Raw genomic sequence first — 72089 nt, 5'->3', positions numbered from 1 at the left:
GGATAATTTCCATGGAGTGTGGCCCCACCCATTCAGCGTGGGCCTTGTTTAGTTTACTGGAGCACTATATAAGCTCAGACAGAAGGCGCTCAGAGCTAGCTGGAGCTGAGGCAGACATTTTGAAGACGGCCGTTGGAAGCTAATGCAGACATTTTGGAGAACGCCATTTTGAAACCAGAACTTGGAGCAGATGCCAGCCATGTGCCTTCCCAGCTAACAGAGGTTTTCCAGATGCAATTGGCCATCCTCCAGTGAAGGTACCCAGTTGTTGATGCATTTCCTTGGACACTTTATGGCCTTAAGACTGTAACTGTGTAACCAAATAAACCCCCTTTTATAAAAGCCAATCCATCTCTGGTGTTTTGCATTCCCACAAAATTAGCAAACTAGAACAGCCCAGTATGTATTCCATAAATTTTTGTTTTTACTTTAACATTTATCATTATCATCATCATCATCATCATATCCTCAGAATGGGCTTAGTCATCATCATCACACCTTTACTATAATTAGGCCCCTGCCTGCCTCCAAAGCCTCACCCCCCTGTTGTCTGAAAAATTTTCATAGCTTTATAAATGTCACATCATTTCCACTGTGAACAGAAGTTGGTGGGAATGTCATGGACTTTGCAGACCTTGGTAAAACTACATAGATTCTAATGAGGAAATTATTATTTCATAATAAAATATTAAAGTATAAAATTTGCACAGCACTTTTATTGGCGGAACTGCAGTAGTGCTCAATAATAAATGGTTGCTTAAGGTAACATAGCACTACAAGATGATAGTCTGTATCAAGTGAGGTCCCAGCTGAAAACATGTAGCACTCAGAAAATAGGATAATTTGAGGAGAGTTTAATAAAGGGGCTATTTTTAAAGGTGGAGAGACAGTAGAGAATCCATGGGAAATATTACAGTACCCTGGAGCCAGGGGGCCTATTTCCTCTCCAAGTGGGAGTACGGTTGCTCAAAGCAGACAGGGCTGAGTGTAGCGGGGCATCCTATGGTGGCCAAGAACTCCAGGTGAACAAGAAAGGCTGCCGTGAGTCAGTGAGGATACAGGGAATCAAATACCACAACCTCACTCTCCACACTCCTTCCCATGGATACAGCCTGATACAGGTCAGCCTCCCATAGCACAAAGCAGAGTGGAAATGGGTGGAAAGAGGACCTGGGAGGGGAAACAGAAGCTATTCCACCCAGCGTCTATCTATTTTGACAGGTGAGCCTCTGCATAGGTGCCCAAAGACATATGTATGTTCACTAGTGAATTAGGTTTAAAGTTGTCTTCTGTCATACTGAGTGCTGTGTTGACAGGTTTCCTTTAGTTTAACAGTCAAATATGACTTCCTCAATGGCAAGGACTTATTCCTTTTGTATCTCAGCCTTCACTGCCTCTCAATGTACTTACTCCATGAATGCTTACTGAATTTAATTGAGTTGAATGTTTATCATTGGAGGCTACCCTTTCATTAAATAATGAGATTCACTTCCATAGGACTTGGACGCTGAATCTGGAAAACAGCCTTACAGAAAAGGTTAAAGGGTTGGGTCAAGGCCATAGAGCTGAAGAGCCACAGATCCTGGATAAGAACCAGGGTCCCAATTTCTGGTGCACTCCTTTTTCTGATAGTGCCACTCTTCACATGCAAATTTTCCTTGCACATGCTCTTCCCTGGCCCACCCACTTAGCACCCTGGACAGGGGCCAGCTCATAGACACAAAGCAGGCTATTTGTTTTGCTTTCATTACCATCTTCTCTGATTCTGTCTCAGAACTGGGAAAATTGTAGGCACGCCACAGAGGTTTTTGAAGAAACAAAAAAGTAGAATTATTGAGAAAAGAGGAAGGAAGAAAAAGGTTGCCCCAAACAAACAGTATTTCTTCCTATTTATGAGTTCTTTCTCAGTAGAAATGACTTTGGGTATCCTGTATATACATGCTGAAAAAGTACATTGCATCAACAACTAAGTGCTTGGCTAATGTGAATTGTTAGGGATATTCTCAATCAGCTGATTTCAGGGTGAAGGATAACCAAACAAAAATGCAAGTAGAATTTTATGTAAAGAAACCATTTTCTGTGTTCTCTTGCACAATATTAAATGCCAAAAAAGTATTTCATGTACAAAACTCATTCTGGACTAATCTCCCAATCTACTGGTGGAATAACTGAATCTGGCTTTCTTTCAACAAAAAACTATTAATGGAAGAGCTTTAGAAATAATTTCCTTGTGAAATATAAAACTGTCTCTTTGAATAAAGCATTCTGACAGCCTGGAAAGTACTAATACAAGGTAACAATCTATCTATACTATTGAACTTTATTTGACTGTGAGAAAAATAGTATAAAGTTCTATTATGGCACATAAGAGAGACCTGTCTCTATCCAGCCTTTTGTATTTTTTTTTAAAGTTATCCTCATCAATCATTTAAAAATCATTGACCACATCTTACACTTTCCTTTCAGCCATAGTTCAGATGGAAGCCGTGTTATACTCTAAATGGCTTTGCTTCTCAGATGTAAAACAGAATTTACGTTTACTATTCTTCAGACACCTACACTTTCCTTCTGCAAGATAAACCCTATAACTGCTTTAAATCATCCATTTTCTTCATATGATTACTGAAAGAATGGCAGATTTACAGGCCTAAGACCATCTGTGCCAAGAAAAGATAACTTTTTTTCTTAATAGAAGAGATGGCATTGTTTTATTGTCACTTTCATAATCTTACTTTCTGCACACAGAAATCCCACATGTTTGACCTGCAAGTATCCACTTTGCACACCGTGATAGGCTTTCCCACTCTTCACTGTGAAGCTAATGAAATGCACCCACTTTTATGCTAACACCAGGCTGTCTCAGCTTCAACCATATTGACATTTGGGACCAAATAATTCTTTGCTGTGGTGGTCTGTCCTGTGGATTATAAAATGATGAGCAGCATCCCTGGCCTTTCCTCAGGAGTTGCCGGTAGCATCACCTTCCCCACAAACAACACCCAGTCAGGACAGACATGTCTCCAGATGTTGCCAAATTTCCCCTGGGAGGCAAAATCACCCTCCAATAGAGAACCACTGAGAAAGCATTTTGCAAGTGCTTAGTAAATTTTGAAAAGGAAATTAAAGTTAAGGTACAGCTTCTGAAACCCCAACAGAATTCGCTTCAATTCACCCATGTGTTCATTCATCTACTCTTTCTTTCATTGAGTCATTCTTTCCCAAGCGTTTGCAGATTCAGCAATAGCTCTTGCCCCATTGTAAATGACATCCTCATGGCAAGTTGATTCTACAGTTACGTGAGATTATGCACTAAGTCTTAGAAGGAACTCTGTTGATGAGTCCAGGAGAAAGCACAAATCAAAAAAATCTGGAATCCTGACATATGACAGGAGCTCATAAACTCTAGAAATAGTAGTCACAGCACTTATATTCACCAAGATTTTATTTATGTATTGGAGTAAGAAGAAGACATAATGCAACAATGAGTTTTAGGGTAGTAATGCCTCAGAAGATACCTAATGCTTCAAATGCCCAAATTCCTAAAAAGAATTTCTTTTAGTAAACATATAAAAGAAAGACTTGAAAGTATTTCTTGACAAAACTGGAGTAAATTATGTAATGAATATAAGATAAAACCTGGATTACAGATAACTTTTTATTTGCTTGATACCTGGCTATAATTTCAAGTTTTTCTACAGTGAGTAGGCATTTCTTTTATAATTATAATTAGAAAAAATCAATAAGCTTCATAAAGTAAAGTTCATTTAAAATGCCGCTTCTGTATATTTGAAGTTAAGCCCAGTACAGAGAACACTTTATGGTAACTTTCAGCTTTAGAGGGGATTATTTATGGGCAACCACTGGGTACCCTTAGAGAGCAAGGAAATAAAGTCGACATGGCGGTGTTTTCCAAATTGCTTCTGAACACACAAAATAGCAGCAACCCTTTGAAGACAAGGCCTGCAGTCTCTGTGCAGGGAATAACGGTCCATGCAAATAAAGATTTCTCTGCAGTCCTCCCTACTTCTCCCCGCAAGGGATTTCTACTGCTGCAGCTAAAGCATCTAACACCCCCATGCCCAGGCCGCTGGAAGGTCACATTTACATTAGCTGGAAGGACAGTCCAGGTGGTGCTGCCGGTGGACACCACTATTGCCCGTTTGCTTAATTACAGATTCTTCCCCTGCCAGCCTTGCCTTCCTAGTCACCTCCTGCTGTGTGCTGCTTGGGCATTTAGCCAGAGATAGGAAGAAAGGAAATGTAAAGCTGAGGGATCAAGCTAAAAAAACTGTGAGAAAGACAATTTATAGGTCCATGAAAGTTGCTCGTGGGGTTCAAAAAAAAACAAGGCTACAATGAGGTGAAGTTACTCCCTTGCGTAAAAGAACGAAATCATTATGGTGGTTTTAGAAGTCCTGGCTTGAGTTCCATGTTGACCTGAGTTCCAATACTAGCTCAGCCAGTTATTAGCTCTGTGACCCCAGGGACCCCCTTAATCTCTGAGTCTAGATTTCCTCCTCAGAAAAATGGATTTAATAATACCTATCACAATATTCAAATTAAACAATACCTTCTAAAAATTGTATTGGTGGTGTTTTGCAAGTCATTTATTTATGTATTCAAACAAATAATTGAGTGCATAGTGTGTGCCAGAAACTCCTTACATCTTGAATATAACATAGTGAACAGAAATAGTGTCTACCCGATGGAGCTTCCAGTCTAATTAGGAATCCATACAGAAGGCAAGTATATGCATAAATAAATATATGATAATAATGGTGTTATATGCCAGAAAGCTTCTGCTTTCTGGGGGTTTTCTGGGGGCTGTTTGAGGGTAGGGAAGGCTGTGTGGAGGATCATGAACTTGAATCTGAAGGATGAAAGTATTACCAGGTGAAAGAGGAAAGATAATCATTCCATATGGACTGAACAACATGGAAAAAGGTCTTGCGGTCACATGCGACATAGAAATCTCAAATGTCAACCCCCTTTGTCTACCCAGTGTGTAGCACAGTGCCTGGCACATAGATAGCCTAAAATATTTGTTGAATGAAAAAATGATACTTTATTTCTAAGAAGTATTTTCCAAGTTACTTCCTAGCAGTGAAATCTTTGGTGAATCATTTAACTTGTCTAAGGCTTAGTTTCCTTATCTGGAAACTACTATTGTTAGTAATACTGAAATCTCTTGATTATTTTTTAGGATCACATGAAATAATGGACATGAAAGAACTTATCTTGTATAGTGCCACACAAACATTAGTTAAGTCTCAAACAAATATGAGTTCGCCCCTTAAATATCCTCGATGCCAGGCCGCTTGAGCACAGGAACCAAATCCATTTTGTTCACCCCTGCATTTGCAGCAGCCAGCAGAGTATCTGGACCCTAGCAGATGCTAAATAAATACCTGTCAATTAAATACCCATTGCTACTGATTGTGCTGTACGTTTCCCAATATATATATGACCACATGTACCTACGCATCACTTTAATTTAGGATTCTGTGTTGTTTCTGTCCAAGGCAGCACAATGCAAGATGTCAGCTGCAATATCACCAAATATGACTCCATATGCTCCCCCTCATTGTACCTCTGAACTCTCCACCAAATCTATGCCTGTAACTGGCCTGACAAGGTCCTGAACTGTTTCTAGGCAGAGGAGCCCCTACTAGAGCCTGGCCCTTTTCTCTATTTCCTTCTGGCAACTAGAAGTAGTACACAGGAAGGAGGAGTGAGAGATTTATTTTATAAGTTATTGGAATACTAAAACAACCATGTCAGTGTTTGAAAAGTAATAGAGTACTGTAAAGTATTGGGAGAGAAAATTTGCCATGGGCTCTGAACATCCCTGCATGTTGTACATTCTTGTTGCATACGCCAAGAATGCAAGACCCTAGCCATTCTTTACCTGGGCCATTTCTCAGGGTTGTGTTTGCAGAAAGCAACCTTAAAGAATGAGTTAATATCTTCCTCCAGACAAAGAGCAGCTTTCTTCCACCTACTATGAGTATGGTAAATCCTACAATTCAGGGTTTCTCTCCTATAATGCAACCCACTGCATGTGCAAGCAACCATCATGGGTTTATTGCATCACCCGCATGGAATTTGTTTGGGGAATGGGGTAGAAGGGGTTGACTATAAGAACCAACACAAATAAACATAAAGTACTAGTTTCTCCTTTTGCTGTGAGTAATGACATCCTTGGTCTTTGAACCAGAAGTCTCAGGCCTTTGGCAGCATCCATGATACTGTGCAGACTAACTCGTAAGCAGGGTAAAAATCCCAAGCCCTTCATTCTGGACACTGGTGATAATTTTGGCATTAGGATCTGCTATATCTGGGTCAATCTTCCTATTTAACTTTTTGAGCTTCAGTTTTGCGATTTAAACTCTTGGATTACAAACCCAACCACAATTCTGAGTTAGAATTGCTGTATTTTTCTGCTTGCAACCAAATAAGTCTAACTGAAGCACTGTGCTAACAAAAAACAATATAAAACAAAACAGCCACAAACCTATTGGGGAAATGTACAGACTATGAGAAAGTGTTAAATAATCAGACTACAGGAAGATCAGAATTAGAGAAGTTCTGGGGACCCATAGGCCGTCTCTAGGATCATTTGAATGACTCAACTTCAATTACCTTCTGCCTTTATGCTCAATATTCAAATTCCTAGGAGAGGAATACTGATTAGTTGAGCTTAGGTCATGTGTCTTCCCTTTGTTCAAGGTGATGTGATAGGAAGAGAAGAGGTCAGGCATTGTACTGAACACTTGGTCTGGCTAGAGTAGCAAATGCCCAAAGAAAACACAAAAACTACAGACATTCTTTATGTATCACTCCTGGCATATGTAAATGCTTGATATATGTTAATTGGTACTATCTTGTTCTTTAATGTTGTTAGTATTATTATTTTTAATAAAACCCTTGTTACAAAGATATCTGTTACTGATAACATAAACTCATTTGAAAAATGTTGGAAAATTCAAATCTACCAAGGACAATGGCATAGATGCAAATTTAAGAGATTCCGGATTTTTTCAATGTCACCTTCACATTCATCTAGGAACCAATTTGTCTTCAATGGTTGATAAGAAAATGAGGACTGTATCCCTTGATTAGGAGTGCAGACTCCAGCCACTTTGAAACTTAGCCTATCCACTTCCTAATTAGTTGACTCTGGGAAATTAAATCAATTTCCCTACATTTCAGTTTTCTCATATTTAACTCATAGTCATTTGAAGTAGACAATACATTTAAAGCATTAACACTTAGTAAATGCTCAGTAAATATTGACTATGGTTCTTATTCAGGGAGCTATGGAAGCACATCTTCACTCTTTCACCTCCCTGCCCTACCATGTAAGCAATCAGTAGATCAGACAGGACCTCAACTGGATGCTTTCATAAACAAAAATGACCAAACTGCGAGAACTCTGAGTACTAAAGCTAAAGACATAATATGGCAAAAAAATTTCCTGAGGAAAAAAAAAAGATCTGGTAAGATTTTGAACATTCTTATATAGATAACATACACTTAAAGCAAGATTTAATCGTTTGACAATAAAATTCTCCTATTTTATTGTGATTTCAGTGTGAATGCATTTTAATCATTCAATTGTCTTAATTTAATAACTATCTCCTTTGTCTCAGAAATTCCTTCATTTTGCACTGACACATGATTTTAAAAATTACAAGAAATATTGGCTTTACCTAACCAATGTGAAGGGGGCAAAAAGCCCATTCATTTCTATTTAATAATAAAAGATACAGGGGAAAAAAATGGTGCTTTCTTACTCCTTGTATTATCAGGCCATGGTTACATAAGTGTGATCCATGAAGGAGTACTTACCGAGCTTGCACTCACTGAACACTGCAGCAGGGTAAGACCAAGGAATTATAAGACGTGTTGATTTATTGATCTGCAGCATCTCCCCTATTTAATCTATGCCTTTGTAAAGATGCACAGGAACCTAACTAGGGATCTACTGAACCTCTGGTTATATAATAGCTGCTGATCTCAACTGCTATTAATAACCTCTGAAGAAAAAGGAAAAATCATCCTTTTCACATCTCCTACAACTGGGCTTTTACTTTGGAAGTACAAGCTCCTGGGGATCTGGATCCACACAAACCCAGGTCCAAATTCTATCCTTGCCACTTACCCCCTCTGTGACTTCACACTACAGTTAACCTCCTGAGCCCTGATTCCTAAGGATCCTGGTCTTTTATCTTATGTGGCTCTGTGGGAAATAATCACAGAGATATTTTTCCCCATTTGTATCTGACGCGCCAACTGTATCAGCCCAGGCCTCCCTCTCAGAGGTGACTTCATTCCTAACAACCCAGTTGGCCTACCTCGGCCTCAACTTTGATAGCCCGGACCAAAGAGCTAGGCTTCAAGAACAAACCCCTTTTCTGCTTTTCTTCCTGCCTCTTTAATCATTCTTTTGTCTCATCTTCAGTCCCTCTTCATCCTATTATCCCATCATTGAAAAGGCCTGTAACACAACTGAGTCCTGAGCTCATGTGTTCCCTTACATCCTGATTCTCAGAAACAATTTTTTTGAATGCTGATCCTACTAATAATTGGCACCAGCTAGAGCAAGAGGCCCTCTAACTCTTGCAGCAATTTTGCAAGTTAGTTCTAATTTTTGTATCTTTGACATATTGGTCTTATTCCTAGCTTTCAAAAGAAAACTGAAAACCAGATTTTTCTAACTCTAATGATCATACTCTTTCAGCTACTCACACTGATTCTTTATTTACACCCCTTAGCTCTAGACTTGGTCACCCGAGTTCTTGACGGAGGTGTACAGCTAATTAGGTCTGTGTATTTTTAACTGGAGGGCTATCAATTCCCTGCAGACAGACCCTCCATGCCCATCCCAGTTTCTGTCCATTAGATCACCATTATCCTTCCAATTCCCTGTATCACAACAGTGATAATACCTACTCCAAAGCGTAAGTGTAAGGACATAATAAGTGAATATGTACATATGGGGTATTGCCTGGAACGTGATGCATTCTTTTTTTTTTTTCCTAATTATTGTTTCTCATTCTTTTTTTTTTTTTTATTAAATTCAGTTTTACTGAAATACATTCACACACCATACAATCATCCATAGTATACAATCCACTGTCCACAATATGATAACATAGTTATGTGTTCCTCACCACAATCTATCTCTGAACATTTTCCTTACATCAGAAAGAACCAGAACAAGAATAAAAAATAAAAGTGAAAAAAGAACACCCAAATCATCCCCCCATCCCACCCCATTTGTCCTTTAGTTTTTATCCCCATTCCTCCACTCATCCATACACTAGATAAAGGGGGTGTGATCCACAAGGTCTTCACAATCACACTGTCACCCCTTGTAATCTACATTATTATGTAACTGTCTTCAGGAGTCCAGACTACTGGGTTGGAGTTTGGTAGTTTCAGGTATTTACTTCTAGCTATTCCAATACATTAAAACCTAAGAGGTGTTATCTATATAGCGCATAAGAATGTCCACCAGAGTGACCTCTCGACTCCATTTGAAATCTCTCAGCCACTGAAACTATTTTGTCTCATTTTGACGTGATGCATTCTTAATAAAAGTTAGGACTCCTTCTCATTATTAGTTCCATTATTATTACTATTATTATTATTATTATATACTATATTAGTATTACTACTACACTATTACTACTACTTAAATGCTCTGTAAGTTTAGAATCTAGAAAACCAGTAGGTATGTGCAAAGAATAACAATACAATTAAAGTGCTCTGATAGATATTTGTATAAGGTGTTCTATGATCACAGATAGGGTGCCTAAATGTACAATGCCTGCACTTTTAATATTTAATCACACACACACACGTATGCACGCGCACACACACACACACACACACACACACACACACTGACCGTATGTGTGCCCCATATTTTGAAGAGGGCAAGTATTGGTAGGGATCCTCTGGACCATCCCCATGGAGGCTGAAATTCTTAGTGAATGCCATGTTGAGGTGAAAGCTTCTATCTTCTGCCACCAGATTCTCCCCTGAAGTAATTGAAATCTGTCAGCCTTAGATATAAAGCCACTCGGTGCCACTGATCATAATAGAGCAATTTGAGTTTAGGTGACAATGCTATTTTTGAAATGGATGGGTTCACTTTGCCTATCTAAAATATATAAATGCATATTTATTTCAATATAAATATATTTTTTAAAGGATTTTGCCTGAGTGGTCCTCCTCCTGAATCTCTAGTAACAGTTAAATGGCTGGGCAGCCTAGTGGGGGCTGCCTGGCACCTTCTGACAAGAGTCAGGACGACACCAGGGAGCTCCAGGAAGGGAAAGCCTAATGACCTCTCTCTGGAGAATCTGGAAACTGTTAACAGAGTCTGAACTGAGTCCAGGCTGCTGCTGATAGAAGGACAGCTCCTTCCTGGCCACTGCCTGAGGGAAGGCGGGAGCAACCCTTAACTCCCTTTGCCTCTATCTCATCGGAGTCCGGGGGGGACGAGGATGGAAGGTGACTACTTGCGTACCATGTCACAATTTCTGGACTCCCATGGTTTAGAAATATTTTCTGCATAATAAATTCATTTAAAATGAGAAGATTTGAATCACAAAGTCATAAATATTCAAGACCAAGAACTCAAAATCATGACGGACTTTTTTGCCTTTTATTAAATGGCATTAAGAGTTTAAAGAAGAATAAGACACAGTCCTTGTTCTCCATTAACCAGGTGAATAAGGATAGAAAAGACATTCTAGCAAAGAAAATGTAATGAATAAAGGCACGGATTTGTAAAAGCATATGGATTAACAAATATGTGTAAGGAACTGCAGTTGTTCCAGTTCATAGAGTACAGTTTGAGGGGCTAGATGTATGGTGGTTTTAAAGTTGACCTCAAGGTATTGATACTCTTTTTATCAAGACGTGGGGGTCTATGTTTCCTCTTCTAGAATCCAGGTGGACTTAGCCTGCAGTGACCAAGAGACAACTTCTAAAGTGATTTTGTGTGATTCACAAGGATGGGTCATAAAGACCTCCAGCTTCCATCTTGCTCACAGCTTTGGACTGTAATGTAAGAAGTTCAGCTCTGTGAGCCCACCTTGCTATAAGCCAACCAAGCCACATGTGGCACTCTGCTTGACAGTCTCAGCCTTTGAGCCGTCCCCGCATAGATGCGAGATGAGCTGCTATGATTCTGCTCGCCAGCCATCAAGTCATCTCCAGCCATTAAGTTTTCCCAGCTAAGGTGCCCAATAATGTGAAGCAGAGAAAAGCCATCTGTGCTTGATCCTGTCCAAATTTCGGACTCACAGAATCTGTAAGCATAATAAAAGGGCCATTTTAAGCTGCTAAGTGATGGGGTATGTCACTTGGTAATAGTAACTAGAACAAGTCATAAGAAGTGAGGCTGGAGAAGCAGGTTGGGGCCATGCCATGCCACGCAGAGGACATTGGACTTGATTCTATAGAAAACCAGTTTTTAGGGTGGAAAAAGTTGCATTATAGTCAGATTCACTTTTTAGGTAACTCATTCTGACTGCAGGGAGAAGACTAAATTTAAGAAGGGCACAACAGGAATCAAGGAAAATGGTAAGAGTCTATTAAGAAATGTTGAAGACATTTACTAGGACAGGAATTATATGAGTAGAGGAAAGGGGATAGGCTTGACAAAAATGTTTAGGAGGTATGTCTTAGTTTTCCAGGACTGCTATAAGAAAGTACCACAAAGTCACCACTGTTGACTTAAACAACAGAAATTTATTGTCTCAGAGTTCTGGAGGCTAGAAGTCTGAAATCAAGGTTTTGGCAGGGTCGTGCTTTCTCTTAAGGAAAGAACACATTCCATGCCTGAACCCCAGCTTCAGGTCGGTGACCAACAGTACATGGCAATCCCAGTTTGTGGTGGCATCACTCAATCTCTGCCTCCATCACATGGCCTACTCTCTCTCTCTCTCTCTCTCTCTCTCTCTCTCTCTCTCTGTGTGTGTGTGTGTATGATTAAATTTCCTCTCCTTGTAGGAACACCAGTCATATGGAAGAAGTTAGGACAGATGGTAGATTTGAGAACCAGTAGTCTGTACAGTTAAACCAATGACAATGGATGATCCCATTCAAGGAAATGATGCAGAAGGAGTAAAATGGACCACAAGGATAAATCCCTAGAGATTTCTGTTTAAGTGCTTCAGAGAGCAGAAATGACCAAGGAAGCAAAGAAAAAAAGGAAAGAATGGTCAGAAAGGAAAAGAGTGCCATGGTCTCCAAGAAGTAAACAGTTTCTGAAAGCCTTTATCATTCCCTATCAACGGAGAAGTTGACTAACTCTATGCAAAGACTTTTGCAAAACCAATAACAAATTATTTGAGTACATCATCGGCCTAGCCCTCACGGAGACACAGACATGTAACCACATATGTGATGATGGAGTGGGATATATGCAAATAGAACTGTTATCCAGTACAGAGGTATCTCAAGAAGGGATAAATTGACTTCTCTGTGAAAAGAGAGTCTTCAGGGGATGTAGTAGATCAGGCTTTTGTCTCCTAAAAAAGTGCATAAACCGCTTGAATTCAAGAGTTCATTAGATCACCATTATCCTTCCAATTCCCTATATTGTCTCCTAAAAAAGTGCATAAACCGCTTGAATCCAAGAGTTAGAACTTTTTTTCAGAGACTAAAGGCCTGAGGGCAACTACTTGGAGTTCAGCAGGTTAGTATGGCCGATGGGCTGAAATTCAACATCCTCTGGGAAAGTCACACAGACTGAAATAGACAATTTGCATTAATGCATCAAAAAAAATCCCTCCCAGAGAAGGAAGGGGACTGCCATCCACACCAGTCCCCAAGGAAGCCAGAGTCTTCTTGTTAGGCATCAGTGCAACTAATCTGTAAACTGCCGCTCTGCACACAGGACCTCCCTGCATTTGTTCTGACCCTGCACCATTGTGCAGAGTGGAGAGCAATTGAAAGAAGCATTTATTACTGCCTCAAATTGAAATCCAGAAGCCAGAATTGTTCAGGAGCTAAAAGCAATTTATTCCTAGGATTTCATTTTTATAAAATTGAGATGATTTCCACCCCCTCCCTCTTTCCATCTGCAAGCTCCAGGACAGGTGTGTCAGGCTTTGGGGCTGAATCAACTCCAGACGGTTTCAAGCTATTGCACAGGACTAAGAATTTACACAACCCCAAGTTTTGTCTTTAAAGAAATAGCTAGTAACGTATTTTTAGAGGAAGCAGAATTCCTTCTATAGCCAAACACATAAAACTACATAAAACTACGTAAGTATCATATATACAACTGAAAATTTTACTACGAAGTCTGCCCCTTCAAAATGATAGTGTGTGAGTGTGTGTGTGTGTGTGTGTGTGTGTAGAAAGGGAGAGAGATTAAGAGAGAGAGAGAGAGAAAGAGAGAACACAGTGATTTCAAACAGGAAGCAATCTTACCCTCCAGGGGACATTTGAAAATGTCTGGAGATATTTCAGTTTGTCACACTGGGGGGTGCTATAGGCATCCAGTGGGTACAGCCCAGGAGGGATATGCTGTTAAACATCTTATACTGCACAGTACAGTCCCCTAGTGCAAGGAATTGTCCAGCCCAAAATGCCAAGAGTGCCGAAGTCGAGAAACTTTGAGAGAGAGAGAGACTAAGAGAGGGAGAGAGACTAAGAGAGGGAGAGAGAAGAGGAATGAAGGAATTATTCTAGTGCCTTGTCTACACAGATTTAGCCTCATCACAGAACCATTAACCTCGAGGTTGGAGGATATTCAAGTCATTACAGAGTTTCATGTGCCATGAAATACTGCTTTAGGATAGCAAGGCTGGTTTTTGCATCATAATACTATTAGGCAGACTTGCTTTTGGATAAAAGAGAAAACATGGAACACGATTCCATGATAAGGTACAAAACTGTCTCCCTTGTGCTGTGACTAAACAGAGAGAACCCCTCAAGCTAGTAACAGAAGGAAGCTGACTGCATGAGGAGAAAACAAGAGAGAAAATACGTTCAGTGCTCCACTGGAAAGAGGCGCCTGCTAGATACAGTTTGGGGACAATCTTGTAGACTTAAGTACCAGAAAAGAAAATGGCCTTTGATCTCCAGGGGATGCTGGAAAACAGATGCCTGAAGATCTCGGGGAAGATGTTTTGACCCAACAACAGGTTTCTTGCACTTATCAAAGGGGTATTTCTTTTTGTGGTGTGAAAATTTACTGTTTCTTCTTAAAATATGAAAAAGGAAAAAATATACAAAGTGTCATGCAGCCTCCTTGAAGGATGGCTCCTCTGGCTGGCCACACGCTCAGTGGGAATTTCTGATGCTCAAATTCTCTCGCTGCTTGTTGCTGAAGGATGCAGTGTTCTAGGAGATAGCACGGGGTTTTCTCCTTGTCTCACGACTCACTGAGCAGCACATGTCTTTGTAGAGACTTCAGGAAGCTAGATGTATATTCACAGTGAAAGAAAGGTGAGCTTGAGGAACCAGACAGGCTTGGGTGTGGATCCTGGCTGGACCCCTGTCTTGCCATGTGACCTTGGTAACATTTTAACTTCTCCAGTTCTCAATTTATGAATACATAAAATGAAGAAATGCAATTATTGTGAGTATTAGCTATAACAAAGTATTTAGTTTCACAAGCACAATGCCTGGTTCGTGGCAGGTCTGCATTAGGGTTGCTATTATTGTGAAAAGTATTCTTTTTGATACCCAAGGTCTAAAAATACTTTCTTATCTATATATATTTTGAGTTTCTGCTTATAGTCAAGCTGAGCCAAATACCAAAATAAGGAATGTTCCTGTGCTTCTTACTTGCTAATCATGCTGGTGACAAAGTGACAAAAGTACAAGCCACACCTAATGGGGGAAAGGTATTTGGAGGGAGAAAACTCCATTACTGTTTGCCTATTGAAATAAATTTTAGAGTCTACACCTATTAGTCCAATATTTTTTCTGAACTTCTTCACAGTGGAGGAAATAGAGCAGAATGTCTTTAATTAGAACAGATGGGTAGAGGTGATTCATATGAATGCATATGAATGCATAGCCTTTTAGAAGAAAAGACATTTTCATTTACTCAAGTATATTTAACACCTGGAGAGGTACAGTACTTATAATTTTTTCCTTTGTGTTCCTACCCTCCCCATCATTTAGCAAGGATTCCCAAGCCCAATATGCAGTCCAGATCTTCTAGAGGGCAGCAGAAGGGAATGGATATACTGCTCTGTAATATAATAAAACACAGGGCATGAAATTTCATTCCATCAGAGACTTTGTGATAGTTCTATTTGTTGTGTCCACAGAAAAATACTAATCATTTCAATTGTGTAGGCACTAAACAATACAGAAAACAATTTTGTTTCAGTCCAGGGATCCAGTAGTTCAGTCTGAACATCCAAGTACTGAAGCCCTAATAACCCTCACCCTCAAGTATTTTTCAGAGCCAAACAGATAATGGAAACACCAGTGCAGGCCGAGACAGATGCTAGAAACAGCATGACTGAGCGTGAGTCCTGCCTCCAGCACCTACTGGCTAAGTGAATTTGGCAAAATAACTTCACTCTTCTGAGTCCCAGTTTTCTCATTTGTAACGTAGATATATACTCACCCACCTTAAAGGCTTGTTTGTGGAGCTTTAAAGAATATAATGCATAGAAAGTATGTGAGATAGCTCCTTATCTTTGCTACTCTAGACTCCCATTTCATCTTTTCTGGGTAAAGTTGCACAGTGCACCCATGGCTCTATCTCAGCCCCATTTGATGGCTTGCAGCTTCGTGTCTCGCTCATTCCCTGAACTGGTCCTTTTTTGTCACTGCCCCAAAGCACTGAGGGAAGTGCTGCTTCATTTGCAGATTCCAGGCGCCAACCACTGCCCTAAGGGACTTCACCACGGAACCATCCCAGCCGATGCCTCAGCAACCGTGGTGAGAATTCTGGTATGTGCATCTTAATCATCCCTGATCTTTTCAGAGTCCTTTGGATCCTTCATACCAGTATCCTCTCTTGGACCAGGCAGGTTATATGATCCAAATATCCTCAACCCCAATGTAATCATTTGCTGCTGGTTCCCTCTGTCCAGTTTTTGGCACATCTAGCTTCCAGGACTGTGCTACCAGTCCTTACCAAGTAGTGTCATGTCCATTTATTTTGAGAACTCTCAGACCATCAAAATCATGAATCTTCTATAATTTAGACTATCCCACAGTACCCAGAATTGTATTGTTCAGGCAGTAACATATTCCACAAATATTTGTTGAGGACACATCATCTTCCAGGCTCTCTACTAGTATTAAATACAGAAAAAATTTAAAAGTCTCCCACCCACACAAAACTTACTTTGTACCTTTGGAGGAAGCCTACCCAGAAACAAAGACAATTCCTTTCATCACACTTATCACAAGCTAAAATCAATAGGACATTGCAATAGAGAGAGCTTGTAGGTAGAGGGCAGTGTGGACGTAGTGGTCTGGGAAGGTCTCTCTGAAGGTGACATTTGAGCTGAAACCGAATGAGCAGAAGAAGCAGGTCACAAGAAGAGCTAGCAAAAGAAGCTCCAGGCAGAGAAAACAGCAGGTAAAAGGATCTTGAGATGCAAGGGGCAGTGTAGTTGAAGTACGCAAGGTGAAAGGATGAGATTGGAGGGGAGGACAGATCATAGAAGGTCAAGTAGGCCAGAGAAGTGCTTGTATTTTATTGAAAATGCCACAGCAAGACATGATGCATTCTGAGTGGAGATGTGGGAAAAACCAATTCACATTTTTAAACATGTTCCTTCGGCTTCTTTGAGGAAAATAGAATGAGGAGGTTGTCTATAATATTTGTCCCTAAATTAGCTACCAACAGACTACAAAATTGGGCCTTCCCATCTATATTCATTGTGGTTGGTGGAATGGTGAGATTTAGTTAAACGCTTCTGTCATCTTATTTGTCTTGATGGTTTAATTTCTGCCTGATGCCCTTTACTCCTGCAGTAGAGGCTTAGTCACGGTTTCAGATAATCCCTGAAGCTTCAATAGTCTTGGTTTCCACCTTAATCTATCCTCATCATTTTTTTCAAGGAACCGGGGACTTGTATATTTCATTTATGGTTAGAGATAAGGGTTTTTAAAAAGATACAGACAATGAAGTCATTAAAGTTCTTCAGAATCTCTTCATTAACATTTAATTAAAATACTTATTTATTGAGTGTGTACCATATCAGGCTCTTTGCTCTGGACATTGGGGTTGTAGTAATGGACAAGACAAATGCTATTCCTACTTGAATGAGAATAAATGACTGACTGAATGAATGAATGAATGAACCTCAAAGGGTTAAGTCGAAGGTCACAACAAAATTTCCTCTGACATAAGAATGAGTCTTGATCTTGAAATGGGGATGATAGCAGTAGTTAGCTCACAGGATTGTTGTGAGATTTAAATATAAAAATTGTCTGTCACACTAACACATAGCTAGATACAGTAAAAGCCATATTTACGGAGCTCTTGCTATCCTAAATGCAAGTGTTTAGAATTATAGCACTGCTGTGATTTCCTGTCGTATAATCAAAGCTTGTTTGAGCCACAGAAGCCTTTGGATTTTAGGAATGAATTTCTATATTGTTTGCTGGGGTGAACAATTTCTTGGCAGATTACCTGGACCAGTTGGGGGCATCCTTCAGTTATACTGTATATCATCTTGTGTATTAACATGTTTTATTCATCAAAGGGGCCATTGGCTTGGCTCTAGAGGCAAAATTAATTTTTAAAAAATTCAGATAACACAGAGAGAGAGATCAATCTGAATCTGACCTATAGCAAAGCAGCATAAAGGGTCTCAGGGAGACCAGGCACCCCTTTCTCCCAGACAAGACAGAGGCAAGGTATTATGTTATGAGTATAATGGTAACAATTGCATCATTTGTATTGGGAGAAAATGTAAACTTTATGAATAATAATTTACTCTTCTGGACTGGTAATAATAATAATAATAAATATAATTTATCAGCCATAATAATGAGTAATAATGGCATTTTTCAAACACTTACCATGTGCCTGTCCTAAACACTTTACATCCCACTTAATCCTCTGGCAGCTTGATGAGGTAGTCTGTTAACTCCATTTACATGTGATAGAACCATGGTTTGGAGAGGTTATGCAAGTCATTGGTGGAACTGAGAATAAAATCCATGCTCATAGTATTTACACTATACTGCTATAGGGTAGTGTCCTGTGTAGAGGTGCATGTTCAGACTTAATTCTTCTGGATAAGCAAAATAAGGCCATTCAGCAGCTATCATGCTGGAAACGACCAGTTTTCAGATGCCATTAGCAATGATATTGAAACCTTGTGTGCCAGTGGCAAAGAAAAGCTTTTTGTTACAGAGAACACAGGATTCCAGGCTTATGCCAAAGATGTAGTTGCAACACACTCACTGAGAAAGCCATACTCTTTCCATGAACCTGTGCTTCTGCACACTTGTGTTACATTGTATTACTTCTTTGCATGCTAGATTTTAGAGCATTCTCTGGGAGTGAAGAAAAAAAAAGCAAGCTCAGTAAATCCCAGTATTTTTACTGCCTTTGCCAAATTTGACATCTTTCAAAGTAACTGTGAGAAGCACGCAAATCTCTGCCAACTGCATGATTTAGCAGCTATAAAATCCCTCTGAATCAAACCCATTTTGAAATAAAAAGGAACCTGCTTGAGAATTTCATTGCACTGTTGGATACCTACTCAAAGATCAATCACCTCTCTTCATTCTGCATTCCTGGTATATTTTTAAGTTTAATCTTTTCTGAAGCTTACCCATTTAGTTAAGGGTTGAATTTTAAAAGACTAAAGATTGAGCAAGGAGGAGGAGGACATGAAGTCTAAACAAAGGGTTTCTTTATAATCTGAACAACAGAATTGAAAAAGATGGTCCATTTTACTTTCAGCTTTTCCCCCAATGGTGCACTACCTAGATTCTCAAAACTTGAGTGTCTTTTCCCTCACAGAAAATAGTATCTCTCTGCAGGCTGCCTGGGAGGATAAAGCAGCTGTGTTTTCTATTCTACAGGGAATTTATTCAGAATTTTGATATTTTAGGCTGAATGTGATTGGGCGAGCAGAAGGCTAAACACATTGCTTATGGTTTGGCCTCCGGTGGCAACTGAAAAAAAAAACGCATTCATAAAATTTGGTACAAAAGCAATTAACAAACTCGGCTATCTTGAAGCTGAAACATACATTGTGCATAAAATGTTTGCTGTAAGGATATATAAAAGTTTGAAAATCACCAAGCCTGAAAGGAATTAAAATAAAATTGGTTGAATTTGGGTTTCTATAAAGACTTAGTGTTTAAGGAACAGAAAAAAATTCTTAGACCTCACTTCGGGCCTCACTATGCAAATATTTTAATTAGGACATGCACAGATACTACATTTATGTAAATATATGTGTATATGTATATATACACACTATGAGATAGAAGCAACAAAGGAAGAAATGTTTTCTCACAATAATGATGTTTTTCAAGGACTAATATATGTTCATCTGTAGAACTCCTACAGAAATACTGAAAGTCAGGTATGTGTTAAAGCCACATAGGGGAGAAAAATCTTATGTTAGAAATACCCCCATAGCCTTTATTTTCCTCTCTCCCTGTGGCAAGTCCCCAAAAGAATCACACCTAGAAATCATCCATGGACCACAAATGGTCATCAGACCATACTTTTCTGGGCAGGACAATTGATAGAAACTCATTAATAGCCCAAATTGATTTCATCAATGGTCTAAATCAATGTGTATCTATTGATGTGGAATTGGTGTGGAGTTCTCAACCTCAGAAATAGATTTGCAATTTTGTCAGTATATAAGAATATTTTTTAAATGATGGGGCTCATTCTAACATAAGCCATCAAGTTGATAAATTGTAATTATTGCCTTGGAGACAAAATGCATCAAATTATGTCATCCCATTGTGTCTGTGACATCCTTTTAAAATCGAACGTAAACCAGACTGTGTGTGTTCATGTGTTGGGAAGTTTGGGCCAGAGGGAAATTTAGGACAAGAAATAATATTTTGCCACCAAAACACAAATCAAAATGTTGCCGAAAGGTGAAAGCAACTCAAGTGTCCATCAACCAATGAATGGATAAACAAAATGGTGTATATACATTCAATGGAATATTATTCAGATGTAAAAAGGAATGAAGTTCTGATACATATGACAATATGTCTGAATCTTAAAGACATTATGTTGAGTGAAATAAGCCAGACACAAAAGGACAAATATTGTATGATATCACTGATTTGAAACAATTAGAATAAGCTAACTAACTCATAGTCAGAACCTTAAGTTAAACCATGATCTTTAATTAATAGTACAGTCATAAAAGTGTGCTATCATCAATTGTAACAAACATTCCACACCAATGCAAGGTGTCAGTGGTAGTGTGGTGTATGGGAATCCTATATTTTATGCATGATGTTCTGTAAGCCCACAACTTCTCCAATAAATAAAAATGGAATGGCATGCTTGTGGGGTTCTTACTGGCCTTTTCCCCAGTCCTTCACAGGTAAACTTTGGAGCCAGCCTGTGCTCCCATGTGGTTCCCTTGCCCTGTTTTCAAAGGTGCAGAGTAACCCTTATCCCCTTACTGGGTTGCCTGTGTGTCAGTGCTAATGTATCAGCTGGCAACCTGAAAGACTGAATGAGAAAGACACTGTCTCCTGCTTGCCCTCCCATAACTTGCCCTGCAGTCAGAAGCATTCTGCTGATAGATAAAGCACACAGATGGAAATGAGAAGGGACTCAAATGGCACACTACCAAAATCAAATAAATATGAAAGTGGGCATTAGTGGAAGAATTGAAGGACAAAAAAAGGTATTAAGCCTTATAAGACCAAATAGCAAAATGGAAGAAAAAAGGCCTGCAGTATCAGTAATTAACTTTAAATGTAAACGGATTAAACTCTCCAGTCAAAAGGCAGAGATTGGCAGAATGCATAACAAAGCAGGACCTAACAATATGCTGTGTACAAGAGACTCGCCTTAAATTCAAAGACACAAAAAGGCTGAATGTGAAAGAATGGGAAAAAACACGCCATGCAAATAGTAACCAAAAGAGATCAGGGGTAACCATACTAATATCAGATAAAATAGACTTTAAGTCAAAAACTGATACAAGAGACAAAAAAAGATCACTCTATACATACGAAAGGTTTGTTAGGAAATCACAGACACCTGCTAAGCAACCATCATCCAGACCTCACCTAACCCAACCTCCTTCTCTGAGAAAGTCACAAACACATGCTAAGAGGCCATCTGGCCTTCCATTACCACCATCTCCTTTTCTATTCTGTGCCATTCCACAACCTGGGGGAGATATTAAGTCTAATGAAAAGGCCCAGCCAAACCTTAAGCCTAGAAACTGGGAACAAACAGCTCCAGATGCTAATCAGGACAAGAATTCTTGGTAGCAGGGGCCCCTTCCCTTGAGGTGGATAAAAACTACACTCAGACAGCATAGATCTGTTTCTCTTCTCCTATGCAAAGTGGGTTGAGCAGAGCTGCCATCTACTGACTCTGACCCAGAGCAATTTTGGCCACCCCAGGCAACTGATCATGATGGAACTTCTTCCGCTACTCTCTTGGACACTTTGTGCTGTGGAAGTGACAAGGAGATTATCTGCCCTTTCCAGTCTCTTTATACTGTACAAGTAATAAAGGGATCGTTTGCTGAAAGTTTCTGCTGTGCCCTGAATCTGCATTCCCATGATGCGTCATTGTAGCAGCTCACTCCTCAGGGGTGAGTATATATATATACGTGCACCTAATGGCAAAGCCCCAAAATATATGAAGCAAATATTGACAAATTTAAAGGGAGGAATAGATGGTTCTACATTAACAGTAGGAGACTTCAATACAGTATTTTCAACAATGGATAGAATATCTAGACAGAAGATCAATAAAGAAATAGAAGACTTCTATGATACTATAAACCAATTACACCTAACAAACATATATAGAACACTTCACCCAAGAGCAGCAAAATATACATCCTTCTCTAGTACACAGGGGTCATTGTCCAGTATATACCACATATTAAGTCACAAAACAAGCCTCAATAAATTTGAAAATATTGAAATCATACAATGCATTTTCTTCGACCACAATGGACTGAAGCTAAAAATCAATAATAGAGAACTGGAAAATTCACAAATATTTGGAAATTTACATACACTCTTAAACAACTTATGGGTCAAAAAGTTAGAGGATTCACACTTTCTAATTTTAAAACTTATGATAAAGCCAAAGTAATCATAACAGCTTGACACTGGCACAAGGAAAGATAAATAAACAAATAGAGTTGAATTAAGAGTTCAGAAATAGACACATCTATAGCCATCTGACAATTGTGCAAAGTCCACTCAATTGAAAAAGAACAATGTCTTTAACAAATAGTGGTGGGAAAAACCATATATCCCTATGCAAAAGAATGAAGGTGGACCCTTTTCTCACATTATATACAAAAATTAACTCAAAATGGATCAAAGACCTAAATATAAGAACTGGGACCATAAAACTCATAGAAGTAGGGAAGCACCATCAGGGCCTCGTATTAGGCAATGTTTCTTAGACTTTACACCAAAATCACAAGTACAAAAGAAAATAGATAAATGGGGCTTCATCAAAATCAAAATGTTTGCAAATCAAAAGACTTTATCATGAAAATCAAAAAATGGCCTACAGAATGGGAGGAAATATTTGGAAACCACATCTCTGATAAGGGTTTAATATCCAGAATATATTTTTTAAAATCCTATAACTCAATGTGCTCGTTTGTATGTATTATGTCCCCCAGAAAAAGCCATATTCTTTAATTCTTTAATTTTTGTAGGAGCAGATTTATTAGTGTTGATTAGATTGGAAACTTCTGATTGAGTTTTCCCATGGAGCTGAGCCCCACCCAACTATGAGTGACATCTTTGATTAGGGTGTGACCTCTTGATTGAATGTTTCCATGGAAATACAGCCCTGCCCATTCAGCATTGGCCTTGATTAGTTTACCAGAGCCCCATATAAGAGCTCAGACAGAAAGAGCTTGCAGCTGCAGTTGAGACAGACGTTTTGAAGACAGCCATTGGAAGCTAACACAGACACTTTGGAGAACATCATTTTGAAATGCCACCTGGGAGCAAGCAGATGCCAGCCACAGGCCTTCTCAGATAACAGAGGTTTTCCAGATGCCAATAGCTTTTCTCCAGTGAAGGTACCCTATGGTTGATGCCTTACCTAGGATACTTTATGGCCCTAAGACTGTAACTTTGTAACCAAATAAACCCCTTTTATAAAAGCCAATTCATTTCTGGTGTTTGGCAAAATGGCAGCGTTAGCAAACTGGAACACTCAACAACAAAAAGGCAAAAACTCAATTTAAAATAGGGCAAAAGACTTGGATAAGTATTTTTTTTCCAAAAAGAAATACAAATGGCCAATAAGCACATGAAAAGATGTTCAGCATCATTAGCTATTAGGGAAATGCAGATCATTGCAGATCACAATGATATAACACTTCACACCCAGTAGAAAGGCTGCTATTTAAAGGAAGGAAGGAAGGAAGGAAGGAAGGAAGAAAATGAGTTTTGAGGAGGATGTGGAGGAACAGGAGCAATCATTCTTTGTTGGATAGAATAGAAAATAGTGCAGCTGCTGTGGAAAGCAGCTTGGTAGTTCCTCAGAAAGTTAAGCAAAGAATTATCATATGAATTGCCAATTCTACTTCTAGGTTTATACCCCAAAGAATTGAAAGCAGGGACTCAAACAGATATTTGCACACTTATGTTCATAGCATCATTGTTCCCAATGGCCAAAAGATGAAAGCAACCCAAGTGCCCATCAACAGATGAATGGATGGATAAACAAAATACGGTATATTTATACAATGGAACATTATTCAGCCACAAAAGGAGTGAAGATGTAATACTTGTGACAACATGGATGAACCTTGAAGAAATCATGGTGAATGAAATAAGCCAAGTACTAAGGACAAATATTGTATGAGCTCATTGATATGAAATAATTAGGACAAGCAAATTCATAGAGTCAGAAACTAGAATACAGGTTACCAGGGGCTGGGATGGTAGGTAGGGTATGAGAAATTAATGCTTAATTGGTACAGAATTTCTGTTTGGGGTGATGAAAAAGTTTAGTAATGGATGGTGGTGATGGCAGCACATCACTATGAATATAATTAAAATACCACTGACTTAGGTATTTGAATGTTATTAAAAGGGGAAAATTTAGTTTGTGCATATGTTACTAGAATTAAAATTTCTAAAAAAATCATTTGACTATACAACACAGTGTACCCTAATATAAACTATACACTATAGTTAATACTATAATTATAATAATAGTTTCATCAGTTGTAACAAAGTTACCACACTAATGCAAAGCACAAATAATAGAAGTAATTTAATATATGGGAGGGGTATATGGGAATTCTGTTTTCTGCATGATTTTTCTGTAAATGTACAACTTCTCTAACAATATAAAAAGAAGTGGAAAAAATAAACATATGCTCATTTCCAGGCATTAATCTCAATACTACTCTTCTACATATGCTGTCCACATTTCAACCAAAAATTATGACACAAGAAAGCAAGAAAAAACAACCCACTGTCAAGAGACAAAGAATCAACAGAATTAGATGCATATGTGACACAGATGTTGGAAGTATTAGGTAAAGCATCAAAAATTTCTTAAGACAAGGAATTAAAAATAACTCCCATTAATACTCAAGTGGTAAAGCTGGAAAATATGCATGAACAGATGGAGAAATTTAACAGAGAGTTGGAAACAATAAGAGAATCCAATGGGAATGCTAGAAATACAAAACATGGTAACAGAAATGAATAATGCCTTTAATGGGCTCATTAGTAGACTCTATACAACCGAGGAAACCGTCAGTGAACTGGAAGTTAGGTCAATATACATTCAAACTGAAACACAAAGAAAAAATGAATAGGAAAAAAAAGAATATTCTTCTCAAAGGGAAAAAAGAAAGAATTGAGCAGAACAAACATTTGAAGAATAATGTCTGTAAATGTTCCAAAAATAATGAAAGATATCAAGTCAAAGATCCAAGAAGCTCAGAGAACAACAAAAAGGATTTGAAAAAATAAATAAAACTAGAGCCATCACATTCAAACTGCTACAAATTAGATACAAATAGAGAATCTCGAAGGCAACCAGAGGGAAAAGACACATTACATAAAATGAACAAAGATAAGAATTAACTGCAGAACTTCTCATCAGAAACTATGCAAGCCAGAAGACAATGGAGTGACACCTTTAAAGCGCTGAAAAGAAAATCTTCAATTCAGAATTCTGTACCAAGGAGAAATATCCTCCAAACATGAAGGAGAAATAAAGACTTTGAGACAAAACCAGCAGACCTCCACTATAAGAAGTGTCAAAGGAAATTCTCGAGGTAGAGATATATATAACACATGGAAATAGTGCTGGAAGTGGTAACATTGAATATAAATATTAAATTCTAATTTTACTTTTTACTACTCTAAAAGATAATTGACTGACAAAAATATGGTAGCAATGCATTATGTGTTTATGAGATATGCAAAAGTAAAATGTATGACAACAATAGCATAAGGACTGGGAGAGAATTGGGAGTACATTGTTGTAAGGCTCATGAAGTAGTATACTACAGCTCATGAAGTAGTATAATATTATTTGAAGTGCTGTGATAAATTAAAGATGCATATAGTAAATCACAAGGCAATCACCAAAACAATTTTTTAAAAGGCATAAATAATAAGTCAATAGTGGAGAAAAGATGCAGTAATAACAATACTCAATCTAAGAGAAGGAACAAAATAATGGGAAAGTGAAACAACAAAAAAATTGGATAGAACAAACAAAACAACTGGCAAGACAGATTTTAATCCAAATATGTCACTACCTGTATTAAATGTAAATAGGCTCTACTTACAACTTAAATGGCAGGAATTATCAGTCTAGATAAAAAGGAGCAACCAAACATGCTATCAAAAATAACCTCATTTTAAATAAAAAGTTATAGATAGATTAAAAGTAAGAGGGTAGCAAAAGATACACCATGCCAATACTAATCAAAAGGTGGAGTGCCTATATTCATGTCAGAAAAAAAGACCACAGAAAACGCAAATTTACCAGAGAAAAAAGAAAGACATTGTGTATGATAAACAGGTCAATTTAGCAAGAAGACATCACAATCTAAAAACACATATGCACCTGACAACAGAGCTTCAAAATACTGAAAGCAAAACCAAGAGGCAAGGCCCCTCGTTGCTCACCTCTCTCTTCTTGCAAGACTGCTCACATGTTCCTTCTCACCTATCTATCTGTTTATTCAATGCTGTTCTGTGCCCTTGAATTCTTTCTCATGGCATGGCCAAGAACCTGGAAACCAAAATATGGCAACACTTGTACTTGCTCTGAGTTGCACAGATTCTCTGTTTTACCACCACCTGCTTGGAATGAAGCTCTGGAAATGAGGGTTATTATTTTTTTAAATCAGTCTATTTCCTGAAGCTTTCTTCTAGTGTTCCAGAGGCTGGCAGCCATTGTGTATAGCTAAATGATGGTCACATCATTCCTATCCTGGCATTTGGAACTGGTGCACATGCAGAGGTTCCTAAGAGTGAAGCAGAGGAGGCCACCAAATTAGCTATGATGCTGGGTTTCACCATATTGATGCTACGCATGTGTACAAAAATGAAGAGGAGGTTGGACAGGCCACCTGAAGCAAGACTGTAGAAGACACTATGAAGAGGAAAGATATATTCTACACTTCAAAGCTTTGGGTCACTTTCTTTTGACCAGAGTTGGTCCGACCGGCCTTGGAAAGATCACTGAAAAAACTTCAGCTGGACTATGTGGACCTCTACATTATTCATTTCCCAACAGCTCTGAAGCCTGGGGAGGATCTTTTACCTAAAGATGAACACAGAAAATACATATTTGACACAGTGGATCTCTGTGCCACCTGGGAGGCCCAGGAGAAGGGAAAGGATGCAGCATTGACCAAGTCCACTGATGTGTCCAATTTTAATCACAAGCAGCTTGAGATGATCCTGAACAAGCCAGGGCTCAAGTACAGGCCTGTTTGCAACCAAGTAGAATATCAGTCACCCTTATCTCAACCAGAGAAAACTCTTGGACTTCTGCAAGTCAAAAGATTTTGTGTTTGTTGCCTATAGATAGATTAAAAGTAAGAGGGTAGCAAATGATACACCATGCCAATACTAATCAGAAGAAGGTGGATCCCAACAAGATAAAAATTGGGTGGACCAGAACTCGCCTGTTCTCTTAGATGATCTTGTTCTTTGTGTTATGGAAAAAAAGCACAAATGCACCTCAGCCCTCATTGTCCTTTGCTACCAGATACCACATGGTGTCCTGGTCCTGGCTAAGAGTTTCAGTGAGAAGTGGATCAAAGAGAACATGCAGGTTTTTTTAATTTCAATTGCTAGAAGAAGACATGAAGTTCTCAGATGAAATAAACTGAAATCCTTGCTATATCCATGCTGAATTTGCCAAAAGCCATCCTGATTATCCATTTACTGAAGAATATTAACAGGGAGGCCTTTGCCATGCCTTCTACCAGGAGCTTCTGTGTGTGCAGAGTGATGCTGGAAATGTCTCACGTGCTGGTGATTAGAGACAACACCTCTGGTTAAATCTGTGCTGCTTAGCAACTCACACTCAACTAGAGTCAAATCTACAGGAAAGATATTAAATTCTTGTGGCTTTGCAAACAATTAAGATTTAGTTTTACACAAGGATCCTTACCTTACTGCAGTCTCTGTTTCTGTTACTTATGTTTGTTTCCTTCTATTCATTACAGCCAAAACTATGATTTGAAGAAAGATTGAGGAAAAGTGAGGGATATAACAGCAATTTTATAGACATTCCTGGTTGGAGACCAAGGGTGGGGTATTCATCCTGTTAGTAAAGCAGTAGTTAGCAGGCATATGCCAGTCAGTGTTTCCTTAGCATTTTAAAGAATATGAAAACGTGTGGAATATAGTTGGGAAAGTGAGGCACATGTGGAAAGGAAAACCAACCCTACGAGGGATCCCTCTGAGCAATGCAGAGGATCAGAGCTCCAGGAAGTCTGGGAAGGAGAGGTGCTGTGTCCGATGGCCAGGGAGGTGGGAGGGAATCCAGTCTGAAAGAACAGACTCAGATACATGCATTAGGCAGAGAGAGTAGAGCACATTCCCTGATAGGGAAATATTAGTACAGGCTGTCTTGATAATGATATAGGTCTAAATCAGATCAAATATTTGGGGCTGGACAAAACATTGCCAGCAATTCCATGCCTAGGTATTCGCCCAAGAGCAGTGAAAACTTATGTTCACACAAAGACTTGTACGCAAATGTTCATAGCAGAATTATTCAAATTAGCCCAAAACTGGGAACAATCCAATTGCCCATCAACTGGTGAACGGAATCACAAAATGTGGTGCATCCATACAACTGAATATTACTTGGTAATAAGACAACTGAATTATCGCTACCTGTAATGACTAGGATAAAGTTGAAATTGGTTTGCCAAATGAAAGAAGAAAATCACAGATGAATAATACTGTATAGTTATATTTGCATGAGATTACTGGAAAGGAAAAAACTCTATAGACAAAAAGTAGGTCAGAGGTTGCTTGAGCCTGAGTTTGGGAGCAGTAATTGCCTGCAAATGGGAAGAATTTGGGAGTGATGGAAGGATTCCAAAGATGGATCGTAGTTATGATTGCATAACTCTATCAATTTACTAGAAGTCCTCTAACTACACAATTATAATAGTGAATATCATGAATTTCATGATATGTAAACTACATATCAATAGAGGTGCTGAATTGTATCAAGATTATATATTATATATAAAAAAATCAAGAGGCAAAAGACAAATCCAAAAAATCCACTCCTCTCACAGAAATCAGTTTAAGAGACAAAATTCATAAGAATACCTGAACAATACCACTAACCAAAATAACTTAATTGTCATTTATTGAATATCCCATGTAACAACAGCAGAACAACATTCTTTGGAGTACACATGGTATCTTCACTAATATACACCACATGATATGTCAGGAAATACACTGAAACAGATTTAAAATAATTTAAATCATAAAAAGTATGTTTTCTAATGAAAATGGGATTGAACAAAAAATTAATAATAGAGAGATATCTAGGAAACACTCCACTCAAATATGTGGCAATTAAGCAACACACTTCTAAATAATTCATGGGACATAAGTTAAGTCATAAGGGACATTAGAAAATACATTAAAGTTAATGAAAATTAAAACATAACATATAATAAATTTCAAGATGCTGCTAAAGCTTAGAGGGAAATGTATAGCATCAAAGACATGTGAGAAAAAAAGAGTCTCAAAATAATCATCTAATTTCTATTCTAAGAAAACAATAAGAGTGTAGTAAATTCTAAAAAAACAGAAAGAAGGAAATAATAAAGAGACAAAGAGAAACAAATGAAAATGAAAATATAAAAATAGATAAAACAATTTAAATAGAAATAAAAGCTACTTCTTTCAAATGAACAATAAAACTGATAAAATTTTAGCTAGGAAAAAAGAGAAGAGTCATAAATTATCAATTTGAGAATGAAAGAGGGGGCATCACTATAGACCTTACAGACATTAAAAGGAAAATAAAGAAATTTAATGAACAACTTTATGTTCAAAAATTTGACAATTTAGATGCAATAGAAAAATTCCTTGAAAGTCACAAATTAATGAAGTTCACACAAGAAGAAACAGATAACCTGAAGGGTTCTATATCTTTTTAATAAAATGAATTTGTAGTTTAAAATCTTCCATAAAATCTTCCAACAAAGAAAACTCCCAGCTCAGGTGGCTTCACTGATAAATTCCAATGATTGTTTAAGGTAGAAATAATACCAATCCTACAAAAAATTTTCTTCTAGAAAAATTAAAGAGAAAGAAATACTTCCCAACTTATTTCATGAGGATAGCATTAACCTAGCTAATCTAAAACCACAAAAAGATATTGACACACATTGGGAAAAAAATAAACCACAGATGCAAAATGCCTCAACAAAGTATCAGCAAATAGAATCCAGCAATACATAAAAAAAAAATATAATATCATGATCAAATGGAATTTATCCAAGAATTCTGTAGGTTTAATATTTAAAATTCAATCATTATAAATCACCATATATATTGTTATCTCAATGGATGCAGAAAAAACATCTGATGAAATCCAATATCCATTTCTGATTTTAAAAAACATACATACAATTTTCAACAAACTAGGAATAAAAGGAAACTTCCTCAACCTGATTAAAGGCATCTTTAAAAAAATGTAAATTAAATGAAAAATCTATTTTGACAATGACGCAAAGGAAATTAAATGGAGAAAGGAGAGCCTTTCCACAAATGCTGGAACAAATAAGCATCAATATGTAAAAAAAAAATTAACTTCAACCCATATCTTGCAACATATATAAATCAATGCAAAATGTATAATAGACCTAAATGTAAAACCTAAAATTGCAAAATTTCAAAACAAAGATAGGAGAAAATATTTGTGACCTTGGGTTAGGCAAAGATTGCTTAGATACAACAACAGAATCATGATCAATAACAGAAAAAACTGATAAATTGATCTTCACAAAATTATAAACTTCTCTTCAAAGGATACAGTTAAGAGAATGAAAAGGCAAGTCATAGCCTGGGAGAAAATATCTGCAGAATGCATATCTGACAAAAATCTTGTATCCAGAATATATTAAGAGCTGTCAAAACTCAATAGTAAGAAAGCAAACAACATAATAATAAATGGCAAAAGATTTGACAGACATTCCACCAAAGAAAATAAAAGGGTGGCAAATAAGTACATGAAAAGATACATGATATTATTAGCTATTATGAAAATGCAAGTTACAAACATAATGAGATATATAATAACTGGCAAATATGCAGGGCAACTAGAAGTCTCATACATTGCTTATGAGAATGTAAAATGTTACAGTCACTTGGAAAAGTTTGGCAGTCTAATCAACGAAACATAACACGTACCATATGATGATGAAGTCCCACTCCTAGGTATTTACCCAAGAGGAATGAAAACTTATGTTCACACAAAAACTTCTACATGAATGTTTAGCTTCATAAAATGAGTTAGGTAGTGTTCCATTTTCTTCAATGTTTTGAAAGAGTTTAAGTAAGACTGGTGTCAGTTCTTTCCGGAAAGTTTGGTAGAATTCTCCTGTGAAGCCATCTGGCCCTGGGCATTTATTTGTGGGAAGCTTTTTGATGACTGATTGGATCTCTTTGATTGTGATTGGTTGGTTGAGGTTTCTGTTTCTTCTCTGGTCAGTCTAGGTTGTTCATATGTTTCCAGGAAATTGTCCATTTCCTCTACATTATCCAGTTTGTTGCCATACAGTTGTTCATAGTACCCTCCTATAATTTTTTTAATTTCCTTGGGATCTGCAGTAATGTCACCTTTCTCATTCATTATTTTGTTTATATGGGTCTTCTCCCTTTTTGATTTTGTCAGTCTAGCTAGGGGCTTGCCAATCTTGTTGATCTTCTCAAAGAATCAGCGTTTGGTGCTATTTATCCTCTCCATTGTTTTTTTGTTCTCTATGTCATTTATTTCGGCTTTAATCCTTGTTATTTCTTTTCTTCTACATGGTTTAGGATTGGTTTGCTGTTCATTTTCTAGCTTTTTCAGTTGATCCATTAGTTCTTTGATTTTGGCTCTTTCTTCCTTTTTAATATATGCGTTTAGTGCTATAAATTTCCCCCTCAGTACCACTTTTGCTGCATCCCATAGGTTTTGGTATGTTGTGTTCTCATTTTCATTCATCTATATATATTTAGCAATTTCTCTTGCTATTTCTTCTTTAACCCACTGATTGTTTAGGAGTGTGTTGTTTAATCTCCAGGTATTCGTGAATTTTCTAAGTCTCTTAGGGTTATTGACTTCCAATTGTATTCCATTGTGGTCAGAGAATGTGCTTTGAATAATTTCAATCTTTTTAAATTTATTGAGGCTTGTTTTATGTCCCAGCATATGATCTATTCTGCAGAAAGTCCCGTGAGCACTAGAGAAGTATGTGTATCCTGGTGATTTGGGATGTAATGTTCTATATATGTCTGTTAAATCCAATTCATTTATCAGATTGTTTAGGTGTTCAATTTCCTTATTGGTCTTCTGTCTGGTTGATCTATCTATAGGAGAGAGTGATGTGTTGAAGTCTCCCACAATTATTGTGGAAACATCAATTGCTTCCTTTAGTTTTGCCAGTGTTTCTCTCATGTATTTTGTGGCACCCTGATTGGGTGATTAAACATTTATAATTTTTATTTCTTCTTGTTGAATTGTCCCTTTTATTAGTATGTAGTGACCTTCTTTGTCTCTCAAAACATCCCTGCATTTAAAGTCTATTTTATCTGAGATTAATATTACTACACCTGCTTTCTTTTGGCTGTAGCTTGCATGAAATATTTTTTTCCATCCTTTCACTTTCAATTTCTTTGTGTCCCTGTGTCTAAGATGAGTCTCTTGTATGCAGCATATTGATGGTTCATTTTTTTTTGATCCATTCTGCAAATCTATAGCTTTTAATTGGGGAGATTAATCCATTTACATTCAACGTTATAACAGTGAAGGCATTTCTTGAATCAGCCATCTTATCCTTTGGTTTATGTTTGTCGTATATATTTTTCCCTCTCTCTATTAATATCCTTTAATGTACCCATACCAAATCTCTTTAGTAGTGAACCTTTCTCCATGTCTCTCTCTCCTTTCTTTGTTTCTCTGTCTGTAGGGCTTCCTTTAGTAACTCCAGTAGGGCAGGCCTCTTGTTAGCAAACTCTCTCAGCATTTGTTTGTCTGTGAAAAATTTAAGCTCTCCCTCAAATTTGAAGGAGAGCTTTGCTGGATAAAGTATTCTTGGCTGGAAATTTTTCTCACTCAGAATTTTAAATATGTCATGCCACTGCCTTCTCGCCTCCATAGTGGCTGCTGAGTAGTCACTACTTAGTCTTATGCTGTTTCCTTTGTATGTGGTGAATTGCTTTTCTCTTGCTGCTTTCAGAACTTGTTCCTTCTCTTCCGTATTTGACAGTATGATCAGAATATGTCTCGGAGTGGGTTTATTTGGATTTATTCTATTTGGAGTTCACTGGGCATTTATGATTTGTGTATTTATGGTGTTTAGAAGATTTGGGAAGTTTTCCCCAACAATTTCTTTGAATACTCTTCCTAGACCTTTACCCTTTTCTTCCCCTTCTGGAACACCAATGAGTCTTATATTAGGACGTTTTATATTATCTATCATATCCCTGAGGTCCGTTTCGATTTTTTCAATTTTTTTCCCCATTCTTTCTTTTATGCTTTCATTTTCCATTCTGTCGTCTTCCAGGTCACTGATTCATTGTTCAACTTCCTCTAGTCTTGTCCTATGAATATCCAGAATCTTTTTAATTTGGTCAACAGTTTCTTTAATTTCCATAAGATCATTTTTTTTTTTTTATTTAGTCTTGCAATGTCTTCTTTATGCTCTTCTAGGGTCTTCTTGATGTCCTTTATATCCTGTTCCATGCTCTTCTTGATGTCCTTTATATCCCGTGCCATGGTCTCATCGTTCATCTTTAGTTCTTTAATTAGTTGCTCTAAGTACTGTATTTCTTCTGATCTTTTGATTTGGGTGCTTGGGCTTGGGTTATCCATATCATCTGGTTTTTTCATATGCTTTAAAATTTTCTGTTGTTTTTGGCTTCTTGGCATTTGCTTAACTTGGTAGGGTTCTTTTAGAATTTGTAGACCAATTGAAATCCTTATCTCTAATTTGTCAGGTCTACAGCTTCATGGAGTACACTTTCTGTGACTAACCAGCAGGTGGCATCCGCGAGCCACCTGTTCCCCTCAAGGCAGTTCTCCCCCACTTTGCCTCTGTGGTGAGTTGGGGAGTAAGTCTTATGGGGTCCAGTTGGTGTACCAAGCTTGCGTGTGTAGTTGGTGTTGCCCGCCCTGTATAAGGGGCATGTGTCTGGGCGGTCAGGGAGGGGGGGGCGACTCTAACAACCAAATCTCCCTGGTGATCCTGGAGTTTTAAAGCTGCTGCAATAGTCTAATCCTTCAGTTCCGTCCTGCCACAGTTTCTCTCTGCCACTGACCCACAAGTCCTTGGTATTGGCGTGTGGCCACTGAGACTTGTGAATGGGTCCCTCTTCCAGGCCGTGCACCCCCTGGTCCTCTGTTGAGGGATGACTGTGCTGTCACAGGTGAGTGCCGTCCCCCCAGGGTGGTTCTGGGCTGCTGGGCTGTGTAGGGAGGCTCCCAGTCTGCTGAAATGATGTCTGAATGGGGCTTGTTAATTCCCACTGCTCCACCTTCCCAAGTCTGGGACAACCAGCTGAGGGTGCAGGGAAGGCTAATGTCCACGCCCAAGTTTGTGGTGTATGCGTGTTATCTGAAGCACTTCTGTCACACTGGGTTATCTGGGGCAGCTCTGGGCTATGGGGCCAGTGATGGGCAGGAGTGTTTCCTGTCCACCAGGATGATGGCTGTGAGAGGATGCCCCCCTTTTCTTGGGAAGTTGTGGTGTTCAGTGAATTTTCTCAGCCACTGGATTATTGCCTTTTGTCTCAGAGCTTTCTTAGTTCTGCTCTTGTCTTGACCTGCCCAAATTGCAAGTCTTTGAGGCTTTCTGTATTGGGCTTCTTAGAGTAATTGTCTTAGAAAATGAAAAAAAGATAAAAAAGAAAAAAAAAGGGGGGGGGCCCTCCCTACAGATCTAATGTGTTATTGAAATGCTAAGAGACAAAGCAATTAGGGCTATTAAGGAAAGATCCAGGGGGCAGATAGATCAGTTTTTCTTTGGGTTTTGCAAATGAGACTGAGGGGCCTGAGCTCTGCCCTTCCTATTTCTATGTTCACCAGAACTCCAAAAAGCATCCACTTTAATTTTTGAGTTTGTCTTGCTGTTTTTTTGCTATGCCTGTCTCCTCTCTGCTGGGCTGGCTGCTCTCAGATTCTCTGGTGTCTGGTCTCAGTCTATCTATGGTTGGAGTTTGGATCAGTAGAATGAGTTTCTGATACGAGCTGCCACTGCAGTTCTCCCTTCTCCTTCCCGGTGCTGACGGCCCCTCCTCCCACGGGACTGAGCCTGGCAGGGAGGGGTGCGGGTCCCCTGGCCGCAAAAACTTACAGATTTCGCTGATCTCAGCAATTGCATGTTTTCATGAGTGTTGTATGAAATATGCCCAAAGTCAGACTGCTCTGCGGTGTCCAGTCCACACAGTTCCTGGCTTTCTACCTACTTTCCTGGAGGAGTAACTAAAACATACACCTCACCAATCCACCATCATGCCCTGCCTCCTACATGAATGTTTATAGTGTTTTATTCATGATTACCTAATCTGGAAACAATCAAAAAATCCTTTAGCTGGTGAATGGGTAAGCAAACTGTGGTACATCCACACGGTGGGATGCTACTCAGCAGCAAATAGGATTGAACTATTGATCCATGCAACACCATGGTTACATCTTAAATGCATATTGCTAAGTGAAAGACACAAAGAATATGAGAAAAATTGGGGAATGATGAAACTGTTACATATCTTAATTGTGATGGTAGTTACATGACTGTATACATTTGTCAAAAAAAACTCATAGAACTCTATACTTAAAGGATGAATTTAAGTAATGCTTCTCTATCTAATGTTGTTTGAATTACTTGTTTTCTCTCAAATTCTTTGGAATCAAGAAAAATTTTCATCCTCTACTTGTATTTTACAGAAGTGTAATTAAACATCAGAGAGTGATAGAGACCATTTGAAGTATCCTGTAAATAGAGAATTATTAGAAATTAATTTGTTGATTCACTCTCTCAAACATTTATAAAAATACTCATAGAAGACACTCTATTAAGATGGTGGATTAACACAGCAATCATGTAACCAAGAAGCCAAAAAGTTAATTAAAGTTCATTTATTCTACTAGCTCATATAATGAAAATGAAGTTGACTAAATTGAGCATAGTAAAAGATTTTCCAATCCAATTTGATTTACATTCCAAATAAATTTTATATGTATGTATATAGATTTTTTTCATATGCTTATAAAAGATTTAATAACTTTGAAAATGAACCAAAATAACCCTTAGGAAGACATCTTAACAAAATTCCCTAATCAGACTTTTAAAATTCTATGACTGTGATTTAGGATGCTAGCAGTAGATAAAATTATTTTCCATCACCCCTTTAGAATATTTGATTACTAATTTACATAGGCAAGGCAACAGAATATAATGAATATATAAGTCACTTTTGAGAGAGATCCTTTCAGAATGGAAAGTGAGTACCCTCTTGCCTGTTGCTTAGGGATACTAATGTTCCAAATACAATTCTGTCCTATCAGATGAAAACACCATAAAGCACTAATGTGCTAGGAAATTGGATGTTGGTTGATACAAAGACATTGTGGGTACATGAAGCAATCTTTTATTATTTGATTACGAAGTGTCACCTTTACCCTTCAATTCTGTCATAAATTCAACTTTGTTGATTTATGACAGGTTTGCACAAAATCACAATTGTCTTGTTTAAAGCTATTCTAAATTGCAACCAATGTTTGAATATACAAAAGTAATTTAAATGTGCACCACAAACAATTCAAAATTGCCATCAAAATGTGGATTCTCAGTGGGTTTCTTCTCTTGTGTTTCTCTCCTGGTGGGCAGTGTGCTTGTTCCTATGTAGCACATTGTCAAACCACAAAGTGAGGGAGGTAGTTCAGGCTGTGGAATGCACAACCTGTACTTCCATTTTCCAGGGCTCAGTGGTCTGTCTGTTGTCTCCAAAGATTACCCTATTTCTATGGGGACTTATCAATCTCTAGCAACACCACCACCACAAAGTGGCATTTTAATGAGAAGTTCATTAAACATTATCACTCTAAATCTACTTTCTATACTGGAGTGACCAATAGATAGAAATAAACATTTTAGTTATATTTGCATTATACAGTCAGATTATATCAGATTCTGCCAAGAAAATCTCTGTCTACATTGATAACTAGATAATAGTGTGGACAATTAACCAATTAAGATAGCTTACAAAAAGAATTCCAGACCCACCCCATCCAAGATATGTCATCTTGGACAAGCAATGAAGACAAAATGCCTGGAAAAGTGTGCTAGCTATTTGGAGCTACAAAACAGATAACCTGGGCTTTGCAGACTGGTTTTTCTTAATGATATTGTAGTTTGAAAAGTGAGCAGATTTATTTTTTGCTTCCTATGGTCTCATGGTCTCTCTGCTTTCTGTTTCTGTTACATAAAGTCTTTAAGACAGGCTCAGATTGTCTTATTTTTGCTCTAAGGGCCAAGGGATTTTGTCACATCTGTCAAAGTGCTTTAGGAGGGTGGGCTGGAGTGGCAGGCAGTATCTTTGGCAATTAGTGCACTGACAACATCTCACTATCTAAGAAAAGAGAGCTAGACCTATCTTTTCCCTCTGACCTTCCCTACTGTAAGAATTTTTCTATCTGTGCTTCAGGTATTGGGATTGTTAAGACAGGTAAGTTTTCCTTTCCACAACACCAAACTGAACATTTTTCTTCTATGGGTGTTAATTGGTAATGGTAGAGTCCCACGGGAGTGGGGGGAATTACTTTTGAGAAAATAAAGTCTGAGTTTTTAATTTGTGATTTGGCAAAACATATCAAATATTCACAAGACCCATAAATGCTTTTTTATCTCTTGTAGCTCTGACTTCATGCTAATTTAACAAACATTTTCTCATTTCTCCTTTTAAGCTCAGCTCCTGATCTCCTTTTATATCTGAGAGGCAGTTTTATGGTTTAAAATATATTTTATCACATATGATTAGCCCATGTGAATCAGTAACTGTTAAAAAGAATATTCTTTATTCAAATCAAAACAATTTCCCAAATTTGGATAGGTAAACTAGTCATTTTTTTAATTTGATTTTGTTGTTGGTTATTTTTGTTTTGTGGGTTTGTATTTTCTGGGGTTTTTTGTTTTGTTTTGTTTTGTTTTGTTTGTGCAAGTAAGATATACGTTCCTGGTGATTATCATTCCTCTTGAATTTTCTTTGGTCTACAAATGTAAAATTTGCTTCCCCTCTTTTATTATATCTCACTGGGAGATTGTAGTCTGATGCTACCCCAGAGAAGAGCAGTGTACATTTGTAAACTTCTCAACTTCTTGGCAATTTTTTAAGAGCCTCGCATACTTCATTCTCTGATTTCAGAAGAGCAGAGAAGAGAAGGAAGCTGCCTTGCAGGACACACTCTCCTGTCAAGGGTAGATTGAGAAATTGAGCTCAAGTTGCTTCTTTTTTCCAATCATATACTGATGGATCCACGCCACGTATTTCTTGCCACTGAACTGTGTTTTCTACAGAAGGAACGTATGTGTCACATAGTCCAGACTGGGTTACTAACGGGCCTTAAAGCCTCTAAGATACCACGTGTGTGAATGGCATGCTGTCTCAGCTGGAATTTAACTTCTATTACTATCTGGTTTTATGATCTTTGGAAAGTCTCTTAACCTTTCTGAGAATCTCTTAACATTTCTCCAGTCCCAGGCTTTGAAAATGTGGATAACAATAGACCCAGCACTTGCTTTTCAGAGGTGGCATGAGGATTAATTAGCTAATATTTGTTAAGAGCTATATAAATGCTAAGTATTATGATTATTCTTCACTTATATTAGCATTACAAAATGTCAGTGTGTTGAATGGGAAAGGAAGATAGGATTATAGGACTCTGGTGTGGTATGACACTTGTATAAGTTTCCCCTCTTCAGTGAAATGACTAGAACTGTGTTTAGTTACCCTGATTAATGGCTTCATTATTACCAGGAGATAGCAATTAGCTGATTTGAAATGCTACATACAACTATAATTCACAGTTTTATATGGACTAGAAGACTCAGGGAAGGGCCTCCCAGGATAATCTGCAAATCATTGAATTGTAGTGGGGCATGATCGCTCCTTGGGGTTCATATCTGACTGCTTGGAGTTAAACATGCTCCGTACAGGACCAAGGCAACATCAGGTTCCCCAAAGAGAATTGTGCTATTCCTCTAAATTGATGGCTTGTGCTCAGTAAGCCTGGCTGAGAATTCGGGGTCCATTAATCACTCATGTTTTACTCTCTCTTTCTTAGAAGTACAGTGTTGAGCAGTGGACAGAAAGATTTAACAAATAAATATATAAATAAAGGGAGCCTTCTAGCCAATAGCTCCATATAAGGATGCATAACAATATTTGACTCTGGTGGGTCTTCTGTTCCCTTTACCATCACACTGGGTACTTTGTAGTCTTAACTATCTGAGTACTTGGAAGTCTAAGTAGATCAGCATCTGTATTAGCATACATGGTTTCAAAACAGTGCAGATTTAGTGTAAAGTAAAATATTCTATCACTTCTATTTAGATCAAAGTGATGATTTTTTAAAGGGATAGCTCAGGGCCTGAATGCAGCCTCTAGTATTAATATGCTTCCTTAAAATTATATATTACATTGTTTGCATTCCAAATGGTTCCCAACCCTGCTAGATTGCTGGAAATCACTCATATTTTTTATTCTTTTATTTGCATTCAGTACCTGAGCGTCAAGGATACCAAACTCTGACTCCTTTTTGATAACTAAATAGTGCTCTCAACACCCCACCACCATCGAAAGAGAGCAGGATAGGAAATTCTCATGGAGGCACATACAGAGAAGAGAGGTTAAGAAACCTCATGCTTAGTCCAATCTGTATTTCCCAAAGCAGGCTGAGTTCCCAGAAACACTGGAGAAATTTATGCAGGTTATTAGATATCCATACTTCAATTTTTCACAGAAAAACATACAACCACTCAGAACTGAGTAATAAATGGAAAAGAATTTCTAGAGACCACAGTGTACTCTACTAATACCTTGTACTCTGTGATAACTCTTTCTCTAACATCAGTATTGTATTACTAATTGACACTGTTTTGACAGTGTATTACAAAACACTAGAGATGAGTAATAACCATGGGTTAGCAGATGGAAATAGAGAATGCTCCAGTAGATGCTCATTCATAAAACCCAATGTGATTCTAGTGAGAAAAATGAGGCTGCTTCAGACTGAGTCAATACGATCAGCCAAGGTGTTGGAAGTCAAAGACTTACTCTCAATTTGGACAAATATTTCATTCATACATGCACTTAAATTCTTCCTCACCACCAACAAAACGTATGGTGTTTGTCTTTTTCTTTTCCCCCTACAGACAGCCAGATTATTACAAAAGAGCTTTTTACATAGGTAAGTACACCAAATGAAATACAATTGTATCATCATTTCAAGTCAATAGGCACAAAATATGTCTCTGACTTAGCAATTCCCAGATTGTTGTCAGGAAATACAATCATCTGAAATTCTTATATTTATTCATACCTAGGAAAGGTTTTCTTGTCAATAGCTATGTATGGATTTTTCCCTACTGATTTAAACAAAAGGAAGATCCAGGATGTTTGGGTAATTTATTCTGCTGTCTTCATTTATATCTCTACAGAAGTAGAGTTCATATTATATGGTGCCAATATATTTTTAACAGCGTAATAGTCTCAGTACAGCCATGACCTTTTCTCCTGTAATTAGTTCCAACTGAAATTAGATTCAGTGAAAGCATGGCTCCAATTAGAGCTAAATCAAAACAAAACTCAGGACTTGATTTCATATAGCAAAATTGTTGAGGGAAAAAGGGGTGGGGGAAAAGAGGATTTTCTTCAAATTTAGTTCAGTAGATTGAACCAGATGGTAAATCCTTTGAACTCTGGAAAAAAATTGCATTTTTTTCCATATGGGCCTATATTCATGTTTCCTATGACTCATAGAGATTTAATAGTCTCACCTTGGTTGACCAGGCTAAGCAAGTTTGGAGGTCTGGTCCCAACAGGGGACATACTTTCACTAACAGACATCATGCAGTTTCATTCCATCGGACTATACTGTCCAAAGCAATGAAGTGTCCAAGCGAATGAAAAGAGGAGTCACCATACAGGTGGAGATCATTTATTCTGATCAGAAGGAGGAAGTAGGGTTACTCTTACACAATAGAGTAGGGAGAAATATGTGTAGATCCCAGGTGATCCACTTGGATGTCTCCCAGTACTCATGTGCCCCACTGTAAACAGAGCAAAGCAGCAAATCCCAAAGTGAGAAGAGTATTATTACCAAGCACGCAGACCCTTCAGGTATGAAAGTGTGGTCACCACCAGATAAACCACCCAGAACTTCCAAGATGATCTCTGAGGGTGAGGAGAATTTAATATGGACAGTGGAGCAGGGAGAAGATGGTATTAGTGGTGGTCCCAAGATCAATGGCAGTGATGGTAGCTGCAGTTCATTTTTAAATTCCTCTCAAGAAGAAAGGCCCACAGCAGTTATAGAGGAGTTGCACCCTGAACCTGGGTGGAGAAGTAGATCTGTGCAGGGAAAGGGGTAGACTATAGCGGTTGTGCCAGTTTGAATGTATTATGTCCCCCAAAACGCCATGTTCTTTGATGCAATCTTGTGGGGGCAGATGTATTAGTGTTGATTAGGTTAGAATCCTTTGATTGAGTGTTTCCATGGAGATGTGACTCAATCAACTGTGAGTGAAATGTTTGATTGGGTAATTTCCATGGAGGTGCTACCCCACCCATTCAGGGTGGGTGCTAATTGGATCACTGGAGTCATATAAAGGAATTCACAGACAGAAGGACCTGAGAGCATCTGAGACTGACATTATGGAGAGAGCTGCAGCTAAGAGAGGACAAAACACTCCAAGAGCAACATTTTGGAGAATGCCATTTTGAAACACAACCTGGGAGCAAGCGGACGCCAGCCACATGCCTTCCCAGCTGACAGAGGTTTTCTGGATGCCAACTGCCTTTCTTCAGTGAAGGTATCCAATTATTGATGCCTTACCTTGGACACTTTATGGCCCCCTTTATAAAACCCCCTTTATAAAAGCCGATCCATTTCTGGTATTTTGCAAAAGGGCAGCATTAGCAAACCGGAACAGCGGTCATGAGACCGTGCCTCCCAGAACTCCAACTACAGGTCTCAGGAAGGGTGAGAAACTTCAAGGACCTCAGTTTTAGCAGTCAGTATACCTTCCATCTAACAGTATGCCACCCCCCTGGCTCAGCCACCTTCTAGTGTCTGTTTTTCTCAGTATAAATTATCACATGAAGAATATGATTGAACCAACTTGGACTGTGTGTCTAACTCCAGCCCAATCATCTCTTCCAATGAGAGAGGGTTGTCCCACACAAAATGGTTTTCTGAGTCTCAGCCCTAGAGGAGCAGTCTCTAGCTGATAAGACCCTAGAGACCACCAGCAAAGAAACTCAAAAGTAATGTCTAAGCCAATATGGCAAATATACCCTCCCAATTCCTCAGAGGCAAAAGTATCCACATTTGTCAGAAGCAGCTTTTCCATCTGAGGATAACTCTTAGAATTCCTGTCCATCTCTGGGTATTTTTGGAACAACATGAGGCCTCTGCCTCTTAAGGTACACAGATGATATCTGCTGCCTCTCAGAATTTCAATGTGAGAGGGATTTCAAGTTCAATATGTAATCGTTTGAACTTGTGGCAATTTTATCGCTTTATTTGATTCTGATCCCTTTTTTCTGCCATTTATTCTATGCCCTACCCCACTGTTGCTGATAAGGCAAATCACTTAAATATTTGTGTTATTCTCCACTATCTGTTTGGGTTTCTCACTTGCAAGGGTTCTGATGTCGATGATTATTTCAGGCAGAGCAAATCTCCATTTTAGTCCAGTGAGGGGTGACCTAGAAAGAGAGAGGTTCAGGTCTGTCATTTTGTACTGCCTGTAGTTCCGTTTTGTTTTCTAAATCTCCATCTCTCCAGAATGCAGTGTTTATTAGGACTCTGCATCTAAAAGAAGTTTCAATGTTCAAAGCTTTTTATCTTCTATTTTGCAAATAAAATTCATCTCATGGTGCAAAGCTTCACTTAGAGTGAATCTGTTTGGAAGAGATATTAAAGTAACAATTCAATACTTTATCAGAATGGAGCCCATGCTTATGGAAATTGTCCAATGCAGAGATGTCCCTTCTTCTTTCTGGCTACTGGAGAGTGTGTGCTCTAGACCAGTGTTTGGAATTGTGCTGCAAACCCTGAGAGGAGCAAAAAGAGCCCACCTATTGGCTGAGGTCAAGCTGAGAAACAGTCAAAGAAAGGCTATGTTTATGGAGCCCCCGCTGAGGGCCAGGTACTGGCAGTCAAGGCATTAACTTAGTTAACATTCACAAGGAGCCTGAGACATATGCTTTATTCCCATTGTTTCCAGGTGGGAAACTGAGGCTCAGAGAGGCTAAGCCCCCTGCCAGTATGGTCACACAGTTCATATGTTGAAGACTGAGAATCCAAAGCAGATCTTTCTATCATTGAAGCACGTGTTTTTCAACAGTGTAGCAGTGCCCCATTCTCCAGTCTCACCCCAACATTACTCCTCCCACTCCCTGGCCATTGAATATAAGAACAAATTTAAAAGGGCAAATTTGGCATGGCTTCACACAAAGTGGGCAGTACCTCATAGCAATGGCTGTCGTACCACATAGCAATGGCTGTAGGAACAGCAAAGACACGAAAGAAGAAAGAAAGAGAGAGCAAGAGTGAGAGAGCAAGAGAGAAGAGAAAGGGAAGGGGGAGGAGGAGGGAATGAAGGAAGGAAGGAAGAGAGGGAGGAAGGGAGGGATGAAGGGAGGGAGAGAGAGAGGGAGGGAGAGAGGGAGGGAGGAAATTATAGCTTAATATTTTTTTAAAAAGCATATAAAAAGTTAATGTCAATGAAGATTATTTAATGTCCTATCCTTATCCCTACTCCCCATGTGTGTTGAAATCAAGAAAGATTTGCATCTACATGGGAAGGAGAGCTAGAGTTTATTGAACACATACTATGTGCGCTTTGTGTTTACATGTTCTGTTTTGTTTAATCTGAGTAATCCTCTTATTCAGAGATACAGTCTCCATTTAACAGATGAACAAAAAACTGAAGCACAAGGAGAATTTAACTGTTCAAGTACAAACCACAGAAAACTTGACTATTGTGGCTTGGACTAGTAAAGCTTGTTTCTCATGCAATAGGAAATCTGGGGTGGGCAGTAGGGGCTGGGGCAGAGGGTCCACACTGCCATTGGGGACTGAGTGCCTTCTGCCTCCCTGCTCCTCCATCCCCAGCACGTGCTTTTATCCTTATGTTCTCAAGATGACTGCAGGATCTCAGGCCATTAAATGAATTCTATATAGGTGGGTAAAGGATGATAGAAAAGCAAAGGGAAAACAAAAAAGGACCATGTCAGTCAATTCTGTCCCTTTTTATCAGTAGAACTAAAGATTTTCTGGAAGCCTCACCCATTGTTCAGAGCTACATCACATAGCCACCTACATCCATAAATTGAGTATTCCCAACTCAAGTACAGCCCTGAATAAAATCAGGGTCAGTAATGAGTTAATATTTATAAAGTGCTTAGAATAAGATCTGACACATAGAAGTGCTATATATGTATTTAATAAATGAAGAAATGAAGGAACAGGCTGTGAAAGAATTTTTTAAATGGGACTGGATATTGGGTAGGCAAATAGAATTATTTAACCCAGAGATAAATGTCTTCTCTAAGCAGCCCAGCTAGCAAATGGTAGTACTGTCATTCCCTCCCAAGTTTTCCTGATTTCAAAGGTTCCTTTTAGTGAATGTCTTAATATTATTACAGAACAACACTCCCCAACCACATACACAGTTTAAAAATTCCACTGAGAATATGTTTATGAATATCATAATGATTGTCCTGTGTGCTGCTTAAAATATTAGTATCACAGGTGAAGAAGGCATGCCAACCTAATCAATTTCCCTCTCTGATATGGGCTCCTTTGTCTTTGTTATGCCAGGCTTGGGGAAAAAACAAGGGTAGCATTGGCATTCACAGGTCACCCCTGCCTTAAATTTAACAGCTCCAGACTGTTCTTGTAATTCTGCCCCTTATCCTAGAGTCCTGTATAGAGAAATCACTTGCAAAACTTTCACTTCCTCATAATGTTATCGTTGTCATTTATTGCACTGTTTTAAGAAAGGTATCTGAATCAGCACTTCTAGTTAGAGCCACTGATAAGCTAAAAGGAAAGTAACACATAACTCCACAATAAATACTGATAAATGAGCACAAAATTGTAATGTAGCAATTGCCTTTTGTTAGCTAGTCTGCCAGCATTGCTGCAGTTTAGCCTTGTGAATGATCTTAACATGCTGTGTCAACTATTTATGGTTACCTTCATAGTCAACACAGTTGGTAACCCCCTTTGTCAGACCTTAGAAGTCCTTAAATGCCAAATCTCCTCCAAATACAGATATAACAGGTCGACTCAGATTTGTCCTAGAGGGCAGAAGAGAGACTCAAAGATGAGCCCTTATAAAAATTCATTACTGATGAATATTGAAATATTACCGGAAACTTAATCAGTATTATTAAACATCAAGAGATTAATACCAGCTTGTTCTATGGGAGACAGAACCAACCACTACAGAAGAGTTATTAAAGTGCTGATTGAGAATTTTTAAAAATATATATGTGTGTACATGAATGTGAAATGACTAACTTTTCAGGGGTCAATCAAGGATAGGAAGTAAATGGAAAGCTATGTAGGAAGAGCTCAGTGATACAGGAGATTTCCATGGCCCTACTCTACAGTCTTGTCACATTGACAGAGTTCATATTGACTCTACCTGTAGTATCTCTTTACTAATCAAAGAAAGAGAGTCTGGCCTTTTGCTTTAGCCGAGATCCGCTGTGGACTGAGTGGATATCCACTGACTAGGTCGAGACCTTAAGCACCCAATCAAATAATGAAATCCCATGTGCTTCTCAAAAAGAAATTACTGTTTTCTTTTCATGTGGATTACGACTTGTTTAAACTCCAGTGACTGCTCAGTTTCCACTCACAGAAGACAAATATTTGCCAATTAAGGGTGAGAATTGATAGATACAGAAGGTCAATCTGCTTATTCCTTGCTGGAAATCATACAAGGAAGCTTATGACTTCCAAAGTGTGTTTTACAAGACACTTAAAAATCCTGTCTTGTCTTCCATACACACCGACACCATTACCACACTGTTAACATGCCTTCCTTTGTAATATTATAATTATGCATTCTGAAAGAGAACAAAGAATAATTTCTATCATATCATCCATCTGTCTATCTATCTATCTGTCTATCTATCTATCTATGTTTAAGGTTTTTATTGTAGGGACCTCTAGACAATTCAAAATGTTAAAAATTCATGGATATGGGTATCTGGGGTGAGGGAGGGTATGCTGAAGTGGTATATCTGTGTCTTGTACTATTTTTTCAACTGTCCTGTAAGCTTTAAAATATTCCAAAATAATTTAAAAAAAAAAAAAAAAAAGAATGATTTCTGTCCTAGACACTTGAACTATTTCACCCTGAATCTTGGATTATCTCTACCTCCTCTTCTGGGGTCATATTGCCTGGGTTTGAATATAGTTTCCATCATCATGTTTATGGTTTTGAACAAATTTCTTAATCTTTATCTGTTGCTTCTTCTACAACATGATGATATTGATGGTACCTATCTCTCAGGCTTGTGGTTAGACTTTAAAGAGATCATATATGTGAAGTGCTTAACATAACTCCTGGGTACCTCATAATTACTCATTACCTAATAGTAGGTACTACTTAAAACAAATAAGGAAACACAAACAAAATGCATTCCTCCCCAGTAGATGACATCAAATATCTTAGATTGCATTCTGGATAGATTAATACAAAGCATTTTTGGCCCAGTCCTTGCCCTGTCCTTTCAGGAAATTACTGAACTACATCACTATATGAATAAACATTCCTAAATTTCCAATGTATGCTAATGTAAATCCAACTCACCAGCACTCAAGAGCTCGCCATTTGATTATTAGATTAAGTCCTTCCTTCTTCTTCAGGAACAGCAGTCCCCGTCATCAGAGTAGGAGGTGTCAGCCATTCCAAGATGAAAGGTAAGATCTTCTGGGAATGTCAGAATCCCCTGCTCAAAGCCTCAGTACATAAATGGATATGTACCAAGGTGCCTCTCATTTGGTTTATTAAAACCTTCCTTTGGGAGACATTAATTAAAATATTTAGGAATCACAGCTGAGTCCACAATTTGAATGGAAACCAGAAATTGAAAAAGGCCTCCCTTCCATTGTGCTATTTATTGTTGGTAGACACATTCCAGCTGCTGCCCAAAATGCTAAAGCAACACTGCAAGGATGTCAAGGATTTAATCTCCCCCTGTCCCATGAGGACCAGAGAAGTGAGTTATGATGTAAAATTGTTCTTCTACAGACATGCTGGCGCTGCAACAAGGAAGAAGCATCCTGGGGCTTAAGCAATTGACCCAGAGTATAAAAGGTCCCAAAGAATACAGTGATGGACTGGTCCAAAGTCCAAATTACAGTGCCAATAGGCCAGCATCTGTGACCTCTCTAGGTATCACTGTGTCAAATGCATTAATAACCTTCACTGACCAGTTTCACTTCTAGAATTCTTTTCCAATAAATGATCAGAGTCTATGTATCCTTCTGACTCTCAAATCTCTATTCTATCCTCACTAAGTTCTCCCTACTGAACTTCACCAGCAAGCTACCTATTCTTCGGTAATATTTGATGGCTTTTTAAAGCAATACTCCTTACATAGTCTGATTTCTTCTCCTTGTTGCCTCTCCAAGCCCATGACACCATGACTTCCCCAGTGAACACTTTCCTTGATTGCTTGTTCTCTCTTACTTGCTAAATGCAATCAACAAATCTTTTTTTTTACATTTCCTTCTAGTTATTCTGTTCCCTAGGATCTAATATATATAGATATGTATATAAAAATTCAGTGTTAGTAATCCTTTGTTAAATCCTATCTTGTCTGTTGCTACCCCGTCCTCTCGTTTAATCACTTTCTCAATCTTCAGGGTGTCTAGGCAACGACCACCCTAATTTGTTCTTACTGAGTGTCGACATTATGGGGAAGGGGCTGCATCAGGTTGATGATCGTAAAGAGGCTGTTGCCTCTGGGTTTTAGGACTTGACTGGCATAGGAACTGTCTGGTGGATTTAAGTTTCTGGAAAAATATACTTGGCAAGTAGAACTTTCAGAAAGTCTCAGATAAAGACCTAGGTATTTCAGGACTACTATTGGTTAGGGCTTGGCATACTGCGACCATTTGGGATATCTAGCTGAAGCTTGCATAAGAGTTACCTCCAGAATAGCCTCTCAACTCTATTTGAAATCTCTTAGCCGCTGTAACCTTATTTTATTACATTTCTTTTCCCCCTTTTTATCAATATTTATCAATACTAATTAAAAAGGAAAACATCCTTTTTATCCATCTTAATTCCCAATCTCATAACTACCATGAATGGAGCTATCACCTAACTAGCCTCCTTGTCTACATCTTGCCAATGCGCTCTCCACATGGCCACCAGTGGTCTTTCTACAGGACATTTCCAATTATGTTTTGCCCCTGCTTAAAATATTTTAAATACTTCCATTGCCTTCAAGATAAAGAACAAACTCCTTAAAATTTTGTAAAATACCTTACATGATCTGCCCCCAATCTATCTTCTCAAGCAGTCTTTTACCACTCACCCTTCAGACTAATGACCCAGATGCACTCAATAACTTGTAGTTTTTCAAACTTGCCATGCATTGTCTTGCCCATATACCTTTGTACTTGCTTCTCTCTTAGAAAAATAACCACCTTGCCCAGTATTTCCTTTTAGCTGGATAACACTTATTTATCCATCAGGCTTGACTTTAGAAACTATCTCCTTCTTTGAGATTGTCTTTGACTTCCAAATGTATCCAGGACTTATTCTCAACACTTATACAATGATGAACTTGCCTTTTTTTCTATTCCTCTCTAGACTTTCTTCTAAGATCTTAAAGTCAGGAGCTATGTTTGTTGAATTTCCAGTACATAAAACAGGGCCTTGCACAGTATGAGTCCTCAATAAAGAATTTTAAAATAAATAACTGTCAAGATATTCATCAAGGTAACAAAAAAATTAAAACAAACCAAAATACTTAAATGTGGGTTTGGATAAAAAAAAATTATGGCATGTTTACAAGATATTACATTTCCCTTCAAAATACAAGCTTCTGAGAAATTCTCATGGATAGAAGCACAAACATGAAAGAGAATTAAATCTGCATTAACAAATGGTGTTCATCTTGGAAAGATATAGATAAATAGGTAGATACATAGACAGAGATCGACAGACTAGACAGAAATATGAAAATATGATAACTGCTTTTATATTGGTTTACATGTAATTTTTATTTTCTTTTTAGGCTTTGAAGTATATTACTGAACAAAAGGGCCACAGTGAATTCTGGTTTCTTCTTGACCAATATCTATAACCAAACAAGACACATCTGTGCATGTGGAGCGGCTCAGGACAGAGCCAAAGCATGAAGTTAGATGGGTGGCAGGAACAGGATCAGATAGATACCCATGTCAAAGGTAGAAATGGGAACAGTGGGTCAAGAGCAAGTCTGGAAAGGAAGGCTCAATGGATAGCCAGGGATCCGGCGAAATATCCTAGAATGGCTCTTACTGTCATGGATTGCACTGATGAACAAGCTGGCCCATGGATTTGGGTAGGCCAACAATGCTGAAGGGATGGGACTAAACAGATTGATTTCCAGGACCACAGAGAAATCTGAGCTTTTAATTAGGAATGGAAGTGGACTTACATCATATTGGTTATATATGCACAGCCAGAATAAGGATAACTCTAATTCTTGGATATGAGGGTGAGTATAAGATATCTAGATTTATCTCAGTAAGACTCATACTGGGCCATACTAGATAACGGAAATTAATTCCCCCATGTGAGCTAATATTCCTCAAAATGTGCAAAAGACCTAAGCAGAAGCTAGGCCAATAGATGAAGGCATCAATTTTACATTTGAAAGAGGTTGGGAAAAGCAGATAGAGAGGAAAAAATCAATTTTATGACTATTCTTGGATAAAGAAAACATTCCAGTATTCTCTAGGAGTTTTCAAAATGGCATTAAATAACAAATGTTCTCTTTGAAAAGAACAATTACCTAGTTAAATTGGAGTGTCTTCTTAGGAGGGCTGCAATTAAAATTAGAGGGCAAGAGAAACTTGTGTTAGCCATTTGCCATCACCCTAGGGTTCGTTGATCAACTTTATGCTCCATTTATGTCTCCATAAATCACACCGTGGAATTAAGAGTGTATGGCTGACATGAATAGTGCCCACTTTGCAAATGAAAGACAAGGAGCAAGAAAAACTTTATGCAGAAGCATGAGGCTATCATAAAAAAATTCTTTACAATTATTATCTCTGCTTCCCCACAAAAGTGAGATTATTCTCCTGGTGGATATCACGGAATTGAAGCTTTGGAACGGAGATGCCAAGCTGTAAATTACATTTCTGAATCAATTATGCCTCTATCAGAAAGGCTATAAATAACATGCAGAATTACCAGATGTGTAATTTTTTGCTACACTTGAACATTTGGTGCGTTTAGAATGTCTAAGTGAGGGACTTGGGTTAATCTGCAAATTTCACGGATTCATCTGACAAGATGGCATAAAAATGTGGGTGAGAATTATGATGACCTTGCTGCAGGGAGACTTTTCAGAGCAAGGTCAACTCAGGAATTTGCCTGCATTCTTCTGAAAAGAAACCTGTGTGGAAAATGGTCATGGGGACCCTTTGGTGTTCCATTGACTAAATTCTCAAAAGACTTGAGTAAACGACTCTTTTGGTATCAGATGGGCAACCTGAGCAAAATATAATTCAATGATGAGCTTTTCTTTTGACAGCTTTACATTGATTTTATTTTGTCAACTTCCTGAGGAGTCTAAGTGAGAAGCTGTTGGACAGTTTATTATAACCAGTCTTGGCATCCCAAGCTTAAACATCAAACAGTGAGTACAGGTAACGGCTGGAGTTTATCAATCAGCCTCAGGCAATAACCCTCCCATGAATACTACTTATTCCAGGGTCTGTTGCATCGTAGATTTTTCCCCACTGTGGCAAGTTAAGCTTTTATTCACTTATTTGTAGGTGATTATTTGTCAGTGATTTGGGGTTATTAAATTCAGAAGCTGTCAGTAAAAAAACTAAAGGAGAAATGTGCCTCTCTATTTATGGGAACATAAAACCCACCTTTTCCTGAGAATTGCTGGGACATGCATGAGCTATTCTTTGTTACTGCACTAGAGGAAATCTAGCTTCCTTTGCAAAATTAAGTAAACACTATACAAATAAACAAATTTTTATTGGGCATGCTACAAAAGTTGATGACTTTTAAAGCTAGCAAATGGAATTAGTCACTATATATATATATATATATATATTCCTAGCACAATATAATAGAAAAAGCAAGGAGTTTGGAATTGGCTGGACTCTGACAAATGAAATATATCTAAGATCGTAGTGTTAAAAATGCCACAACTCAGATTCCAATCCAGTTCAGTTTTATTATCTATAAAAATGGATTTAATGGTGTCTAATTTCTGTTATTATTTTGAAGGTTAAATTGGATAATCCTTGCAAAATATTTAGCATAGTTTTCTCTCTATAATTGGTACTAGAAGAAATGGTTCTCAGTATCATTTGGGGAGTATATTTTTTAATTTAACATGCTTCCCCTGCAATTTCTTATATTCTACCCATAATTGCCTTCCCCTAGAGAGGAGTATAATATGGCAGTTAAGAGCTTACCCCCTGAGTCAGTCTATCGGGGTTGGAATCCCAGTTCAAATACTCATCAGCTGCTCCAGCAAACCATATGAGCTATTTCTGCCTCCATTTTCTCAACTGTTTAGTGGGGATAATAATAACCACCACCTCATAAAGGCAATACTTTCGCTACCAAACCAGTTGCTTGTTTTGAGGAGTAACTGAGATGATACCTATAAACCACTCAGAACACTGCCCAGCACATAATAGCCCACAGTAAACATTGCTTCTCTTATGAATACTTTTAACGTGTATTGAATCCGTTCTCTCTCCTCTATTTTGTTGGCCTAAAACTTCCACTTACATGTAAACTCTACGTGAGAAACCTATTTACCTCTTCTAGTTATAAGTGGTCATCACCAAGACTTGAGTAATAAGAAAAAAAAGTAGAATGGCAATTGGACCACAGAAGGATATTGGCAGGATGCCAAAATTAATGCATTTAACAAAAATGAGGATCAAGTATCATAACAGGATGCACCCAAACCAAAAAAAACTAGGGACAAGAAAGCTGGTAGCAACTCCTCCACAAAAGCAAACAGGAGCAAACAAGCAAATAGAGAACACAATCGATGTGCCAGTGTATAATTTATTGGGGGGTGTTCTTGAAGGCTGTGGATCTCACCCTTGGAAATGGTCTTTTATATTCTGATTTCTAGCTATTAGAAAATTAGCAGTTCTGCATTTTTAGGAAGCCATCAATAAACCATGACTTAACAAGCCCAAAAAAACATTGTTTTCTTTGTCCTGATGTAGACAAGCAATAGAATGCAATGGGTATCTCCTCAACAAGTACAAAATGACCAGTGATTTTGGCCTTGCCATCTCTCAAAGGATAAATCACCTGAGTGTTCAAAAAATGCTAAAGGAGAGGCTGTCACATTACCACTTGTTAATGCACTTGCCATCATGACTAACCTATGAAGATGTGTCGAATTAACAGTCGAGGTTTCAACCAAATCCGAAAAGATCCTGCAATACTCTAATGAGTATTTTGCATATGGGTTCCCTCGAAAGGAAGGATATTATTTCCCATTTCAAGTAATAATAGAGAGTAGTATCGAGTTTCTACACTGAGATACAGTTGTCACATCAAATCACATTACACTGATCATTTACAGATTGGAAACATTCTTGTTTGTTTAAAACATGATGTTTTGCTCCTATCTGAATGACAGCTTTCGACAACAGAAATGAAAACATTAAAATCTTAGAATTTACTCTTTGAAGCATATAGTCATCAAAATGTAGTCAAAAAAAAAAGAAAATTGATGGGGTCAAGTCTTCTTTTATGCCAACAGTGAAAGAAAAGTAAATATAAAGGAAAACGAAAGGATTCTGCAAGTAAAATATATGACACAAGTTCAGTACAAATCACACAAATTCGAAGCAAGAGTAGGATAACACAGGTAAAACTAAATACATTTGTTACTGAATGCTTAGTCAAATGTGAATTGATTGACTCTGAAGACAAAAACAATTATTCTCACATCTCGAATATATTTCAAGATATGGCCTGTGTGGCATGAATAACACATGCTAGTCTAAAATTTCTGAGTCAGTTTGTGCTTTTATTTCTTCCACGACAGAAATATCCCTAAATTGATTATAGTCAGAAAACAAAAGTATTAAGCCTTCATCACTAGATTTATGTGCACCTAGTAAAAAAAAAGTGATATAAAAGACAGAGTATTTTGGTAGTAAGTATTTTCTGGATGATTGAAAGAAATTCAGTTGTTGCTGAAAATCTCTAACAAAGGAAAATGTATTTAAAAGTGGTTTTGAAAATTGACTTTCTTCTCAACACAGTTTCATGGGATATGAGGTATATGTGTGTGTGTCTGTGTCTGTGTGTATATATATATATATAAAGAAAGAGAGAAAAAGAGAGTTGCATGGATTTGCAAATAGGATTCAGTGACCAGAACACTGCATCTAATCTGGATTTAACTGGCCCTCTTGGATTTTCAGATGAATAGATGCATCTAATCAACATCGATGTCAGGAATTTTAGGACTGAATTCCCAATATTTAGGAGAGAATTTATATTGTACATTCTCATCTATATATTTTAATATCTTGCTTATAATATTATATCCAATTTTTCCCTCTAAAATGTAGCTAGATCACAAAACCTTTCCAAATCCTGAATGGCTTATTTATTCTAATAGGCCCATATTATATCATTCAAATTTAAAGAATAATTATAATTATGATTTTTTGTAGCAACTGATTTTGCAAGGTACTTTAGCAAATGCTACACAGTGGGCTGTTTAATATGCACTTGTTAACCTATCACATTTTCTCCCAACAAAAACCCCATGAGATGCGTTAGCTTCTAAAAGGAGTTCTGGTCTCCTCTTGATCCCATTCCCCTTCCTTCCATTTCCAAGAAGGATGCTGAGCTGGACAGGGTGCCCCAGGACAATGTATCATGTCACAAGCTAAGAGACTGGGAATTTCGAAGGAGTTAAAAGATCAAGAAACTCTCCCTTCACCCATATAACTACTTGGAATGGGCCAAAGGACAACTGAAGCTATGTGGGGCACGCAGCCATGGCCACCATGCTAGCTTTAAGTCTAAAGCACTAAATCTTTGAATCATTTTTCTTCTTTCCTCAGATGGGCACAATCATAGCTGAGTAGTAAGAGCTTCGATGGGTGTGTTTGGCTCAAGTAGGACATAGAAGTATAAGATCTAATTAAAAGAAGTCCTCCAAGAAGAATTGAAATGTGTGGTTTTAAGCCAAACCTCCAACTTCTATGCCATACCATACTTCTATGCCTTGCATGGATCAGGAATTTGCAAGGAAGGAAGGATTTCTAGGAGCTCTATTTGTAGATATTTCTACCACTACGAGTGCATGGCCAGAAAACTTCCTTTCTCCATGAAGGGAGAAGTCCTAGGACATTTTCCCATAATACCTTTTTTTAATGAAAAAAAGCATGTTTGAGACATATTCTTTACCTTCTTTATATTTTATTAATCTCTTGTTTTGATGAATGATATAAAGTCTTTCAGTGAGATTCCTTGCACTTTGTTCATGATGGAATTATTTAAGCAGTTGAAAGAACATGCTTTCACACTTATTCACTCCTAACTCAAAGATTCCATCATGCTTTGTTTAGATGGCTAAATTAGCCACACAAATCCATTTCTGAAGCATTCATAGACACCTATTCATAATTTCACAGGTTTTATGCCAAATATTGGTACTGCTAAGGAAAATGCCAAAGATGTTCTACTGAAATGATTTGGGCAAATAACAGAATGCCAGCTCATGAAAATAATTTAGACAGAAAATAGACTCAACAAGCAGTGGCCAATTAATAATTTTACTCAGTTGAAAGTTCTGGATTTGTTAAGCAGTTCATTATTCCTTGATAAACCACAGCTTGTATACAATATCTGAAAAGATAAATAGTACAAATTATCGATTTAAATGCACAAGGATTTTCTTCTTTCTTCACTCCCTCTCTCAAGTACTTCCTTCTTCATTTTGTTTTCCCTTTCTTCTCTGTTACTTTTTGGCAAAGTGCAGTGGGATAACTTTTTTAAGCCAATTGGACCTGTGTTCAGTTCCACTTGAGCTACTTATTAAGTGCATGATCCTGAGCAAATTGCTTAATTTCTCAAATTTCCACATGTATACAATGAGAATGTTTACAGATGCCACGATAAATAGGTTTATTGAGAGAATAAAATGCAGGAGTACTCCCTAGAGATACTCAATAAATGTTGGGTGCCTCCTCCACTTAAGGCATTGTGCAAATTATAGAGAGGATACAAATATACTTAGAAAACACTCACTACCTTTAAATAACTGAGTCTAAAAGAGACTGTATTCAAATAATTAATTTTTATTATTTTCAAATAATATTATTGGTACCAAACTGTGGCAATTGAATTAGGCTGCTCTTCACCCTGTCTGTTCCTAAATAGGCAGCTCTTTAACCATGTCTGCCCTTATGGGCATCCTATTCCTTTTTGCTCCAGCCCACACCCCAGACACAGTCCAATGCTCTTGATTGACAAATCCAAGCCACAGTTGCCAATATTTGCCAGCCTGATGTATATTCCCTAGACTATGTGTCTTTGTTAAGTAGGAAACATGGAAGTTTAAAAGAACTAAAGAGTGAGATTCATGAGGACAGAGACCGTATTTTTGTTAACTGTTTCATTGTCAGGACATAAGAGGTATTTTGATCAATTGTGATTGAATGAATGAATATCTGCTTTATTCTCAACAGTGTGCTAGAGGAAGTGGACTGTGTGTTTTCTTGGTCAACCCTCCAAACTACCCTGAAGATGCAAAATAAACACCATTTACATGGAAAAGACTAAGGCTCAGGGATGTTGATTGATTTGCCCTGCATCTCATATATACTAAGAGATTGAGGCAGTATTTATTTCAGATCTACATAGCTCCAAATTCCTGCATAAGGCTGAGTTAATCACAGGGGAAAAAATAATTAAAATATACTAGTAAAATCCTTTATGAACTGCCCTCCCAGGGAATACTGGTAATAGACTGAGCATCCCTACTTAAGTTGTAAAGTAATTATAACAATAGAATCATAATAATCATCAATATTTTCAACTTTTGTACCATTCTTACAGCTTAAAATAGTTAACATACATGTTGTTTTAGAAATGTTAAATGACTGCCCAGTGTCATGTGGCTATAAATGATAGAGCCAGACTTCTCTGTGATTCTGAATCCCATCCTGAAACAATTCCTTAACATCTCAAAAGTGTTGGCAATGTTAAAGAAGCAGGTCCGTTGGCTGGGCATTGCTTGAGAGTTTTCTTATAAACTGAAAGAGGGACTTTCAATATCTCTTCTGATAGTCCAGTGACATGAGTAGGAAGGTTCACTTGTGTTCACACTAAAGACTGGCAATAAACAAGTCTGGAAATGGCAGTGGATACTGGTAAGGTTTACTTCCTTGAAATCTGATTGCACAAAGTTCTTTCCCAACTAATTATTCTATAATTTTCTATCCTTTGATACCAACAAACATTTCAAAGAAATTGTAGATATTATTTCTGGAAATTTTTTTAAATCATATCTAGTCTTATGTAATCATTTTGCAGTTGAAGAATCTGAGATATAGGGACTGAAAAATCAGGATTAATTAATGTACAAAGTTTCTTTTCTTCCTCCCTCCTTACTTTCTTTCTGCCAATAAACGCCTGTCGATTCAATGTAGCAACACTGTGTGTGTACGCGTGTGTATGTGCCTCTGTCCTGTCTTCCAAACAGTGTCCTTGCCGCTGAGGATGCAAAGTTGACTCTCCAGTAATTTGTTGTCTTTTGAGGAGACAAAATTGCAAATATACAATCACCATAAAACATTGATAGGTGTCATGATAAACATATTTTCAAGACAGAGTATCTCTCCTTTGAGCCAAGTAAGAGTGTTGATGTCTTCCATTTCTCAGCCTCCAGCTTGTTTCTTCTCTCCAGATTGATTCTTATCGTCTTACCAGTTACACATCTCCCAGAAGACCAGAGTGGATTTACACTGTAACCTTGAGCAGAGATTAGGGACCGGCCATTGCAGCCAGGACTAGGATACTTTTCTTCCACTAACCTTGACTGAGGACTTAAAGATGGAATGCTTTGGCTTACAATTCCCTAAACACCTCGAGTTCAACTTGCCTCAAGTAGGACCATACATCAGAATTACACTTTTCTTAACTTCAGTGCTTTATATTCTGGTTAGTTCCAGGGGATTTTGTTCTTCCAAGCCACCATTTCAAATACTCAGTGGAACAGATTAAAGAGATGGTTTTCACTTAAGAAGAAGCTAGTATAGAAGCTAGGTTATAATTAGTACAATTGATGAGTACAGAACTTTTGTTTGGGGTAAGGCTAATTTGCCTACATCAACATTTATAGCTGATATGAAGCTCTAATATTCATTTATGCATTTGGTAAATGGTTTAGGAAAGAGGATTATTTAAAGGTTTACACCAACATGATCTTTCCGCCTTTTCCAAATTACAAATCTATAATACTGAAAACTATACAGAAATAAATTTTAGAAAAAGCAGACATACACCAGATTGGGCTAGCTATTAGCCAATATTTTTAAAGAAGTAATGCCCATGGTGGTGCAATAATGATCAATCACAAAACTCATTAAATATATACAAAATATAGTATATATCCACCTGGGCTAATCTTAAAATCCTGACTATTATGCACTCTTAGGCCGTTTATTTCCACGAAGAATAAGATTCTGTCAGATTTCAGTTACTGACATTTTTAATCACACCCTAGCTCTGGTTTCCTAAATACTCCACATACTAGAGGCTTATGCCACATTTAATAATAGTCACTTACACCGAGAAAAGACATTTTCTGGCTTAAATCATAAAACCTTCCATTTCTCAGACAAACAAATTTTTTAAAAAGACAGATTAGCAGTACTTCTAATTTTAATCTGCCTTTTGCCATGTATTAATCTTTTCATATTCTTGAGAGAGACCAAATTGTTGTTGAAATGACTGGACATTTTGGAGGAATTTTAATAAGTATTATGCTTTAAAAATAATCTCAATAAACATTCCTTCTACATCATTTAAGCATTCATTCAGTATACGTTTACCTAGTGACTGTTTTTCCCATCCACCATGCCAACTGCTGGGAATGCCAGGGTGAATAAGGGTTGTCTCCTCTTTTCGAGCCAATGATCATAAAGGGAAGTCAAGCATGCAAAAAAATAAATTCAATGTTGTTACCTGAATAAGAGTATGGATGCCGAAAAAAACTATCCTGAGATCACAGGAGAAAAAAAATAATGTCTGATTTGGGGGGGGTCAGGAAAGGCTCAAAGGAGAGGTGACATTTGAGGACTGAATAGGAGTATTTCAGGTGCATGTTATTAGGGAGTACAAATACAGGCAGATGCAAAGTGGGGAGGCAGCAGGCTTTAACGATGCACACGTTGGACATCAGGAGTGGAGGAGTGGAGGGATGGAGCTAATGCTACTCCCAGTCTTGCACATCAGTACCTTTAGCATGGATGTATTTCTTCAGGTAAGGAAACCATCCTCGAAAATGAAACTGATATGACTTCTGATAAAGATTGTTGGCCACTACAAAACTGGAAAAGAGTCCTCGTTTTTCCCTCTCCTGCTGTTCATGAAAACTCATCCTCCTGCTGCCCCCCTCTCCCAGTACAGGCTCCAACTTCATTGCCTGGCACTTGTTATGCAGAGGCTAAATGATGAAAAGTTATTCAAACAGCATACCACAAACGAACTATTTCAAGTGTATCTATTGACTGAAGAGATTTGCATTATGAACTAAGGCAGTGCAAAAGACAATGGTAAATAGCAGCAAAAACAAAGAAATAGATCGTTTGAATAAAGGAAAGGCGCTAACACCACCGCATATCCCTTTCTCCTCAGTTGAAATTTACCCTAGAGGAACTAATATAAAAATATTACTTTCATTGTTTGAAAGAAATCCAGTGGCATTGTATGCTAATTTTGCATTTCCAATGATCAAACAGGGAAACAGAAAGAGAGATGCATTCAACTATGATGCATCCAGTTTTTGCTGTACACTCACTGTAAATTTCTGGAGCTATAAAGATAAACAAGACATAGTCATTGCTCTCAAAGATGTAACAATTTTTTAGAAGAGAAGGACACAAAAAAATAATTGCAATGCGAAGTAGTAAAGCCGACAAAGGCTGGATACACAACATGTCATGGGAAGTTAGAAGAGAAGGAATCATTCTACTTTATTCAGTTGATATTTGGGGGGAGGTAATTAACCACAAAAATACAATATAAGAGGTAAAATTCAATCCATAAAGTTACTAAATGGAAAAGTTGATGGGCCTGGGGATGATCTGGGAGATAGAGTGAACTTTCAGGAAGAGGAAATAACGTACAACCTCTTGAGAACATGAAATATGTGTTCATAGCAATAATTTCTGCATACAGAGGGAAAAGAGGTGTCAGTGGTGTCTGATGAAAAGAAGTTAGGATGTAGGAGAACAGTAATGCAAGTTAAGCTGAAAATATTGAAGGAGCCAATTTGTTAAGAGCCTCCTGACCACACTAAGAAAACTTCAACATATTAGGTAGCTAAGAAAGAATGCTTTAAATCATCAGATTTGCTTTCCAAGAAGAAAATATTTGCAATTGAGTAGGGGCAGACTGAGGCAAAGGGGTTCTAGTTCAGGGTGAGAGACAGTGTAAACCAAATCAGAATTTGTATTGCATCATGAGTAAGGTAATTTTTATAATTTAGTCAAAAAACAACTAAACAAGCCCCACACCCACCCCAATCAAGATGGCAGAGGGCAGGGCTCCATCCCCGCCACAGAACCTTTGAACAACCAGCAAGAAAAGTGGTTGTTTTCTTTGGTAAAAGTATCTTTCTCAAAACTAGAAAACAGCTAAAAGACTGCAGTAACGTAAAAGCAATAGGATTTCATCATGCCCTGGCTGGCCCCTCCCCCATCCCTCACCAGCATGGCACAGAGCCAGCCCACACTCCCAGAGCAGATCCCTGAACTCGGATCCAGAGAGAGCAGAGTAACCCTCACACACATACTGGGGGCATATATGTCTGGCCCAATCTATCTGGTGGTGGCTTGAGGGACTCGCTGTCCCAGAACTTGCCCCCTATGTGTAAAAGGCAGCTCAGAGAGCCCCTACAGAATGCTGTGGGGAAGCAGCCAAGTGGCTGCCTGGGGCATGGGATTGCTAGCTATAGGATATACAGTACAGTGCCCATGACTGTGAGGAAAAACTGTTTCCTACAGAAAAGGGGGCATTCAGAGCCATAAGATCCACACATGCATGTCCAAGACAACATGCATGCCCAAGACAAGACACATGAGCAGAAAGGATCAAGGAGGCCCCTATGCTTTGGTCTTGAGCTATTCTCTAAACTCACTGCATGGGTGAGCCCTGAAGAAAAGCACTCACACGGGTCAATCTGCAAAAGGCCTGGAAAGGTGTTTTTCTTTCTTTTTTTTTTCCTCCTTTTTTATTATTTTTTTGTTAGCTCCAGGCAGATAAGAAAACTTTTGTCATAACTAGCTGGATAAAAGCTTAGAGAACAGATGCCTCATAGTCTCAATTCCAGTGAAAACAATAAAATATCACTAAGTTCAGGTTTCAAAAAAAAAAAAAAGATAGCAAAACATATGAAGAAACAGGAAGTGATGAACCAGGCAAAGGATAAAATTAAAGCATTAGAACCAATCATTGAGGAGGACCAGACCAGGAACATGCCAGACAGATTTTTTTTTTTAATGGTCCTAAATATGCCCAAAGAGCTAAAGGAAACATGGACAAAGAACTAAAAGAAATCAGGAAACAACAGATGAACACAAAGAGGGTAAGAGTAGAGAAATGGAAATTGTTAAAAGGAACCAAACAGAGCTGATGACCACAGTAACAGAATTGTTAAATTCCCTAGAAGGGTTCAACAGCAGATTGAAGCTGGCAGAGGAAAAAATCAGAGAACTTGAAGGTAACAAAGTATCCAGTCTGAGGAGCAGAAGGAAGAAAGAATGAAGAAAAGTGAACACAGCCTGAGGAACCTGTGAGACCCATCAAGCATACCAATATATGCATTGTGGGAATCCCTGAAGGAGAAGAAAGAGGGAAAGGTACAGAGAGAGCATTCAAAGAAATAATGGATGGAAACTTCCCAAATTTAATGTAAGACATAAGCATACACATCGAAGATTCTCGATGGACTCCAAACAGGATAAACCCAATTAGAACCATGTCATGATATGTTATAATCAAACTATCAAACAACAAAGATAAAAAGAATTCTGAAAGCCACAAGAAACAAGAGAGCCTCATTAAGATCAATTGCCGATTTCTCATCAGAAACCTTGGAAGCAAGAAGGCAGTAGGAAGACATATTGAAAGTGCCAAAAGCAAAAACTTGGCACCTAAGAATCCTATATCCAGCAAAACTGTCTTTCAAAAATGAAGGAGAGATTAAGGCATTCCCAGATAAACAAAAGTTTAGGGAGTCTGTCACCACTAGACCAGCCTTACAGGAGATCTAAAGGGAGTTCTGCAGGTTGAAAGGAAAGGACAAGAGACATTAGAGCAAAACCACATGAAAAAATAAAGGTCTCAGGTAAAAGTAATGATAGGAAAAAATACAAATCCCAGCACTATTGTATTTTTGGTTTTAACTCCACTTTTTACTTTCTATAGGATCTAAAAGGCAAATACATAAAATGTAATGATAATTCAGTGGTTTTGGACTCATAATGTATAAACATGTGATTTGTGACAAGAACTATATAAAGGTGGAGGGACAGAGGAGTACAGGAACATAATTTGTATATACTATTGAAGTTAAACTAGTATCAAAGTAAATGAGATTTTTACAGATTTAGGATGTTAAATTTAAGTCCCATAGTAACATAAGAGAATATGCAAGCTGAGAGAGATGTAAATTAGAGGACAGGTTGCCAGGGGCAAGGGGCAGGGGGAATGGAGAGTTAATGCATAATGGATGAAGGGTTTCTGTTTGGGGAAATGCGAAAGTTTAATAGAAGGTGGTGAGAATACTGTAACACAGTAAATGTGATTAATCCCACTGAATGGTATGCTCAGGAGTGTTTGAGATGGGAAAGTTTATGTTATATATATGTTCCCACAATTAAAGAAAAAAAAAGAACAACTAAAGAGACATTGACAATTAAAGGTAATACATGATCCTGGACAGGATCTTAAAAGTGAGGAAAGAAGGTACAAAAGGACATTAATGGAGGAGGTGGGGCAAGATGGCAGACTGGTGAGCTGTATGTTTTAGTTACTCCTCCAGGAAAGTAGGTAGAAAGCCAGGAACTGCGTGGACTGGACACCACAGAGCAATCTGACTTTGGGCATACTTCATACAACACTCATGAAAACGTGGAACTGCTGAGATCAGCGAAATCTGTAAGTTTTTGCGGCCAGGGGACCCGCGCCCCTCCCTGCCAGGCTCAGTCCCGGGGGAGGAGGGGCTGTCAGCTCCGGGAAGGAGAAGGGAGAACTGCAGTGGCTGCTCTTATCGGAAACTCATTCTACTGATACAGACTCCAACCATAGATAGACTGAGACCAGACACCAGAGAATCTGAGAGCAGCCAGCCCAGCAGAGAGGAGACAGGCATAGAAAAAAAACAACACAAAAAACTCCAAAATAAAAGCGGAGGATTTTTGGAGTTCTGGTGAACATAGAAAGGGGAAGGGCCCTGAGGCGCATATGCAAATCCCGAAGAAAAGCTGATCTCTCTGCCCTGTGGACCTTTCCTTAATGGCCCTGGTTGCTTTGTCTATTAGCATTTCAATAACCCATTAGATCTCCCAGGAGGGCCCGTTTATTTTTTTTTTTTTTTTTAATCCTTTTTTCTTTTTCTAAAACAATTACTCTAAGAAGCCCAATACAGAAAGCTTCAAAGACTTACTATTTGGGCAGGTCAAGTCAAGAGCAGAACTAGGAGAGCTCTGAGACAAAACGCAATAATCCAGTGGCTGAGAAAATTCACTAAACACCACAACTTCCCAAGAAAAGGGGGGTGTCCGCCCACAGCCATCATCCTGGTGGACAGGAAACACTCCTGCCCATCGCCAGCCCCATAGCCCAGAACTGCCCCAGACAACCCAGTGTGACGGAAGTGCTTCAAATAACAGGCACACACCACAAAACTGGGTGTGGACATTAGCCTTCCCTGCAACCTCAGCTGATACTCCCAGAGTTGGGAAGGTAGAGCAGTGTGAATTAACAAAGCCCCATTCAGCCATCATTTCAGCAGACTGGGAGCCTCCCTACACAGCCCACCAGCCCAGAACTGCCCTGGGGGGACGGCACTCACCTGTGACATAGCACAGTCATCCCTCAACAGAGGACCCGGGGTGCACGGCCTGGAAGAGGAGCCCACTTGCAAGTCTCAGGAGCCATACGCCAATACCAAGGACTTGTGGGTCAGTGGCAGAGACAAACTGTGGCAGGACTGAACTGAAGGATTAGACTATTGTAGCAGCTTTAAAACTCTAGGATCACCAGGGAGATTTGATTGTTAGAGCCACCCCCCCTCCCTGACTGCCCAGAAACACGCCCCATATACAGGGCAGGCAACACCAACTACACACGCAAGCTTGGTACACCAATTGGACCCCACAAGACTCACTCCCCCACTCACCAAGGCTAAGCAGGGGAGAACTGGCTTGTGGAGAACAGGTGGCTCGTGGACGCCACCTGCTGGTTAGTTAGAGAAAGTGTACTCCACGAAGCTGTAGATCTCATAAATTAGAGATAAGGACTTCAATTGGTCTACAAATCCTAAAACAACCCTATCAAGTTCAGCAAATGCCACGAGGCCAAAAACAACAGAAAATTATAAAGCATATGAAAAAACCAGACGATATGGATAACCCAAGCCCAAGCACCCAAACCAAAAGACCAGAAGAGACACAGCACCTAGAGCAGCTACTCAAAGAACTAAAGATGAATAATGAGACCATAGTACGGGAGATAAAGGAAATCAAGAAGACCCTAGAAGAGCATAAAGAAGACATTGCAAGACTAAATAAAAAAATGGATGATCTTATGGAAATTAAAGAAACTGTTGACCAAATTAAAAAGATTCTGGACACTCATAGTACAAGACTAGAGGAAGTTGAACAACGAATCAGTGACCTCGAAGATGACAGAATGGAAAATGAAAACATAAAAGAAAGAATGGGGAAAAAAATTGAAAAAATCGAAATGGACCTCAGGGATATGATAGATAATATGAAACGTCCAAATATAAGACTCATTGGTGTCCCAGAAGGGGAAGAAAAGGGTAAAGGTCTAGGAAGAGTATTCAAAGAAATTGTTGGGGAAAACTTCCCAAATCTTCTAAACAACATAAATACACAAATCATAAATGCTCAACGAACTCCAAATAGAATAAATCCAAATAAACCCACTCCGAGACATATACTGATCACACTATCAAACACAGAAGAGAAGGAGTAAGTTCTGAAAGCAGCAAGAGAAAAGCAATTCACCACATACAAAGGAAACAGCATAAGACTAAGTAGTGACTACTCAGCAGCCACAATGGACGCAAGAAGGCAGTGGCACGATATATTTAAAATTCTGAGTGAGAAAAATTTCCAGCCAAGAATACTTTATCCAGCAAAGCTCTCCTTCAAATTTGAGGGAGAGCTTAAATTTTTCACAGACAAACAAATGCTGAGAGAATTTGCTAACAAGAGACCTGCCCTACTGGAGATACTCAAGGGAGCCCTACAGACAGAGAAACAAAGAAAGGACAGAGAGACTTGGAGAAAGGATCAGTACTAAAGAGATTCGGTATGGGTACAATAAAGGATATTAATAGACAGAGGGGAAAAATTATGACAAACATAAACCAAAGGATAAGATGGCTGATTCAAGAAATGCCTTCACGGTTATAACGTTGAATGTAAAAGGATTAAACTCCCCAATTAAAAGATATAGATTCGCAGAATGGATCAAAAAAAATGAACCATCAATATGTTGCATACAAGAGACTCATCTTAGACACAGGGACACAAAGAAACTGAAAGTGACAGGATGGAAAAAAATATTTCATGCAAGCTACAGCCAAAAGAAAGCAGGTGTAGCAATATTAATCTCAGATAAAATAGACTTCAAATGCAGGGATGTTTTGAGAGACAAAGAAGGCCACTACGTACTAATAAAAGGGGCAATTCAGCAAGAAGAAATAACAATCGTAAATGTCTATGCACCCAATCAAGGTGCCACAAAATACATGAGAGAAACACTGGCAAAACTAAAGGAAGCAATTGATGTTTCCACAATAATTGTGGGAGACTTCAACACATCACTCTCTCCTATAGATAGATCAACAAGACAGAAGACCAATAAGGAAATTGAAAACCTAAACAATCTGATAAATGAATTAGATTTAACAGACATATACAGGACATTACATCCCAAATCACCAGGATACACATACTTTTCTAGTGCTCATGGAACTTTCTCCAGAATAGATCATATGCTGGGACATAAAACAAGCCTCAATAAATTTAAAAAGATTGAAATTATTCAAAGCACATTCTCTGACCACAATGGAATACAATTCGAAGTCAATAACCATCAGAGACTTAGAAAATTCACAAATACCTGGAGGTTAAACAACACACTCCTAAACAATCAGCGGGTTAAAGAAGAAATAGCAAGAGAAATTGCTAAATATACAGAGACAAATGAAAATGAGAACACAACATACCAAAACCTATGGGATGCAGCAAAAGCAGTGCTAAGGGGGAAATTTATAGCACTAAACGCATATATTAAAAAGGAAGAAAGAGCCAAAATCAAAGAACTCATGGATCAACTGAAGAAGCTAGAAAATGAACAGCAAACCAATCCTAAACCAAGTAGAAGAAAAGAAATAACAAGGATTAAAGCAGAAATAAATGACATAGAGAACAAAAAAACAATAGAGAGGATAAATATCACCAAAAGTTGGTTCTTTGAGAAGATCAACAAGATTGACAAGCCCCTAGCTAGACTGACAAAATCAAAAAGAGAGAAGACCCATATAAACAAAATAATGAATGAAAAAGATGACATAACTGCAGATCCTGAAGAAATTAAAAAAATTATAAGAGGATATTATGAACAACTGTATGGCAACAAACTGGATAATGTAGAGGAAATGGACAATTTCCTGGAAACATATGAACAACCTAGACTGACCAGAGAAGAAATAGAAGACCTCAACCAACCCATCACAAGCAAAGAGATCCAATCAGTCATCAAAAATCTTCCCACAAATAAATGCCCAGGGCCAGATGGCTTCACAGGGGAATTCTACCAAACTTTCCAGAAAGAACTGACACCAATCTTACTCAAACTCTTTCAAAACATTGAAGAAAATGGAACACTACCTTACTCATTTTATGAAGCTAACATCAATCTAATACCAAAACCAGGCAAAGATGCTACAAAAAAGGAAAACTACCGGCCAATCTCCCTAATGAATATAGATGCAAAAATCCTCAACAAAATACTTGCAAATCGAATCCAAAGACACATTAAAAAAATCGTACACCATGACCAAGTGGGGTTTATTCCAGGCATGCAAGGATGGTTCAACATAAGAAAATCAATCAATGTATTACAACACATTAACAAGTCAAAAGGGAAAAATCAATTGATCATCTCAATAGATGCTGAAAAAGCATTTGACAAAATCCAACATCCGTTTTTGATAAAAACACTTCAAAAGGTAGGAATTGAGGGAAACTTCCTCAACATGATAAAGAGCATATATGAAAAACCCACAGCCAGCATAGTACTCAATGGTGAGAGACTGAAAGCCTTCCCTCTAAGATCAGGAACAAGACAAGGATGCCCGCTGTCACCACTGTTATTCAACATTGTGCTGGAAGTGCTAGCCAGGGCAATCCGGCAAGACAAAGAAATAAAAGGCATCCAAATTGGAAAAGAAGAAGTAAAACTGTCATTGTTTGCAGATGATATGATCTTATATCTAGAAAACCCTGAGAAATCGACGATACAGCTACTAGAGCTAATAAACAAATTTAGCAAAGTAGCGGGATACAAGGTTAATGCACATAAGTCCGTAATGTTTCTATATGCTAGAAATGAACAAACTGAAGAGACACTCAGGAAAAAGATACCATTTTCAATAGCAACTAAAAAAATCAAGTACCTAGGAATAAACTTAACCAAAGATGTAAAAGACCTATACAAGAAAACTACATAACTCTACTAAAAGAAATAGAAGGGGACCTTAAAAGATGGAAAAATATTCCATGTTCATGGATAGGAAGACTAAATGTCATTAAGATGTCAATTCTACCCAAACTCATCTACATATTCAATGCAATCCCAATCAAAATTCCAACAACCTACTTTGCAGACTTGGAAAAGCTAGTTATTAAATTTATTTGGAAAGGGAAGATGCCTCGAATTGCTAAAGACACTCTAAAAAAGAAAAACGAAGTGGGAGGACTTACACTCCCTGACTTTGAAGCTTATTATAAAGCCACAGTTGCCAAAACAGCATGGTACTGGCACAAAGATAGACATATAGATCAATGGAATCGAATTGAGAATTCAGAGATAGACCCTCAGATCTATGGCCGACTGATCTTTGATAAGGCCCCCAAAGTCACTGAACTGAGTCATAATGGTCTTTTCAACAAATGGGGCTGGGAGCGTTGGATATCCATATCCAAAAGAATGAAAGAGGACCCCTACCTCACCCCCTACACAAAAATTAACTCAAAATGGACCAAAGATCTCAATATAAAAGAAAGTACCATAAAACTCCTAGAAGATAATGTAGGAAAACATCTTCAAGACCTTGTATTAGGCGGCCACTTCCTAGACTTTACACCCAAAGCACAAGCAACAAAAGAGAAAATAGATAAATGGGAACTCCTCAAGCTTAGAAGTTTCTGCACCTCAAAGGAATTTCTCAAAAAGGTAAAGAGGCAGCCAACTCAATGGGAAAAAATTTTTGGAAACCATGTATCTGACAAAAGACTGCTATCTTGCATATATAAAGAAATCCTACAACTCAATGACAATAGTACAGTCAGCCCAATTATAAAATGGGCAAAAGATATGAAAAGACAGTTCTCTGAAGAGGAAATACAAATGGCCAAGAAACACATGAAAAAATGTTCAGCTTCACTAGCTATTAGAGAGATGCAAATTAAGACCACAATGAGATACCATCTAACACCGGTTAGAATGGCTGCCATTAAACAAACAGGAAACTACAAATGCTGGAGGGGATGTGGAGAAATTGGGACTCTTATTCACTGTTGGTGGGACTGTATAATGGTTCAGCCACTCTGGAAGTCAGTCTGGCAGTTCCTTAGAAAACTAGATATAGAGTTACCATTCGATCCAGCGATTGCTCTTCTCGGTATATACCCGGAAGATAGGAAAGCAGTGACACGAACAGATATCTGCACGCCAATGTTCATAGCAGCATTATTCACAATTGCCAAAAGATGGAAACAACCCAAATGTCCTTCAACAGATGAGTGGATAAATAAAATGTGGTATATACACACGATGGAATACTACGCGGCAGTAAGAAGGAACGATCTCGTGAAACATATGACAACATGGATGAACCTTGAAGACATAATGCTAAGCGAAATAAGCCAGGCACAAAAAGAGAAATATTATATGCTACCACTAATGTGAACTTTGAAAAATGTAAAACAAATGGCTTACAATGTAGAATGTAGGGGAACTAGCAATAAAGAGCAATTAAGGAAGGGGGAACAATAATCCAAGAAGAACAGATAAGCTATTTAACGTTCTGGGGATGCCCAGGAATGACTATGGTCTGTGAATTTCTGATGGATATAGTAGGAGCAAGTTCACAGAAATGTTGCTATATTAGGTAACTTTCTTGGGGTAAAGTAGGAACATGTTGGAAGTTAAGCAGTTATCTTAGGTTAGTTGTCTTTTTCTTACTCCCTTGTTATGGTCTCTTTGAAATGTTCTTTTATTGTATGTTTGTTTTCTTTTTAACTTTTTTTTTCATACAGTTGATTTAAAAAAGAAGGGAAAGTTAAAAAAAAAAAAAACAAGGAAAAAAAAAAAAAGATGTAGTGCCCCCTTGAGGAGCCTGTGGAGAATGCAGGGGTATTCGCCTACCCCACCTCCATGGTTGCTAACATGACCACAGACATAGGGAACTGGTGGTTTGATGGGTTTAGCCCTCTACCACAGGTTTTACCATTGGGAAGACGGTTGCTGCAAAGGAGAGGCTAGGCCTCCCTATGGTTGTGTCTAAGAGCCTCCTCCCGAATGCCTCTTTGTTGCTCAGATGTGGCCCTGTCTCTCTAGCTAAGCCAACTTGAAAGGTGAAATCACTGCCCTCCCCCCTACGTGGGATCAGACACCCAGGGGAGTGAATCTCCCTGGCAACGTGGAATATGACTCCCAGGGAGGAATGTAGACCCGGCATCGTGGGATGGAGAACATCTTCTTGACCAAAAGGGGGATGTGAAAGGAAATGAAATAAGCTTCAGTGGCAGAGAGAATCCAAAAGGAGCCGAGAGGTCACTCTGGTGGGCAGTCTTACGCACACTTTAGACAACCCTTTTTAGGTTCTAAAGAATTGGGGTAGCTGGTGGTGGATACCTGAAACTATCAAAGTACAACCCAGAACCCATGAATCTCGAAGACAGTTGTATAAAAATGTAGCTTATGAGGGGTGACAAGGGGATTGGGAAAGCCATGAGGACCACACTCCACTTTGTCTAGTTTATGGATGGATGAGTAGAAAAATAGGGGAAGGAAACAAACAGACAAAGGTACCCAGTGTTCTTTTTTACTTCAATTGCTCTTTTTCACTCTAATTATTATTCTTGTTATTCTTGTGTGTGTGCTAATGAAGGTGTCAGGGATTGATTTGGGTGATGAATGTACAACTATGTAATGGTATTGTGAACAATCGAAAGTACGATTTGTTTTGTATGACTGCGTGGTATATGAATATATCTCAATAAAATGAAGATTAAAAAAAAAAAAAAAAAAAAAGACATAATGCTGAGCAAAATAAGCCAGGCACAAAAAGAGAGATATTGTATGTTACCACTAATGTGAATTCTGTGAAAAATGCACAATGTTTTATACTGTAGAATGTAGGGGACCTAGAGATACCAATTAGTGGAGGGGGAATGATAATCTAATAAAAACAGATTATGATTATGATTATGGTTTGTAAACTTTCTTGGATATAGTAAGATCATGTTGGAAGCAATAGAGTTATTTTAGGTTTTTTTTTTCTCTTATTCCTTTGTTTTCTTAGGGGTTGTTAATTTTCTTGGGGTATGGAAGGAACATGTTGGAAGCAATGTAGTTATTTTAGATTGTTTTTCTTACTCCTCTGTTTGGACATGGTTTATTAATTTTCTTGGGGTATGGTAGGAACATATTGGAAGCAAAGTAGTTATTTTAGGTTATTTGTTTTCCTTAATCCATTGCTTTGTTTGAAATGTTGTGGGGTTTTTTTGGTTGTTGTTTGCCTGTTTGTTTTTAATTTTTTGATAAACAAAGTTAAAAAATTGAAAAAAAATCAGTAGAAGAATGGGAGTAAAAACTAAATGACAAATAGGGTGGGATGGGGGGATGGTTTGGGTATTCTCTTTTCACTTTTATTTTTTATTCTTATTCTGATTCTTTCTGATGTAAGGAAAATGTTCAGAAATAGATTGTGGTGATGAACGCATAACTATATGATCATACTGTGAACAGTTGATTGTATACCATGGATGACTGTATGGTTTGTGAATATATTTCAATAAAACTGAATTTAAAAAAAAAAAAAAAAAAGGACATTAATGGAACATATAAAAAAAATTGGAATATACATTATAAACTTTATATCAATGTTAAATTTCTTGAACCTGAAAATTGCACCTAAGACGGATACATAGGTCAATAACCTTGCTCTAAGGAAAGGCACATGGCCATCGTTTCAGTTTGCTGAAGCTGCCAAAATGCAATATACCAGAAATGGGTTGGCTTTTACAATGGGGATTCATTAACCGACAATTTACTGCTCTTAGGCCATGAAAATGTCCAACTCAAGTCATTAATAGGATGATTCCTAGACTCTGAAGACAGGCTGCTGGCATCTGGGACACCTCTGTCACATGGGAAGGCACATGGACAGCATCTGCTGGTCCTTCACTCCTGGGTTTCATTGCTTTCAAGTTCTGATTGCCGTGGCTTCCTCTCTGACCTTCTGTGAGTCCACCCTTAGATTCTCCAGGGCTCTTATCTATAAGCTTCTCTTTCTTTTTTTTTCCCCCCTCATTACAAATTTTTATTGATTCACTGCAAATCCAGCTAAGGGGAGCTCTTTGTGAGGTTGGGGGTCACCTCTGCCTGGGACACTCCAGGCTCAGCAGCAGTCAGTGGGTCTGACATAAATAAAAAGTTACCATCCAACAAATAAAAGCACAGCTAATTGACAGCAAGTGTGGGGAAAGGACATGCTCAAAGTAAAACCACACATGTGACACGTGATTATTTTAGCCACCGAATGGATTACATTTCAGTTCCGAAAAAGGTTGAGGGGGTCTAAGATATCTGGGGCATCTGCAGTAAGGCAAGGCTGGCCAGCAGCATCTCTGTGTAATGCTGAAGATGGAC

The 72089-nt window shown here is 38.2% G+C and overlaps 1 pseudogene; it reads left to right on the top strand.

The window, feature by feature from the left end:
- Positions 1–19672: 19672 nt before the first annotated feature.
- LOC119518654 lies at positions 19673–27614 on the top strand (annotated as a pseudogene).
- The last annotated feature ends 44475 nt before the right edge of the window (positions 27615–72089 follow it).

Source organism: Choloepus didactylus, chromosome 22 (assembly GCF_015220235.1).
Source record: "Choloepus didactylus isolate mChoDid1 chromosome 22, mChoDid1.pri, whole genome shotgun sequence".
Taxonomy (NCBI): domain Eukaryota; kingdom Metazoa; phylum Chordata; class Mammalia; order Pilosa; family Megalonychidae; genus Choloepus; species Choloepus didactylus.
Note: the sequence above shows the minus strand (reverse complement) of the source record. Positions and strands in the feature narration are given on the sequence as shown.